The following is a 50577-nucleotide window of genomic DNA, read 5'->3' as shown; positions in this document are numbered from 1 at the left end:
TGTTAGGAGACCAGCCATGATTCCCAATGGTGAAACAGGTGGAAATGCTCAAGGAGATGGCCAAGGCGTCTGTGATAGATTACATTCTAGCATTAGTGCTTTGCTTCAAACCTCTTGAGTGACTAAACCCAGGCCAGGCATTCAGCGATCCAAATCTAGAGCTCCGTGTACAGTCCCCAGGGTTTCCTCTGACTCCATTCTCATCTGAAATGTTTTTATAGTGATGATAAACTGACTCCAAATATAAAAGCCCCAAAACACATGTTCTCTGTTACTCAAGAATGAGTTCAGTTGTGTTTTTACTGTATATATGCATCCTGGTTCTTCTGACTGCTCACTAGTGTCATTAGAAATACGAAGGTACTGCTTCGGATTCTGTGTCTCCCTCCTTCTCTGCCCCTCCCCTGCACATGCTCTCTCTCTCTCTCTCTCTCTCTCTTTCTTTCTCTCTCAAAAATGAATAAATTAAAAAAAAATTTTTAAATATGAAGATACCGGGGCACCTGGGTGGGTGGGTCAGTCAGTTAAATGTCCAACTTCAGCTCAGGTCATGATCTCACATTCTGTGGGTTCGAGCCCCACTTTGGGCTCTGTGCTGACAGCTCAGAGCCTTAAGCCTACTTCAGATTCTCTGTCTCCCTCTCTCTCTGCCCCTCCCCAGCTCACTCTCTCTCTCTCTCAAAAATAAAATAAAGACATAAAAAAATTTTTAAATATGAAGGTACATCTACAGAAAACTGAGGGCAGATAACTCTATCAAGTAAAACACCATTTAACTAAAGATTAGGTCTTTGATTTTCTCAGACACATTTAGGCAGGAATTTCTAGGATGCTGAAAAAAAGCATTAACAGGGTACAGTGACCAAGACTGATGTTAGCTTTCTGGGGAATTCTTTTCCACAATGTTTTCTCATGCTACCTTAGTCCCCATGGAAAATGAAACTTCAGTGTGAATAGAGCTGCTGGCTTTTCAGTGACCTCAAAACTGGACCCAACAGTCTAGAAAGGTTCTCAGAAGCTCTCTGGGGTCAGTAAACCTTAGCAAATGTGCCTTAAAAGGAAACATAGAACAGCAGAAGAATCCGGAAGAGACAGAAAGAAGCAGATCCAGGTTTGAATCCAGTTCTGCCACTTAACTATAAATGATCTTGGACAGATTCCTTATCTTCTCAAGTCTCAATAGCCTAGGATAATAATATCTATTTTGCAGGGTTGTTTTAAGAATTAGAAGTAATTGGCATGTAGGTGGTTGAGCCTCTAACTCTTGATTTCGGCTCAGGTCATGATCCTAGGGTCATGGGATCGAGCCCTGTGCCAGGTCCACACACTCTCTCTCTCTCTCTCTCTAAAAGAGATTCCCTCTCTCTCTCTCTCTCTCTCTCTCTCTCTCTCTCTCTCTCTCTATCTCTCTCTCTCCTCTCTCTGCCCCTCTCCCCTCACTAGCTCTCTCTCTCCTTCTCTCTAAAATAAACAAAAATTTTAAAAATTAAAAAAAGAAATAATTGGCATATTAAATGTTTAACCAGCACAGCATCTGACACATCATGGCAGCTCTTCTGATCAAGTTCACTTTCCCAGAATCAGAAACAGGTAATTAGGACATGAAGAAAGAAGCATCTTACTCAACCTGGCAGTGGCAGGAAGCAACATGCCCTCTTTTAATTTGACGTCCACCCAGGAGACAATCCAGTAAGGATGAAAATGCCCATAGACGCTGCTTCTATGGGAAAACATTTTTAAGATCTCCCTTACTCTAATCAACAAATTCTCTCCCTCCTCTCTCTGTGCTCCGTCTGTCTCCGTGACTCTGCAATTTGTAAAAGCACTAGCACTAAAATGGCAACCCCCAACAGTAACAGAGGCTGGTGCCCAGGAGAGTCCTTTATTTGATGCTCAGCCCACACTGCCTCAGTTCATGTTTCCAGCATACTAATGATTCCCTTGACTGTTATTAGTTAATTCCAGGCAAACAGTGGGAAAACTCAGTGACATTTCAGAGGGGAATACCAAATGAACTTGAGCTGAACCATCGCATCGTCCCAAGGAGTGTGACGACGTGGGAATGAAACAATATCGGCTCCTGCCAGCCCTGAGGGCAGACACAAAGCATGGAATCCAGCGTGGCTAATTCCCCAGAAGAGATTTCACAAGGGCCCAAATCCTCCAAAGCATGACAATCACACGGACTCCTACCAAAGAGGAAGTCAGACACAATGCGTGGAAGGGCTTGGGAGCGCTGGCTGGCTGCCCAGGCCCTCGGATGTGTTGCTCTGCACAGTCAGACCAGCAAGTACATGCAAATACAGCAACAGCAAGGTGAAGCTGAGGGAGACGAAACTGTAAACGATGGGCATAATGGCAACTGTCAAGGAAGGTGTTTCTGGTTGGACTACCTAGAGGAAAGAATCTAAAAGAAAGAACTAGCTTCCCCAACTGAACAGATCTCAAGAACAAAACCTGTTTCTACATACCAATTACTGACCCCCTCCTCAGTGCCCAGCCCTGGATGGCAGTTGTGGTAGATTCTAAAAAAATAAAGCGCATGTCCTAGAGGAGCCTACTGTCTGATTGGCAATGCAAAAAAATGCAAAAAAAGCTCCATAAAAACGCCATCCTTGTAAGATTATATGTCTCCCAAAGTTCAGATCCATGCCCTGTGGCTTCATGTTACCCCTGAAGCCATCACACTGCCTGGTGCTCAGTTAAAAACCAGAGAAGAGCTAAGTTTGAAATTGTGATATATTGACTAGAAATAAGAATTAGGTGAAAAGAAACTTTGATGCAGCTACCGGTGGTCAATCATGTCTTCCCAGAAAATGTGAAGAGTGGGATGTGATAGAGAAAAGAGAACATTCCAGAAAGGAAGAACAGCACATATAAAGACATAGCATTTAATTACTTTTTCTAAACGTGTGATCCATACAGCACCCACAATGGATCTGACTCCAGAAACAGGATTCAAATATCTTGTGAGTGGAACCCAGATTTGCATTTCTAATAAGCACCTAAGGTCTTTTAATGCTCATCAAAATTCAGAATCACTGACTATGGTAATCTCAGATTTAAACAAAGACACATTCTTCCCTTAAAGAGAGAGAAATAGGGAAGGAAGCGAGGAAAGAAGAAAGGAAGGGAAAAAAAGGAAGGGAAAAAGTGACGTGTGGGAACCAAGACAGGAAGTGGAGTCAGATCCCACTTGCCAGGCCCTGCAGTGACCACCGTGTGATAAGGAAACCGAGTCTGAATACCACCACATACATGTCACACGGTAAAAGGCCCTCAAAGCCCTTCAGTGGCAGAACTGGCCTCTGTACTAGGGATAATAAAGTGCTGTTGCAGGTTCCCAACCAAGTCAGTGACAGTATTTCAATCTGGCAGTAGTCTGTGAGGTGGAAAGAATGGGAGAGATTTTGGCAAGGAGGCAACCTCAGAACACTTGCCATTGCCTGAAGCACTCAGGCAGAATTTTAAACAGAGACCTGAAGTTATGGAAGCTCCATCTACTCTCCGCACTCACCACTGCAACTTTCACTCTGCCTCCTCGCGCGAGTTGCCTTCTTTCCTTGAATTCTTCTCCTCATATATCTTCCATGCCACTTTTAAGTGGTTTTCTTTAAATGTTTTTTAAGAGCAAAACCACCTTTTCCTACTCCTGCCCCTTAATTACTGCTGTTCCTGCTCTTCCTTAGAATTTAATCATTAATCATCTTCTCATTGCTTCACACACCTAATTTCCTTGGGTGACTTCATCCTGTATCAGTTAGTATTGCTGTGTAACAAATTATCCTAAAGTTTAGAAGCTAAAAAAATTTTATTATTATTAATTATCAATTATTTTTATTATTAATATTAATAAGTTTTATCATTTGTTATTTATCACAGAATCTGTGGTCAACAATTTGGAAAGTTTACAAGTGAGGAGAACTCCTCTCTGCTCCACAAGGCCTATGGCCTAAGCTGGGAGGACTTGGAGGCTGGGGGTGACTTAGAGGCTGGTAGCTGGAAGGAGGAATTTTTATTAAAAATCCTTTTTAGTGTGAGTATAGTTGACACACAATGTTACCTTAGTTTCAGGTATACCACACAGTGATTCAACTTTTCTGTACCTTATGCTGAGCTCTCCACAAGCCTAGCTACCATCTGTCCTTAAACATCACTTACAAAATCATTGACTATATTCCTTATGCCATGCCTTTTATTTCTGACTTATCCATTCCATAACTGAAAGCTTGTATTTACCACTCCCCTTCATCCATTTTGCCCTTCCTCCCTCCCTCTCCTCTGGCAGTCATCAATTTGCTCTCTATAATTGTAGGTCTGATTTTGCTTTTTGTTTGTTCATCTATTCTTTTTTTTTTTTTGTAGATTCTGCATAGTGAAATCACCCAGTGTTTGTCCTATACAGTCTATCTTCTTATTTCACAATCTTCTAAGTCCATCCATGTTGTCACAAGTGACACAATCTCATCCTTTTTATGGCTGCATAATACTCCATTGTGTAGGTGTGCATGTGTGGTGTCACCCACACACACCATTTCTTCCTTATCCATTTGTCTAGCAGTGGACACTTAGGTGACTTCCATATCTTGGCTGTTATAAATGATGCTGCAATAAACATAGAGGAGCACATATCTCTTCAAATTGGTGTTTTTGTTTTCTTTGGGTAAATACCTAGTAGTGAAATTATCGGTTTGTATGGTATTTCTATTTTTATTTTTATGAGGAGCTTCCATACTGTTTTCCACAGTGGCTGTGCCAGTTTACATTCCTACCAATAGGGCATGAAAGTTCCTTTTTCTCCACGTGCTCACCAGCATTGTATTTCTTGTTTTTTTTATTTTAGCCATTCTGACAGGGGTAAGGTAATATCTCATTGTGGTTTTAATTTGAATTTCCCTGATAATTAGTAGAGCATCTTTTCATCAGTTGGCTCTCTTTATGTCTATTTTGGGAAAATGTCTATTTAGGTCTTCTGCTCTTTTTTTAAATCAAATTATTTGTGGGGTTTTTTTTTTGGTGTTTAGTTGCATGCATTATTTATATATTTGGGATATTAACCTCTTATCAGATATAGCATTTGCAAATATCTTCTCCCATTCCATAGGTTGGGAACATTCTTTGTTTTTTTGATGGTTTCCTTTGCTGTGCAGAAGTTTTTGGTTTAATGTAGTCTCAATAGTTTATTTTGGCTTTTGCTTCTTTGCTTTAGGAGTCATAGCTAGAAAAATGTTGCTATGGCCAGTATCAGAGAAATGATAGCCTGTGCTCTCTCCGAGGATTTTTACAGTTTCAGATCTCACATTTAGGTCTTTAGTCCATTTTGAGTTTATTTTTGTCTATAGTGTTAGAAGCAATCCAATTTTGGGGACACCTGCACTGCTCAGTTGGGTAAGCCACAGACTCTTGGTTTCAGCTCAGGTCATGGTCTCATGGTTCATAAGTTCACACCCTACTTTGGGCTCTTTGCTGACAGTGCAGAGCCTGCTTGATATTCATTCTCTCTCTCTCTCTCTCTCTCTCTCTCTCTCTCTCTTTCTCTCTCTCTCTGCTTCTCTCATTCAAAATATATAAATAAAAAAAATTTAAAGCAATCCAGTTTCATGCTTTTCAGGTACCTCTCCAGTCTTCCCAATACCAGTTATTGAAGAGATTGTCTTGGGGCGCCGGGGTGGCTCAGTTATGCCAACTTCGGCTCAGGTCATTATCTCACAGTCTGTGGATTTGAGCCCCACATCAGGTTCTATACTGACAGCTTAGAGACTATAGTCTGCTTTGGATTCTGTGTCTTCCTCTCTCTCTGCCCCGTCCCTGCTCTCTCTCTCCCTCCTAAAAATAAATAATCATTAAAAAAAAATTTTAAAGAGACTATTTTTCCCCATTGTATATTCTTGCCTCCTTTGTCATAGATCAGCTGACCATTTAAATATGGGTTTATTTCTGGGCTGTCTACTCTGTTCTATTGATCTATGTGTCTGTTTTTGTGCCAGTACCATACTGTTTTGGTTACTACAGCTTTGCAGTATACCTTGAAGTCTCGAATTGTGATACCTCTAGTTTTATTTTTCTTTCTCAAGATTGCTATGGCTATTCAGGGTCTTTGGTGGTTCCATACAAATTTTAGTATTATTTGTTATAGTTCTGTGAAAAATGTTGTTGGTGTTTTGATAGGGATTGTATTGAATCTGTAGGTTGTTTAGGGCAATATGGACATTTTAACAATGTGAATTCTTCCAATCAATAAATATCTTACCACTTCTTTGTGTCATCTTCAATTTCTTGCATCATTGCTTTATGGTTCCCAGAGTACAGATCTTTTCACCTGTACTTCTGGCACACTAGTAAATTGTTGTTGTTTTTTTAATTTCTCTTTCTGCTGCTTTGTTATTAGTTATAAAAATGCTACAAATTTGGGGCACCGCGGTGGCTCAGTTGGTTAAGCATCCAACTTCCGCTCATGTGTGATCTCGCAGTGAGTTCAAGCCCAGCATAGGGCTCTGTGCTGACAGCTCAGATTCTGCGTCTCCCTCTCTTTTTACCCCTCCCCCACTCACACTCTGTCTCTGTCTCTCAAAAATAAATAAATGTTAATTAATTTTAAGAAAGAAATGCTACAAATTTCTGGGTATTATTTTGTATCCTGCAAATTTACTGAATTTGCTTATTAGTTCTAATGGGGTTTTGATGGCATCTTTAGGTTTTGTATGTATAATATCATGGCCATCTGAAAATAGTCACAGTTTAGCTTCTTCTTTACCATTATGTATGTCTCTTATTTCTTCTCCTCATCTGATTGCTGTGGCTAGGACTTCCAGGACTACGGTGAATAGAGTGGTGAAAGTGGACGTCCTTGTCTTGTTCCTTACCTTAGGGGAAAAGCTCTCAGTTTTTCCCCATTAAGGAAAATATTTTCAACAATTTTTTTGAAGAGTCCAGCATTCATAGCCACATATTCTGTGAAAGCTCCACAATATTCCTCTCAAACCCGGATCCCTAGACTTTTATATCCAATTGCTCTCTATATATCCAAGTGCTTACTATACTACCATCACGACTTGTAATAGCAAATGAAGAAGTAAAACTGTCACTGTTTGCACATGATATGATATTACACAGAGAAAATCTTAAAGACTCCATCAAAAATCTGTTCAAACGAAACAAATAAAAAACTGTTCAAACTAATAAGTGAATTCAGTAAAGTTACAGGAGACAAAATCAATATACAAAAATCTGCTATATTTCTTTACACTAATAATGAACTATCAGGAAGAGAAATTAAGAAAATAATCCCATTCACAATTGCATCAAAAATAAATTATACTTAGGAATAAATTTAACAAAGGAAGTAAAAGATCCATGTACTGAAATGACAAGACAATAATGAAAGAAGCTGGAGAAGACATAAATAAGTGAGAAGATATCCCGTGCTCATGGATTAGAAGAATTAATACTGTTAAAATGTCCATGCCGCCCGAAACAACCCAGAGAGTCAGTGAAGTCCCTATCACAATTCCAGTGGTAGTTTTCAAAGCAATAGAACAAACAATTTTTAAATTGGTCCAGAACCACAAAAGATCCTAAATAGCCAAAACAATCTTGAAAAAAGGAGAAAAAAGCCAGAGGCATCACACCTCTTGGTTTCAAACTATATTACAAAGCAAAAGTAATTAAAACAGTGTGGTGTTTTAATTGTATGGACAATAAAGTCCAGAAATATGTCTATATATGTATGGCCAATTAATTTATCACATAGGAGTCAAGAATATACAATGAGGAAAGGACACTCCATTCAATAAACAGCGTTGAGAAAACCAGGCAGTGACATGTAAAAGAACAAAACTGGACCATTACCTTACACCATATATAAAAATTGACTCCAAGTGGATTAAAAACATGAACATAAGACCTGAAACCATAAAACTCCTAAAACAAAATATAGGCAGTAAGCCTCTTGACATGGATCTTGGCAATGATTTTTTTAACCAAAGGCAAAGCAACAAAAACAAAAATGAACAAGTGAGTCTATATCAAACCAAAAAGCTTCTGTATAGCAAAGGAAACTATCAGCAAAATGAAAAGGCAGGCTAGTAAATGAGAGAAAATAACTGCAAATTATATATCTGATAAGAAGCTAATATCCAGGGGCACCTGGGTGTCTCAGTCGGTTAGGTATCTGACTTGATTTTGGTTCAGGTCATGATGTCACAGTTCCTGAGTCTAAGCCCCACAAAAGGGTTCATGCTGACACCACAGAGCATGCTTAGGATTCTCTCTCTGTCCCTCCCTTGCTCACACACACACAAACACTCACTCTCTCTCTTTCTCTCTCTCTCTCTCTAAAAATAAATAAACATTTAATAAAGGAGCTAAAACCCAAAACATATGAAGAATTCATACAACTCAGTGGTAAAAAAAAAAAAGTAATCAAATTAAAAGTGGACAGAAGATATAAAAAGTCTGTTTTTTTTAAAGAAGACATACAGATAGATGGTTAACAGTTCCATGAAAAGATGCTCAACATCAATAATCACCTGAGAATTACAAGTTAAAACCACACTGAATTATCACCTCACACCATTCAGAATGGGTAATATCAAAAAGACAAGAAATAACAAGTGTTGGTGACAAAGTGGAAAAAAGGAAACCTTTATACACTGTTGGTGGAATGTAAATTGGTCCAACTCTTTAGTATGTAGGTTCCTCAAAAAATTGAAAATAGAACTACCTTATGATCTAAAACTTCCACATCTGGCTATTTATCTGAAGAAAACAAAAATGCTAATTTGAAAAGCTATCTGCACCCCCATGTTCACTGCAGCCTTATCTACCAAGCCATGATACAGAAACAACCTAAGTGTCCATCAGTGGATGAATGAATAAAGAAATTATGATATGTGATGTGTGTGTGTAATATTATTCATCCATAAAAAATAATGAAACCTTGCCATTTGTAACAACATGGATGGACCTTAAGCACATCATACTAAGTGAAAGACTTCAGACAGAGAAAGACAAATGTGGAATCAAAAAAAAGAGAGAGAAAGAAAGAGATAGAAAGAAGAAAACAAAGAAAGAAAGAAAAAGAAAAGAAAAAAGAAAAAAAAAAGAAAAACCAGCTCAATTTGGTGACTGCCAAAGGCAGGGAGTAAGGAGAAAAGGGAGAATGGATGAAATAGTTTTTGGGTTTTTTTTTAAGTTTAAAAAAATTATATAAAACAAAAACAAGTGTTAGAGACCCAACATGTGCCTAAACTTCCCAGCAATCAAGACAAAATACAAATTAAAGAGAGAAAAGGCTAAATGCATTAATCTCTTCACACTGGGCTCCAGAGAGAGAGACTGGGAATGTAGGTGAGCAGGGGATGCTGTGGAATGTCCTTATTATCATCAGAGATGTGCTTCTTGCATATGACTACATCTGTGACATGATACACACCATTTTCCTCTGATGTTATATATAGTCAGTTCTTGTTATTCCCATTAGTTATGTTCTATAAAGCTGCCACAAACACCAACTTAGCAAATACTGAACCATTGCTCCTAGAGGAAATACAGGGTTAGGTTCCTATGTGCTTATTTTCATCAACCAATCAATACATAACCTTGTAAAAAACCTAATGATAGCAAATGATTATATGTATTTAGCATGTGCCAGGCACACTTGTAAGCATTTTTGTACCTTTTAATTCATACAAACCTTACAAGAACTCTAGGAGGCAAGTACTAAAAATGTCACATTTTAATAAAGATGTTAAATAATCTGCCTAAGATCATGAAGCAAGGATATCATTCAAGCAGTCTGGCTCCAAATTTTAATTTTATACCCAGTACACTATATAACACTATATTCTATAGGTATTTCGAATCCAAAACTACCAAAACTGTGCTTTAATCAGCCAGACCCTCAGTAAAACAAAAAGAAAATCTTACTGTAATTCTTTGTATATTTCCTCCTTGTTAATAATTCCAACATTCACGTAATACCCAAATGAAGATGTCTTGGAGCCATCCAAATCCCCTACCTCACTGATTCCCCACATGAGATCTGTCCTCAGATTGTGTCAGTTAACCTTCTAAAAGATTCCCCAATCTCCCCCATTCATCTCCACCCCTCAACTGCTCAAATCAACACCTTCTTCTGTAAGTTTTAAATTGACTCCCTGCTTCCTAGCCCTTACAACTGTGACTTATCCTCCCAATGCCCAAAATAATGTGTGTAAAATGCAAATCTGATGATCATACATGTTTCTTAAAACTCTTCAAAGGCTGCCGATAAAATCAAAATGTTAGTGTAACAGACATCCCTTGATACAGTCCCTGACTACCATGACCTTTGTCCCTTTCCCAGTGTGCTAAAATCTATCCACACCAAATTACTTGCCCATCTGTTTCTTGCCTCCCTGCCACTGCACATCCTATACAGATTTTTTTCTACTTTAAATGTCCTCCTTCTTTTTCCCTTTTCAATTCCCAGTCACCTAGAAAATTCTTATTTGCCCTTCAAAATCCAGCTCTAATATCCCTTCTTCTGTTAACCCTCCTTGACATCTTCCCCAAGAAGAGCTGACTACCTCATTCTTCATCAGTGTATAGAATGCTGATTCGGCACTCACTCCAGAGTGTGATCACATCTTCCATCTCCATCTCCCTCATTTTATTACTGGCTAATAGAGGACAGGAAAGTGGACCTTGTTCATCTTTGTTTTCCCAGTGCATGGAATGTCAGAGATGCCCAATGAATGCTTGCTGAATGAACAAATGAGCAAATGAATAAAATCACAATACATAGTGACATTTATCATATAGGAAATAAAGAAGAGGAAAATTTACAACATCTATCCTACAAACCATTTACAGTAGTAGAAAAATTAATGGAAATGAGGAATTGAAAGGCATAGGGACCAGGAAATCAGCTTAAGGTGAGTAAAGAAAATGACAGGTTTGGGTTTCAACAGATGGGATTATATACATACCACTAAGTGGTTTGAAAAACAAGATCAGAAAATATATGAGAGTTCAAGGTTAAAATTGTAGGTTTGGTAATTAAAATAGAAGCAATAATTTTTTTTTACCAACAGAAGAGTTTTCCAGTAATATAAGAGTAAAATGAACAATTTTACTGACCCACTTCTCTTTTTTTAAGTTTATTTATTTATTTATTTAGAGAGAGAGAGAGAGAGAGAGAGCACACATGCATAGGTGGGGAAGGGTCAGAGAGTAAGAGGGAGAGAGAGAACCCTAAGAGAGAGACTCTGACAGCACAGAGCCTGACTCAGGGCTCGATCTCATGAACTGTGAAATCATGACCTGAGCCAAAATCAAGAGTCTCCCCCTTTATGGACCCTCTTCTAAAAAGAAACTGTTAAAGGACTAAGATTGGTTTACAACAGTAATCACAAAAGTCATATTTAACAGAACCACAAATTGTTTATCATAATTTCTTCCATTGTTCCTTCTGTTTTTATCTCTACTATCATAATCCTTTAAGAAGGGAAATACAAAAAGAAAATTATGAAAGTGTCATCCAGAAAACACTTCTTAGAATAGGACCCAAACCCAAGGCAGAAACCTCTATGAGTGATTAGAGTCAGGCCACTGCTTGTTCCTTAGAATTGTCCCTCACAGCTGTTCTCAGCCCTACCGTGACAGTCACCTCTGAACACTTCCTTGCTGACCCCAGTAAATAGCAGGATAGAGAAAAACTGCTCATTTCATGTCCTTGCTTTCCATTTTCTCTGCCTTAAGAACTAATGAAGTATTGTATTGATGTTGTACAGATATTGCTTACATCTAAATGATGCTAAAATGACAGGTTAAAAAGCAGCAAACAGGCCTATAATCAACTGGTTATATAAGCCAACTCATGAAGTGAGGTGTAAACAATTGATCATTACAGTTACACTATGCCAAATATCTTGTCTGATTTTTTCCTTCTGAATTGACGTGTGTGTGTGTGTGTGTGTGTGTGTGTGTGTGTACCATGCAGACACAGTCAGTGACTGACAGAGGAAGTGTGATTTGCAACAACATAGCCAGCCCAAACCCACAAAAGCAACAAGAATATATGATGTTTATTTCCCTGCTAACCCAATACAGGTGGGCCCGGAAAAATGTTTGATACCGGAAAAACCTACCCCCTGGGACTTTTATACAATCCACCACAGTGAGCAATGGAGGGCCACTCCTGGTTTTGTGGTTTACACTATCTCCAGGCTGGTATACTTGGTTTATAGCTTCCTGAACCTCTTTTCTTTATCAGTCACCCTTAAAACCGCTTCCAAAGAAACCACTCTATTAAAGGTATGTTTTAGCAATCTCTCCAGGACTGATAGGGCCCTATCATACTGGGCACAAAGCCCAGAATCCTCATTCTCACGTTTTTAAAGCATTTCATGCTTGTCTCCCCTCCTCCCTCCCGCCTTGTGAATCAGAACATCCTGGGGTATAATGCTAGAAATACCTGATTCCACACCGAGGCATGGTCAGACTCCCCTGACCTTTATACACCAGGCAGACAACTATAGCAAGCGGACCTGGGTTTGTGATCTTACACAAGTTACTCAACTTCCAATAAATTATTTTCTTACCTGAAAAAAAAAAGTAATAATAATAGCATTCTAATGGATTTTGGCCTGAGGATGAAGGTCATGTGAGTATAGCAATCACTATGACACCTGAACCCTGGAGACATTCAGTGAATGCTTGTCCCCCCTTTTCCTCCAGGCAGTTTCATCTGGCTTGGGGATCCTCTTGGTCTGCCGCACTCCACTCAGTACCCTCCCTCTGGCTGCAAAGCCCACACAGGACCCTATCAATTCCTAGGTTTCTATTACACTCACCTCCCATATGTGTCAAAAAATAAGTTTATACATTTAATTTGAGGGAGTAGACAATTGCTCCAGTCAAAATTAAACTGTATTTTCAGTAGTAATATCATCTTCTCATGGATACTCCTAAATAATTATTTATTTTTGAGAGCAAGTTGGGGAGGAGCAGTCTGTGCTGTGAGCGCAGAGCCCTATGCAGGGATCGATCCCATGAACCATGAGATCAAGACTTGAGCCGAGGTAGGGTGCTTAACCGACCGAACCACCCAGGTGCCCCTCTCACATATACTTTTAAATGCTCATTGGGTTATGTTTGCATGACATCTTCATTTGTATATTTCTTTGTTTAAAAAAATAGATTTTAAATATATGTGTATATGTATTAGCGTACATCATATATAGCCACAAATATTTGTGACTATGTGTATTTAATTGCAGAAATGCTTACTGTTGATGCTGTGCCTGGCATTATGCAGAAGTAGCTCATTTAATTCTCAAGATAACCTTAGACATAAGTACAATTATTACTCCTGTTTTACAGATGAAGAAACTGAGACTTTAGGTAACTTAACGTTACCTAACTTAACCTTACGTAACTTAACCAATGTCACACAGCTAATAAGTAAATGTTAGCGCACTCAAAATTGCTAAATAACTAACTGCATTTACGAAGCTTTTGTTCCATTTTAATTGGAAGCATAGAAACTGTGCTTTAAGTACTTCTAACCCTGAATGAAGCGCACTGCTGAGCCCCGAGTAGAAGATAAACAGGAGGACAGGTGTTACTTTAAAGACTCCTGGCGGCTGTAACCCGAAGCCTCCTCCAGCGCGCCAGAGTGGTGTGGTCCGGGAGGCTGCACCCAGCCGGTGCGCGTCTGTAAACTCCCGCGGGTCTGGCGCGTCTCTTTCTTCCAAAGTTGGAGCTCTCCTTGGTGGGAGGGGGTGGGGAAGCGGGTAGACCAGTGACGTCACTCGGGAGCAGGGATAAAGCTCCCCCACCGCAATCCGGGCAAGGGCACTTTCTGGGGAGCGGAGTGGCTGTCCCGCTCGGGGACACTTGCCGTGGGCAGGGCCGCCCCTCGCTGCGCTCCAGTGCCTGGGAGCCAAGGCCACCACACCAAGAGCACCATGCCCCAGAACGTGGTTCTTCCGGGCCCTGCGCCCTGGGGCTTCAGACTCTCTGGGGGCATAGACTTCAACCAGCCTTTGGTCATTACCAGGGTAGGTGTTTTCGGTTCCTTCGCTGGAAGTTGGGGGCTGGCGTTCAGCGGGGTTCCCCCGAGCAGAGAGTGGCCAGCGAGCCCCGGGTGCGCTGGGTGGGTCCTCCACTTCGGGCTCACAGCAGCAACTTGGCAAACGGCTGGGAGGATGCAGGGCGACTTAAGAGTATTTACAGAGTCCGCTCCAATGGTCTCTGCATCCTCTCTGTCCCCAACAACTTTGGAGGAGAGGTGAACTGACAGCGTCATTCCCCTGGGCTCATAGAAGGCTAGGCTGCAAGGGTTGGGGGGGGGGGAGGAAGGGGGTCTTCTGCTCTCGACCCCCAGTTTCCTTTCAGTAACAAAAGAAATGAGGTCCCAGGAGGGAGGGAGGAATGCCTGACGTTGGCGGTTGCTCCAGAGCCAAACGCGCACCTGAGCGCTTTTCATCTCCGGATGAAAACTTCAGCACAGCGCTGATCGCGGGGCACAGCCTGGGTCAGCCAAGTTGGGACCGTTCATATCAGCCCAGGCGGGGAAAATGTTACGAATGTGTTTTCCTAGGTTTCCAGGCATTTTGAATAAATATTTTCCAAAGCTGGGAATTTGGCTAAAGAATCATCACCTATAACTCAAACTACAAAGAAAACACGTCAGATAGTTTAGTTACCTGATGGAAAGTCACATTCAGCCTAATAACTCTGAAAATAATACTTTATTATCAGAGTCCAACTTTCCTTACTTAATATTCCCTAGAGTATAGTCTAATTTGAGAAAAAGAAAAAAGAAAAAGGAAATTTCGGGATTTCTGTCCTGTCAGTAAATAACTAGTTGGTCTAGTGTTTTTTTTTTTTGTCTTAATAGAAAATTATTACTTCAAGTATCAATGTAAGTATATTAAACATAATCTAAAAGCATAAGCTTTCAGAATATTATACTTTTCTTATATTTTCTTTTCTTCCTTACTGCTTATATTGTATTTTATAAATGTATACTTTATAATCTGACTTGCTTCTATAGATTTTTAAACAAGGTAGTACCTGTTAAATTCTGTTCTACTTATATATCTATGAGCTTTGGGAACCAATGTCTTTTTAAAAGATCTCAAAACATGTACCATACATACGCGTACCACAGAACATTTCAAGCTTTGTTTTACATTTTTTGAAAACATATAAACACATCTGACGTGTGTTGTTGTATGAGACATGAAAACTTAACATACCTCCAAAAATGTTCCTAAGTAAATTAAGCAGAAAATGGTTCAGTGATCTGGGCCAAGCAATGAATGCCTTTTATGGATTTACCAACCAAAACAGTTTCCATTATCTCTACTAAGAGATATTTTTAAAGTTTCTGAAGTATAGTTTTCTTTTGTTTAAAGGGAATAAGCTTTTGAGTCTTTAAAAGGGATAAATCATATTTATAGTAAATGCTAAAGAAATAATTTTGTCACCAAAATCTTTTAAGTGATTTATAAAAGAAATATCTTGCCATTACTATGTAACACATCAATATGACTAATCTTATGTTTGAAATTTTGCAGCAAATTGTTGACATTATAAATAACATTTATTTTACAGCAGTACTTATACTTTGCCATTGGACAACAGGAGCTATTGGCTAATGTAGTTGACATGACAATTATTATTTGGGAAGCCAATTCATTCTTGAATTTCTGATTCATTACTAATTTGTATCACTCATTTTGGCATGGCTCAGTAACAACACATGACCATAAATGATTATTTCAGTCGACTCTGCCTTTTCTCTTCAATTAATTTAACTCAAGAATAGCAGGTAAAAGTCAAGTATTTTGTATTCCAAGTGCCCCGCAAACCATGCACAAAACAGACTCATACTGAATAAACGAAAGTATATTCACTTGAACTTTTTTGCCTTCATGAACACCTAACTTGAAACTATTTCCATTAAAATTATAACAATAATAAAAATCACTTGTAAAAACACTGAAAGATATTATACTGTACTAATTACTGTTGTAATTAAACAGGAAAGTTCTATTGCTTTTATCATTTTTGTATTGTACTAACAGCTAGTGATATGATTGTACGTGTGTCAGCGCACTCCTTTGTTTCCTGTGCATGCTTCTTGGCCCTTTACATGCACTAACTCGCTGAAATCTCACAATAATCCTCTAAGAGGAGAAGTGGTAATATGCCTTGTTGCACATGAGAGAATGAAGCTTCAAGAATTTCATTAACCTGCTGAGGATCACAAGTGGACAGAACTTGACACTAGTTCTGCCTGCCTCCAAAGCCTGCATTCTGAAGTCCACACATGTAAAAAAAATCCTGCTTGTTGTACAAATCTTTCCAAATAGGGGTTTTGTGCCCTCTACTTCATCACCTGGTCCTACTGATTCTCTGTCTTTAAGATCTACCAGGTCCCTTTTTTCCTACCACTGTCCCTCTTCCATAACTTCACACCTAGCTCTTTGTCTTCCCTCTCGGTTCACTCTGCATATTCCTACCAGCTGTCACGGGGATTGCTTCTATCTTCCCCATTCTTAAAATTCCTCCAATGGCAACGCCAGTTTAGAGGGAATAAAATGTGTGGTCTTTGCGTACATTCCTGGCCTTCACCCTCTTCCCAACTGAAGTTTCCAACTTCATTTCCTCCCTCTCTCTTCCTTCTGCATCCCTTTCCTCCTCTCAGTACACAGATTGATCGGCAGTTGCATCACTACCCTGGACAACTTATGATTTCTCTACCATTTCTACACCCCCTATCATTTGTCTCCAGATTTTCCTCCTCACCCTACCCCACTGTCCTCTATGCCTAGGGAAAACCAATCAAATACCACTCTCATAGTACTCTTGGAATAACAAGCATTTCATCCTTTTATTACCAGAGACTTTGCCCTACAACCTCTCCTTATATATGCTTTGTACCACAGATGTTTGAGTACATCTGTATCCCACAGATTGCATGCAACCTGAATGTAGAAACTTATAAATTTAGGGGCCGCTCAGTACTGAGCACAGTGTCTAGTACATCACATATGTTACAAAATATAGACATAATATGAATGACTGGTTAAATTGTTTACCTTTTCTATAACTATTATTTTCATAATAGGTGCAGATTGTACACTCAAATATTCTACCATAAAGATAAGTGAGAATTGTTTTGTTGTTAATTGTTCCATCTGTTAAGTTCTTAAGTATGCAAAGAATTGAGAAACCAAGGCCTGCACTTAATACCACAAAAATCCCTATAAGTGAGATGCATGCCTCAAGTCAAATCAGCTTTTGTCTTCCTACCAGCTATAGCCTTTCCTCTGCCTCACACTCTGCAAATGCAAATGCTCCTACACAGTTGGGGGAGGAGGTTACCAACGGAACTCTCTCCAGCAACTGATATTACAATTCACAAAATTAGATAGGACAAAGGGTCCCCACCCTAGAAATCATTTACAATCCAATCAATCAGCCAGGTTGATCTGTATCATAAAAGACATCAGACCTGAGGTAAAACAAACACAAGGCATTCTTGAAAAAAAATAATTAGCAATGAGTTGTGATATGCACAATTCGAAAGAAGATCGTTTCTAGGCAATAGGTGGCATACACTCGGTGCAATATAAATTGGGGTTCCGGATGTGGAAGGGTTGTTACTGCAAACACCATATATTAATGGCCTCCATATTTCACAGAATAAGTCTGAGGCTCACATCTCTAAGTGAGCAGCTTTTCTGTTTCTGGCAAGAAGATTCTAAGGAGTTTCTTTCTTTCTTTAAGTGCTTGGACCACCCAGAAGGTGGATCTACTATCACAGCCAAGTTACAGATGGTTTGTTTGCACAACTGGTCCAATTTGGAATAAAGTGCATGTTTCTTTTGTGTATATGATGTAAAATTATTATATACATCTGATGCTGGTATGTCTTTTCCCACTCAGTGCCTCTTCCTCCCCCTCCTCCTCCCTCCTTCCTATTCAGCGCATAGTCAGGGCCAAGATCACTGTAACTGAGAACACTATATGGACTTGGGTACCAATATAGAAAATGTTACTGTATTCTTAAGTTTTGCAGGCTTGAACATAGAAAAGTATGTTACTTTAAACTATATTTGAAATTTGAGATTTTAGAAAGAAATGTTTACAGTTGAATGTAATCCTTTAACAGGATTTAAGTGCAGTAGGAAGGTCGATGGGAAAACCTATTGAATTTTATTCTACCAAAGACATGTCCACATGGAAATGCTGGTTCATATGTTCATAACATTCCTACATCCCACAAATATCTATTAAGTGCAGAATGTTCTATATGTGGAAGGCACTATGGGGGTTGCAGTTATAATGTTAATGGGTTTATACCTGCCCCCGCCCCCAAGATGCTCGAATATGAGAAGAGAAGGGACATACACATACATAAACTACCATGACACAGCCTGTCCAGGATCCATAAGAAAAGTATGGCCAAGGGTAGGAGGAGTCAGGGCAGAGATTGCCTGTAGGCGTGGCCTTGTAGGAGGTGGAAGAGCTTGAGCTACCGAGTTCGACCTATGAGGAATTACAGATTTTCACTGGATGAGTGACCCTCAGCAACATTCCTCTACTCTGAGAGCATCAGTTGTGTCATCTTAAAAGAGCGTCTTGAGAATTCAGTAGGATAATAGTTCTTAGTAATACAATACCAATAATAGTTCTCAACCCTGGCTGCCCATTAGATTTGCCCAGATAACTTGTGAAAATACTCATACCCAGGTGCTACTTGAAGAGGTTCTGATGTGATTGGCCTGAGGGATGGCCCTAGAAATGTAGATTATGGCCAGGCACTTTAGATGCCAGGTGGGGCACTGGAGTTTATTTGTAGGCAACAAAGAACAACTGAACAATGGCTTTCTCACTATTTTGCTCCATACTCCACAGCACAGCCCTTTAGTATACACTTGCCTTGTTCATAACTATTTCAATCATTTTTGTTCTTAACATGTAAGGCTCACCACGCCCATGCCATATCTTGTGCTTTCTTCATGTCTCTTGCAGTAAATAGAATATTATAGATGCTTTATCCATGATTTAAATTAGTTTTTGTTTCCAAATGGACCCAAACAATAGGTTGATGTGAATAATGGAAATCATCTGAGGCATTTGTTAAAACACAAATTCCTTAGTTCCTCTGCTAGATATGATTTGTGATTCCAGGCATCCAGGGTGAGATGGGAGTCTTTATGACCAGTAAGAATACCAGGTTCTAATGTGTTTTAACCCAAAGAAGGACTTCTGGTCTTAGAAGTTAAAAATAGGTAGTACTGAGTTTGACAATCCATGGCTAGAAAATATTAAAGTTTAATATTATTTTTATCCCTGCAAGTCACACAAGGGATGGAAACTTTTATTCTTCTAACAGTTCTGGGTCTGGGATAATTTCCAAATGGAAAACAGCTATGAAATGCCTCCCAAAGGCTGAGATATAATAATCCCTATTGTCTTCACCAAGCTTCTATTAACTATTCCGATCAGAAAATTATCACAATCACTACAGTGACATGATCACAGAAATGAAGTGAGCACAATAAATATTTTAGTGATGAGACTGAAGATCTCAAATGTATGAGAATTTATTCCCTTAGGAATTTTATTCATTTAGATGAAACTTGGATATCCCTTAGAGCCCCAAAGTTAAACAGAATTGATAGCTAGATTAAGTAAATAGAGAAAAAAATGAATGAATGACTATCCTCAAGTAAAATATAAGGAAAAATCTGCTTATCCCTGAAGTAGTATTAGGTTTAAGTCAAGTCTTGTGCATTCTTCTGCTCTAAACAGCAGAAACTTGCAAATGTAATAATGATGGGTTGGCCTTAATAGCTATAATCTTTGGGTCTGTAGGGAGTAGGTCTTTTTGTTCCATGAGCTTATTTTTAAATATCAATTTCATTTATCTTCAGGTATCCATTAATTCTAAACACTGGAATATACACTGTGATGCATTAGAAATATAGATGTTATTATAGATATGCTCAAGAACTTCCAGTCTGGTTGCCAAGACATACACAAGTAAATAAACAAACATTAAGTACAAATTATCTTCAGGAAAGAATTGAATAAAATTTAATGGTGGAGAATGATTGGGGAGGGTCTGGAGAAGCTACTACAGATGTTTGGAGAAGTCTCTTTCAGAATGTGATGTTTAAGTCTAGACCTAAAGGATAAGGAGAAGTAACTGGGTGAAGAGTGGGGGAAACATTTCAGAAAAAAATAACAGTGCATGTTAAGCCCTAAAGAAGGTACACACCGGCCCTATTTGAGAAATTAAAAGGAAACTGGAATAGCCACAACACAGTGGGTGATGGGGAGCAGGAATGATGTAGGATGATGTTAGAGAAGTAGGTAGCATAAGATCAAGTAAGGACTATTAGGCAATTGTATATAATTGGAATTAACCCAGAAAGATTAGGAGTAGGTATGGCAATCAAAAACTAGATACTCAACATGGTAATAATTTCAAATTCACTATCTTTTAAACATTTAATAACCATATGTTTACCATTAAGTATTCCTTTCATACCCCAACCCCACCCACCCCGAAAAAGAGAAATCTATGTTTCTTGTAGACAGCATAAAACTGGATATTTTTTAAACTAGTTTGACAATCTCTGTTAAAAACACAGAATATGGTTAGGCCATTTATATTTAATGTAATTACTGATAAGATCTTTAATATATCATCTTGTTAGTTGCTTTTATTTGTTCAATCTGTTTTTCATTCATGGAGAAGAGATTGTTTATGTATGCAAACTTCCCTGTGTCTGCCATCCCCAAGGGTTCTTGAATCTCAATGCTAACTTTAGTAATTTGTTCATGATTTTAGCTGAATTCTTCTTTATGGCTAAAATGGTGTCCTATATTCCTCTATGCTCTGCTGTAGTAATACAAGTTGCTTACATCTTGACTTTCCTTGGAGGAACCTGTCTTTCCTTGAACCCCAGGCAAGTTAGTTGCCCTGCAGCTTCAGCTCTCTGAATAGTTCATGAAAAGTTATAACTTTGTATATTATATGGCTTCTTCTTATTAATGCAGGAATGATTCTCTTTCTAACTTTCTATCGTCTAAATGCCCCTTTATATGAATTTTAAAGATGATTACTTATAGAGATGCCACAGAAGTTTCAAGTATAAAAGCTCCCCAAATTTGGTGAAGTTGTATTTCCAAATACAGAATTTGGGGTGAAATAATACCTAAAGAACAAATATTTTGCTTAAAGTAAAGAAAATATGATTCAAACAGGGAGTTCAGGACGATGTTTTAAGAGAGAATAAGAGAGGTCATTATAGATGACATGTGGTTAGTAAGAAATAAAAATATTGAGGATGGTGGAAAAATAGAGCTAACACAATTGATCAATTAAGAGTTATTTTAAGTTAGATTTTAAATTCCCTGCCCATTATAACATTGTCAATGAGCTGAAATATAAATGTCAGCCACAAAACTCAAGATAGTGCAAATATTGGTCTGTAAATGATGTCCTGATTTCTTCCAGATTACTCCAGGAAGCAAGGCAGCAGCTGCCCACCTGTGTCCTGGAGATGTCATCCTGGCTATTGATGGCTTTGGCACAGAGTCCATGACTCATGCTGATGCACAGGACAGGATTAAAGCAGCAGCCCACCAGCTGTGTCTCAAAATTGACAGGTGCTCTTTAATTAATGGTGTTAAAATGTGATCTGTTTTGCAGGAGAACCAGAACTATAAATGATTTCATCCTCCCAGTGACAAGGAGTGTCACAGGACCCAGAATTTTGACCAGCTTTTTTAAACATATCAGCCTGTTCTTCACTGATGTCAGTCAGTCTAGTAGTGGTTAACAAACTGATTCTGAAAAGAATTCTTTTGGAATGTCAGAATAATGAAAGAGGCTAAAAGAACTTTTTCCCCGCTGGTAATAGCACCATTCAAGGTACTGGCCACAGAAAGAATGCACAGCACAGCTCCTTGTAGTGCTGTTCTAAATGTAGTAGAGAATGGAATGGAATTTAAAGATTCTCCCAAAGAATCTCTTGACTTACCAAAATGTGATCCTGTTGATAACCAGTTGCTAAAACCCTGTATGCCATTGTCTGTTTCATACAGAATTCAGCCCAGAAGAATCTGACCAGGTAGAAGAGTGCCTGTGCAGTGAGAATGTTAGATAATGAGACATTTCTAACCAATAAAGTATTAGAAAATGGAACCTGATCTTTTGCCATCATAGCCCTGATCTGAAACTGAATTGTGAAACTGATGTTTTGGTATAGTGGTTGTTAGTGTGTGTGTATCCTGTTGCTACTGTGTTCCAAACTTCCCTGCTGTGGTTCAGAAGGCACAACCAATCAGCCAAGCTGCCATTTCAGGGGTGAAATGGACTTTTTTCCTATTTACCCATAACCCATGTTCCTGCCAAGCATGCAGTCCCTTAGGAGCACATGGCCCCAAACAGATACATGAGAAGGAGATGAGATTGGACAAAGCTCATTTCCCTGATGCCAACAGTACATCGCCCTGGCAAACCACTCACTGTCTCCTGCGGTGGCCTGGGCAGGAAGGAGGGAACAAGAAGAACCTAGAGGTTCCCCTCCAGAATCTTCCTCTCCTATACTGTTTCCTACAGATACTGGAGACCTACTTTCTCCAGGAACTGCACAATGTCTTTTCCTTAATTCAAACTCCTGTAACAAAATACGATAGAGTGGGTGGCTTAAACAACAAATCTTTATTTCTCATAGTTCCAGAGGCTAGAAGTCTGAGATCAGGGTGCCAGCACTGTCAGCTTCCTGATTGTGTCCTCACATGGCCATTCTTGGTGCATGCACGCAGAGATCTCGTGCCTCTTCCTCTTTATGTGAGGACATTGATCCTCTCATGACATCTCTACCCTCTTGATGTACTCTAATCCTAATTACCTCCCAGAGACCTCACCTCAAACACCATTACACTGGTGGTGAGGGCTTCAACACAGGAACTTGGGGAGGGACCTAAACTTCAGTTTATAGCAGTCTCCCATGCAATTTTTATCCACTCAGGTTTCCTCAAAACTATGGAAAAAACTAATTAGATGAGAGAATACAGAATAATGAGCAAGGAATGTTGCTTTTGCTTAAATTATCAAGGATTAAGAGTATTTTGATAAAAATTATGGGAGATTAAAGCATACCATAACTAGAGGGACCATTAGAATTTGGAACTTACAAAATTTCTCTTATTTACAGGGCAGAAACTCGCTTATGGTCTCCACAGGTATCAGAAGATGGGAAGGCTCATCCTTTCAAAATCAACTTGGAATCAGAACCACAGGTATGAATTTTAGAGTAAATATATTCACATTCTATTTCCTTTTAAGTGATGTAGATGCCTTCCAAGAGAAAGAAGTGGCCAACAGAAAAAACTTGGAATGAGCCACCTGATGGAGCAATTGTCTATCTTTACTCTGTGAGATTAATTTATATTATCCATGCCATTTTTATATCAGGGGAAAAAAAAGTATGCCCAGACAAGCACCTTCTTAAAAGACAGATGTGTTCTCTGGAAAAATTTGGCTGTATCTAAGTACAGTCCACTATTTTTTCATTTTTTTATGATGGACTTCTGCCAAATCACCATAACATAATCCAAGAAGTTTAAAATGTTAAAACAAAGTGAAACAAAATGGGTGGGGGTGTCTAGCATTTGAAACAGGTGTCTCTAATTTAATAATTATTGTGAACTTCAATTCTTCAAGGTCTTCACCCAGAGTTTACTTTACATTCTTCTTTAATTCTCAGTTCTGACATTCTGTAATTAAGTTTATGCTACAAAAAAGGGTTTACATTATGTAATCATGGTGATATTCTGCCCATGCATTAGAATTACAAAAGATAGAGGATTTTCCCTTGAGGCAATTCTAATGAGCTAAATTAATCTAATAATCTGATGCTTATCTGACCATGTCTAGTTTCAAAATCTCCAAAAACACTGAAATTAAACTTACCATCCATTTGCTGTGTGGAAAATGTAATTAAGGAAAGGATTTTGGAACTTCCCCTTAGCCAGAGGTTTCCCAAGTTTAGAAAGACAGATGTATCCTGAGTGGTTTAATTTTTAGAGGGCATGAGTTTTATTAGATCCTTGCCCTAGCGTTTTGACTGGAGGAAAGGAAGAGCTTGAGCCTAAAAATCAATAAGAGCAAACAAAGGAGGAGAAAACAGGCCCCCAAAACAATGGGCAGGATGTGGGATATTCGTGAAGGTGAGGACTGCTGTGTCCATTCTCTTTACTCTGAGTCTCCCAGGCAGAGCACACAGCAAGTGCTCAATAAATAGTTGACAAACTAATGAGAGGAAATGGATAAACTACATTTTCTAACATCGCCCAGGACCAAACCTGGGAACCAATTCTCAGAATGGTACATGGCTGCTCCCAGCCCCAGCTGCTGAAGGGTAAAAGTGGTCAAGCAAGTTGAATGGGATTTAGGTAAGAGCTCAGCTCTTCAGAGGAAGGGAGCAAAAGATGAAATGGATGAGACAGGTCATAAATGTGGCAAGAAGGGCTCTGAATGCTGGTGATGCCTTAGCCCCTGGCATCTGAGGTGGATTGGTGAAGAATAATACCTGTAACCAACATTACCTCTGATAGAAGAAAAGATTGGAAAAGGGAAAAGCAAAGTCCCCAGGCAGGGCCATCGTGTGCAGATAGTCCTTTGCAGCAGTACCCGCACCCAACTGCTTCTTCCCACCTCCAGTCATCCCTTAGAGGCAACACACGAGAAAAAGAGAACATGTGGTGCTTTAAAAAACAACAGAAAGAAAGGAACGTTTGAGGCTTACATATATGCATTGATTGGCCACCCAATCTCTTCTTATCACCAGGACAAAATGGATAAAATTATGAATTTCCTTTTCCATATAGTACGCATCCAAAATTGTACTGCACCCTTCTGCAAACTAATTTTCCATTCAAAACTTCTCCTCATGTTTAAAATCCGATCTCACCAATATGAGATGCTAAGATATGGTGCCTCAGTTGGTTGAGCATCCAACTTCGGCTCAGGTCATGATTTGGTTTGTGAGTTTGAGCCCCACATTGGGCTCTCTACTATCAGGGCAGAGCCTGCTTCAGATCCTCTGTCTCCCTCTCTCTGCCCATTCTCCACTTGTATTCTCTCTCTCAAAAATGAACATTTTAAAAAATTACTTTTAAAAAAATACATGTATGACCAAAGTACCAAATCTCCAGTGTCCCTGACCATGTCACAGTACCTACTCTCACATGTGGGTGACTCAGCAAGTATTTATTAAGCACAGGCTGATTTCAGACCAAAATGGAAGCCTGTGTTTTGCTAACATCTGTCCAGAATTGGAGTGTAAGGGAAATTGTCTGAGTTTTGGTTCTAGAAAAAGCCCCTTTTATAAATCTACAAGTTCTAATTTATGACCATAATTATTACAAAAACTGAATTTTTAAAAATAACCCTAATTTTAAATACTCTGGCCTCTTGTCAATCATGTCTTAGCCCACGTGTCCTACATCTTGGGGTTAAGCAATAGGGATACTTATGAGAGCACAGATGAGGAAAACATAGACAATGAGATGGGCTAAAAAAGAAAAGGAAAGGTAAAGCTTGGGTTAGAGGCTCCAGAAGCCAGTGAGATGGAGTCTTTGAACATTCCTTTACTTTGAGTCACGGCTTGTTCTTACTGGCACCCTCTCCAGGAGGCCAGTGTTCGAAGGTCTCAGAGATAAGAACCATTTCAATCCTTCCCTTAATGGGCCAAAGGATTCCTACCCTTATGATCCTCAGGCCAGATGTCTGCACAGTCAGTTCACATAACTTGGCACTTCAGGACAGACATTCCCTACACACAAAGCTCCACGTCAGCACAACCCTGCTATCTGAAACGCCAAAGCATAAACTAAACAAAGTGCAGTAATTGAAAGAAAATAATAAGCAATGAATTTCACTTGGAGCATGGAGGAAAGCTAAGTGGAGGTTATGTTTGTCTTCTTATTTTATTTTTTAATTAACATGACGCCATGCAAAAAGATGTCTTGCAGAGAAAAGTCTTCCCCGCTCCCCCCCCCCCCCCCCCCGCCCATAGGAACTCTGCAAATAGAGCAACTTTATGGACAAAAAAGATGTGTCCATCTGAGAAACAAATGCTGTTGATATATCATGCTTCAAGATCCTCCTGTAGGTGAACAGAAAATGCCATTGAATAAAATAGTATTTGAGTTCTTGTTTCTCAAGCCAAGTGAAACTTCCACTGTAAGTTTTGTGACCTTAGCTATTAGAATAAAATTCTTTTTCATTTTAAAAGTAATATATTAATTGAGAAAAAAATTACATCCTATCACCCAAGCTCAGCCACAATTAAGAAAACGTTAGTGTATTTATTTCCAGTCTTTTCCCTATGAATACACTTAGGATTTAGGAGCTTTCCTTACAGTGTTATAGTAATAATTGACAGTAAATTTTAATGTCTAGGTTTTTTTTCATTTGTCCATGCTATTATTAAATAGTTACATTTTGTTTTTATGAACTCAGACTTGAATCTTAAACTTAAAAAGAACCTTAGAAGTTGTTACGATCAACCCAAAGCCATTGAATAAAAGTCTTCCATACAATTCTGAACATGGCCTGGGAGCAGATATGCATTTTCCTATATAAAGAATTATTGCTGTAGGCTAATGGCATGTTGTTAGAGTTCTGTGTCCTTCAAAGCCAGCATTCTCAAATAGGACATTATGCTCATCTTTATTTAATGCTAGTTGAACAACTCAAAATTATAATGTAGCTATCACAATACAGGAAAGATGCTTTTCAGAAACAAATATCATTCATTTCTAAATGAGAAGATAGCTGTTTCTGTTTCCATAAAGAATTGCATTCTTGGCCATAGAAGATATGATAATAAAGATGTACAGGACCTATACACACAATCAAGTGAGTGTAGGTTGGAGTTGTTTATATTTTCAAAAGATAGCTTGAGTCTACAACTTTTCAATAACTGGAAGGTGGCTCATAGAAAACAAGCTTTCTAAATCCCCATATCCCCAAACTCTTCCCTACTGTATATGGGAAACACTTGAAACAGATCACTGAAAAAAAATTGTTAAGGGTGACTATGTGTTATTTGAGATGAGCATGAGGTCAGGGGATGGTGATTGTTGATAAATTCTAAACGTGATAAAACACCATTAGTCCTTCACTGTGGCTTCATCAAATGTATGATCTTTTCCTTATTTCCCCACCACTTCTCTTGTAAGTAAATACATACATCTATGTACATCATCAAACACGTTTCTTTTGGAGTGGGTAATAGCCTCAGTTCTTGGACTGAATCTTTATCTATGGACAACTTCTTCAAATAAGGAATTGGAAGGTGCAACTGTCTTTGAATACTGTCACTGCTGAGGTCATCCTAAGGGCTTGGAGATTGTTGTCACGAGCTGCATTCTCCCCATTACCAGCAAGTCTATATCAAGTTACTTAGCTTTCACTCTGTCAACTCTAGCATTTTGTTAATTCAAAATATAATTCCTTAGTATAAGCTCCTAACATTTAAAAATAATATTTTAAATGCACTAATTAATTTTAGTGATTACCTATTGACTTCCTAAGAGATGAGAATCATTTGGATGCTTTTGTCTGGGTAAAATAAACACAAGAGCTGGACTATACTGACTGCTATATAAATTTTTTACTGGTATTACTGTTACTGATGACTTTCCAGAAAAAGTAAAAAGGAATTAATGTGGAACACCAAACTTCTCATTGGCTTTGTATTTTGATTCTGTTTGACCATCAACAATGATGTTAGACTTGAATAGAATGATGCCTCCCCATGCCATACTTAGATTTGTTTACCTTTGATGTATACAACTTCATTGCGCTTTTTTGGAATGACTCTAGCGGCCCATAAACTAATGCTTTGCAAAGCCTAAATACAAATGTGTGAGGCCTATACTAGAAACACTTTCTTTTATATCCTTTTATGATTATATCATCTTATGAGTATATGCAGAAAATAGAAGGGTTTTTTTTAACAAATTACACATTTATGACCATTGAAATATATAACCAAAACTGAATATGGCAAAGGAAAAGCTTGAAGCTGATTAACTCAAATGCTGCTTTTTGGAAGCACTACTAGAAATTTTTAGTGCACAAATACTTCAGTGAGGATGCCTCATTTACAGGACAATCAGCATCCATGTTTATTAATCATTTTAAGACTAAGAAGAAATAAGGGCAGTGACTTTTTTCCCCACAAAACTATCATATTATATTAACTAATTTTTATAAATTCAATTCTATTTATCAAGATCTTTAAGGTGTATCATACTTTGTTTAAAAAAAATCACAAAGCTTGAGTCCTTAGTTCTGCCTGATTCCCTCTTTTAATTAGCCTGAGAAATTTATAATTTACCAAAACTAAATGAGGCAATTAGCCTTCTGTCTTCTTTCATTTCAAAAAGAGTAACAAAGGCTTGAATCATCGCCACTGGCATTACCTAAAATTATTTTCAATTCACTCTTTTCATGCTGTAATAATGGCTAATCAGAATGGTTAATCATTAAAAAAAGCCAAGCCAAAACAATCAGATGGTACCACTGCATAAATGTTTGACTACACACATTTTCCCACGCTTTGGGACTCAATGTTTTTCTAAAGCCACCTTTGGTTGTTTCAGTCATTCTGCTATCTAATAGCAGCCACTATACAGTCACCCAACCAACTCCTAGGCAATGGGCCATCATTCTGGAGGTAAAAATAATGAATCTGTAAGATATCAGTCAGTCCAATCATACTATAGGATCACAGCATATTGTATACAACTCAGACCTTTTCAAGTTCAAGAGTCCATTATCATATGATGTCCAAGGTTGATGAGAGAAACGAAACGAAAATCTCCGATTTTCAGGCACCAGGAGATTTGGGGCAGCTGGAGTCAAAGACTCAGTACTAGTACTGAATCTGCACCCCATGTTCCTGTTACAACTATTTTTTAAGTGAACTTTCCCAACAGACCTAGAAGGGGGACTAAGGACTTCATGTGATGACTGCCTGCTGAGAACCAAAACACCAAAGCATTTTGTGGGGTGGATCCCTAAAGGAAGGTGTTGGTGTGTTCTCTAGTACAAGAATCTCTGTGCAAAACTCTGGTTCCTCCCTTAAGAAAGGAAGACAGTCTCCTTTACTAACAAAAAACAAAAACAAACAAAAAAGCTACAACCCACGACTTACTCATTTGTAATGACAAGAAGAGAAAAAAATGACATGAACAAGAATATTACAAGATTTTTTAAAAAATAAAAACAGCCTCCTTTCAGTAACATTTCAAAGAATCATAAATGTTTGTACGAGTTGAAATCTGTGTGAAAAACTGATGGCACATTCACAAAAGTAAGTGAAGTTGATGTGAATGCATGAGTGAAAATATTGGAAAGATTTAGCTTACTGATTCTGCCAAATGAAAAGATCTGGAAAGAGAATCAGCTCATGTGTATTTTCGCCTTCTCTCTTGGTTTTCTTCTGTCATTTAGAAGAAAAAGATATTTAATGACTTTACAAAATTATAAATCTATGTAATAATTGGAAAACCTGATTCCTACCTTAAAAAATAATAATAGAGAGTTTCAGATCATTCAGGCATGTTTCAGAGTTTGGGACTCAGATGTTTCATCCTTTTCTCCAAGCAATAAAGTGGACATCCTCTCATGAGTCTTCTACATTAGCTGTCTCTGAATTGCTGATTTTAGTCCTTCCAGGACTAGAAGAAACATGAAAAGTTTTCTAAACACATACTGTGCAATTATCACAATAAAAAAAAAAGTTCCGTATAAATGGTATCCCTGCTCTCATCAGGGAAATTAGTCTTTTAATGCTTATTATTTGTTCTAAATTTAAGGTTAGAACTTAATGCAAAATAAGAATGTTTTTGTGGTAGGCGTGAAGAAAAAACAAAACTTTTCCTTGGATTAGTTGAAGTGATTCAGTATAATGATTCATAAATGCTCCCTCTCTCTGATTGTTTTGCTCCCCTGTTTCCTAAAGTGGAGGGTGTTTTAATAAGATATTAATAGAGGAGAAAGTACATATAAGTTCTACTTGAGAAAATGCTAAGTATGATAATTCTCCTAAGCCACAAAATTCCGTGTCTCATTTCTGACACAGAATTTCAGTATTCAAATGAGTCATATTAGAATTTCTTAACAGCTACAGATATGAAAGTCAGGAGGGCCAGACAAAAAGAATAATGTTCGAACTATTTTATGATACTTTAAGTAAGGTCAGTTCATCTGCACCTTAACATTTAGTGGCTGGATACAGCACACGTAAAATTCACGGAAAATGTAGAAAGGTTTATACTTAACTCCTCCTTTACCCTTGCTGTTAATCTTGCAGTGAGTAAAGAAGCCTTGATTAACAACAGCGATGCTGTAGGTTTGCTCATTAACAGCTGTGTTGTGCATTCTGTGGCTCTGTGTATTTTGTCTGCCGTTGTACAGGAGTTCAAACCCATTGGTACCGCCCACAACAGAAGGGCCCAACCTTTTGTTGCAGCAGCAAACATTGATGACAAAAGACAGGTAGTGAGCGCTTCCTATAACTCACCCATTGGGCTCTATTCAACTAGCAATATCCAAGACGCACTTCACGGACAGCTGCGGGGTCTCATTCCTAGTTCACCTCAAAAGTAAGTATCTGACTCGCCTTCTGGCCACTATGCTCTTAACAATGATAGTTCGGTTTCTTTTCCTTTCCAAAGTCCAGCTCTTGCTGTTTTATTTTTACTTTCCTGAAGGCACAGATTTTTAATTTAAAGACAAGCATCTAGAACATGGTTCTAATGTTCTGGAGTCCAGTCTGCCAGTTCCTGAACATTTAGTGAACAGAGGCTTAAAACGAAGAAATCTCTTGGTTCCCTCATCCCCCTTCTTAGTCATGTCAATATTTGGTGGTAAATAATCTTTGTGCAATTATCATTCATTTACTTTTATCTAAAAAAAAACAACTATCTTCCACTGAGGAACTTTTTAACCCTTTGTTTTTACAGGATGTGAACTACTTTGAACACAAGCACAATATTCGGCCCAAACCTTTCATAATCCCAGGCCGAAGCAGGTCATAAGCTCTGAGATTGTGATGTCTGGAGTGCATGCTTTTCTAATAAATCCTTACTAATCACTAAGAAGAGTAACACTTAGGTGTTTGGAGTGACTCTGCTCATTTTGGAGCCTATTTCAAAAGCCAAAGAAACACATATTTAGCAGAGAATAGTAGGTAACCAACCTCCATCTCTGAGAGTAAATACTGACCAAATTATAGAGCTGTGAAATGTTAGGCAATCACCAAGTATATTTATAACTAATACCCCCACTGCTCCGAGGATCCCATCCAGAACACAGTGACCTTTGAGGCAGGGAGATGTACCCCATTCCCAGCCAGCAGGAACAAACATGGAAACCAGCACCCCACAGGAGTAAGGAAGCAGGGGGGGCCCAGTGGGAGTGCTGGTGCAACTTTCTATGTCTGACAGCCCACCTTAGCCCTGTTTCTCACACCTCCATCAGCTTGCTGTGTAATCCCACTTGTTCTAGCTCTTACATAAACATAAATCTGGGGGCACCTGGGTTACTTAGTTCGTGAAGAGTCCAACTTCAGCTCAGGTCATAATCTTCTGGTTCATGAGTTTGAGCCCCACATAGGGCTCTGTGTTGTCAGCTTGTAGCCTGAAGCCTGCTTAGGATTCTCTTTCTCCCTCTCTCTCTCTGTCCCCCCCCCCCTCTCTCTCGCTCTCTCTCTCTCTCAAAAATAAACATTAAAAATTTTTTCCTTTGCTACACAGAGGAAACAGTAGAAGGAAAGAGCTGGGAGAGAGGGAGGTATGGCGGTTACCCCCGTGGATGTAACTGTGGACACAGTGCAGCAAGAATGAGCAAGCTCTTTGGTGCTGTCAGTCAGTCAGAGAAACAGAGCATCACCTTCAGTCAGATGATCCTGTTCAAATAAATATCTTCTCTAGAAACTGTACTCCAACCCGAGGTGGGAGAAATTAATACACCGCGTTGGCACATTGGGAAAGAGTGGCTTTCGGAAACCTCAGACCCATTCCTCTGACCTCAGCTCCATTAGTCAGCCCAGAGGAAGCAAGTTGGCAGTTAGGATTATTGAATAATGATCTATACCCAGTGTCACAAACTAGCGTCCCATCCAATTTACAGAGGGTGGGGTTTTTTTTTTTGTAACCAATCGTATTTTTCTTTTTTTTTTAATTTTTTTTCTATTTTTTATTTTTGACAGACAGAGAGAGAGCACAAGCAGGGGAGGGTCAGAGAGAGGAGACTCAGAATCTGAAACAGGCTCCAGGCTCTGAGCTGTCAGCACAGAGCCTGACACAGGGCTCAAACCCACGGACCATGAGATCATGAGCTGAGCCAGAGCTGGACAGGGGGTGTTTTATGTAACCCTTCTGTTGTTAAAAAAAAAAAAAAAGAAAGAAAAGAAAAGAATGAACTTAAGTTAATGCCTTCAGATGGAACATCTACGCTCCATCCTGTCAAAATGCTCATCCCTCCTGATGTGTGGCCCATTTTCATGTATGTGTAACCGTGCTAGCCCTGGGGGCGTCCAAGTTTATGATACCTGCTCTGGATGGTCAGTCATCGCTTGATATGTGATCTGTGATCTCCTTGTGCAGACCTTTCCATACACTGGAGTCAGGGCCAGAGGATTATGTTGAAAGAAGCTGGCTGATTTTGTGAGACCAGACTCAGACAGAAGCAGTAGAGTGGACGAGCGGGAGACGAAGCTAAAAAGGCAGTGTCGACCAAATACATCCTCCCCCACTAGAATGAGCGCCCTGTGTCTTCCCAGCACTCGAAACAAGGCTGGGACAGACTAAAGGCTCCATAATGTTCTTAGATAAAGGAACGAAGTCCTAGGAGCACCTCATAATACTTGAGTGGCAAGAAGAATCAAGAACTGCCACCCTACCTCAGACATGCAACTCTGCACAAGCCTTTCTTTACTTCCTTGTTCCCTGGTCCCCATTCTATTATCTTGCATATCTTCTTCCTATTTCTCCACCTTCAACAGCTTCCCAGCCCCTCCCCCAAAATTATAATGCTAGATTAAGAGTTAAAATGCTATGTTATTATTGAATAAATATATATATGCAACTTTCTAAAGAAGCATAGTAAAATTAATGCACTTGTATTCTTCTGAGGTGGGTTTAACTTCCAGTTCACTAGTCCCAAACCCTAGGACTTCAGGAGATGAGTAAAATGATACATTGGAGTAACACAGATGCTCCCTTGCTAAAGACCAGCAACACATTTAACTTTATAAAAATTCAGGGAAAGTCAGAAGGATTCAGGTAGCTAATGGTCTTCTTTTATATTTTCATTTTAACTCAAACATGGTGATAGTGACAAGCCACTCATAATTTTGTTACTGTGATGTTAGTATTTCAATATAGCTGAATTTGGGAGAGGAGAAAGGAGAAACAGGGACAAGAGGGTTTTCTTTAAAGACAGGTACCAAGGGCACCTGGGTGGCTCCATCAGTTAAGCATCTGACTTTGCTTCAGGTCATGATCTCATGGTTTATGAGTTCGAGCCTCACACAGGGCTCTCTGCTGTCAGCAAAGAGCCTGCTTCAGATCCTCTGTCCCCCTCTCTCTGCCCAAGCCCCCCGACCTGAATAAACTTTAAAGGCAGGTACCAGCACACAAATCTTAAAGAATTATAAAAAGCCCTCTACTGTCCTTCCCTACTTCCTGTGTCCCCTCACTATTTGTTCTAGCTTCTGAATTTCTTGTTCTTACCAAATGATTCTTCATTGAGGTGGAATTGTAGGTGGCTATATACCAAGCTATAGCCACACCACCAGTGAACAACTTTTTAATCAAAAGTAAGTGGGAGATGCTAAATTGTTCATATGTTAATCTCCCTAGGGCCTTACTGCTCGTTATGGTTCTTTTAATTATTTCATATTTGAAGCATATTAAAAAAACAGTATTTTCATAGACAAATATGTAAATTTTCAAAGCCAAATTTATACTTAAAAATATACACAAGGTATTTTACAGATCCGAATGATAGAATAGAATCCTGTGAGTTGTTTTTGGGCAGCTCACTTCCAGAAATTCGTCCCAAAAAGTCTATACACAGGCCAGAGAAATTAGTTCTCTGCCTGATGCTATGGAGGCATGAAGTAATTGAGTGTATCATCAAGCTTACACATGCCAAGTCACTAAGTCAAAGTCAAGAAATCTCATTAGTACCTACCTTTCCAGGTCACAGGAATAGGCTATGGTGACCCATAATACTACCCACAGTGACTGGAGCCTAGGAAAACTATTTACTTAAAGCATCAGCTCAAGAGAACTTTTTAAATTGCCCCAGAAAGTTATAAAAAGGTAATTCTTGTTTGCTTAGGGTATATTTCCTATGTATTCAATAACCATGGGTCCCTAAATAGAATGATAAAGAAATCAGACAATAGAAGATACAATCTTTGCTTACATAAAATTATGTATACAAGCATGCTATATACAAGAACACTAATAACAGACAAAGATTACTAATCACAACTACAAAATACAGCCTATCTGTAAGTTCTGATTGCTCACAGCTTACCTATCTACTGTCTGGGTCTATGCCTGCACACAGTAGTGTCAGAATAGCTATAAATGCTTGCTGACAAGGTTCACCATTTTAAGCTCAACTTTGCCAAGATTTAACTCAGTGTTTCAAATCCCAGAATTACAATTTAATATGCTTCGTTGCACTTAGGTCAAATCGATATGATCCTGGGTAAACCACTATAACTGAAAATTTACTTTTATTCTTTTACCAACTGTGGTCGATTTCAGGAATAAGGAAAGTGTTGAGCCTACAAAAATGACAAATAAGCCAGTTGAGGCATTTTGTGGGTGATTAACCACAAAATGGGTTTAATTAGTGGATTAACTGGGTTTTAAATAGGCTCACAACAGCCAGGAAGTGAAGGAGCACATCCATGTGTTCTCGCCTCATTTAGGTCATGCAGGCGGCTGAACTGGGTCACCAGACAAAAAAACATTTTTAATCTATTTACTGACATAGTTGTCCAGACTAAACAGGCTACAACATTGATACAGTCAGCAAAATCAATGCCCAATATCCTTCTCGTTTTTGCTCTCTATATGAGGTTTACACTGGTAGCCCCAGAGAGTAAATGCAAGAGCCATACCTAAGCCCTAAGAGAAAATGGACTTTATATCATATAAATTTTTCTCTGCCTTGAGTTTATAGCAACACTAACCTGAAAGCATGACAGAAATTTACAAATACTAATATTTTTTTGGTTTAGTCTTCAATGATTGTGCTTTAACAAAAAAACTCAGTATATTCCATTTTCTTGTAAAATGCATGTCTCAGGCTGCACTTAGAGTGCATGCAGATAAATTACTTTTTAGTCACTGGCATGTAAACTGGGACTAGCCTCCTATCTAGATTCAAAGAGAATATGAGATCTTCCTAGCTGTTTTTAAAGCTGCATGACTGGCCTTTCTCGTGTTTTAATAATTCCCCTCAATTGATCTTTAAAAGGAAATGAGAGATATGCATGGAAATATATGTGTACCTCCAAAATGTTATGAAATTGCTGCATATGATGGCTGAGACAGCATCTAAAGAGTCCAAGACCACCTTATTGCCCCCTAATCAATTAATTTCAAGGTGATAAGTATTTATTGGCTGTTTCTAGAGGCTGTACTAAATCACTGAACAATTTTTTAAAGTGTACTCCATAAAATTAAAGCATGAAAGCAGAAAAAGTTTACAAAATAGCTTTCAAACATAATCCTTATCACAGAACCTACAAGTTGCAGGTTCCTATTCAATGAACCCATAACTGCATTTCTGAAACATGCTTCCTGTTTTGAAATTAGTCCAAATATCTCATTATTATTCACACTGCAAAGTCAGTTACTACTTGTGAAGGATCATTCATTAATGTTTTAATTTTTAAACCCTGCAGATCATAACGGTAAAAGGACATCCAGCCAATGTAATTTCCCTGCATCATTTGTTTGTGATGTTGGCAAGTTTAAAATTGTGTGGCCTATTTTAAAACAGTAAAGCTAGTTTCATCTTTTCTACTTTCCATACAAGTCTACGTGTAACCCTCAGCTTAACATATTGCCTAGTAGAACAGAGCCAAAAAATGCAATATCACCTGTACTTTTTAATTTTCTTGAATTTTTTCAATCATGAATTTTTAAATGTCTTGCCTTTTTAAAATATATCCTAGCCAGAAATAAATGTTTTGTTTGATTTGATTGAATTCACTTCTTACTTCCTGTCTTCAATCCCTTTTAACCTCTCTGTACTTGTTCTCTGTGTTCTTCTGTCTGGATTTTCTGACTCCTGTGCCACCTCTCTGTGTGACATGGTCATTAACACAGTGGATGCAGTACTCCGTCTGGTGTTGACGGTGGCAGTGGACGTAGCACCCCTTCTTCTGTCAGTACTCTTAGTACTATTTGCCCAGGTGACTTGAAAGTTGCTGCTAAGATGGCCCCTAACATTCCTTTGGAAATGGAACTTCCTGGTGTGAAGATTGTACATGCTCAGTTTAATACACCTATGCAGTTGTACTCAGATGACAATATTATGGAAACACTTCAGGGTCAGGTTTCAACAGCTCTAGGGGAAACACCCTCAATGAGGTAATACGAGTCTTTTTGAACAATCGGCATATTAATTAAACACATGGGCAATGTCAACTTTCTGGTGTCTTTTAACATTGTCTTAATTGGAAGAAAGTTATGTGGAAAGCTTTCAAGAGAAAAATACTAAGGATGTATTGTAAATATCTAGACATAAAGATAAAAGTGATTTCCAGAATGAACTAAGTAGAACTTTATGTGACAGATTGAAAAAAAAAAATGAAATCATGGAAGGACTGAATGTGTATCTCTTGGAAAGCTACAATGTTCTTTAAAAATGTCTGGTACAATACTTTCCAAAAGTGATTTATAATCTAGTCTATTCTACGTTTCTCCTTTGGAGGTCAAAATTTGGGAAAGGGATGGGAGGTTCAGAGGGATTTTAAAAGATAGCACCTCTACTTTCTTTTAATGGTACCTTATGGAGAGGTAATTATTTTTTCATTTGGAATTTTTGCCATGAATAAGGTTTTATAAGCTCAAGCTAATAATGTAAATATTTAATTTCCTTCGGTCTCTTATTTTGACTAATTCCTTCTTATTTGTGAATATTTGTTCAATGCACTCTTGCCACCAAGCTTTTCTAATTAAAAAGATTATAAGATAAAGTCTCACTGCTTCTTTCAGTGTTACATAAGCACTTTTTATAAGTTAAAGTTTTATAATGTTTAAGAGTACTATGTAACAATTCCCAAAAATATCTCTTGGGATGAATACAATGAGATAATAATCATGTAATATATCTCAAAGCTTTTTTGCAAGGAATTTTGGATATATAAGATGATGATTTTGAAATAGGATGCAGGTAGGAAAAGTACATGCAGATAGCAACTACCTTTTCTAGACAATGCAATTAAATGACATAAAATAATAAAGCACCGAGTGCCTGACATGTAGTATTATTATTGAGGCATTTTCTTATATTTGAATTGTATTTGTAGAATATTTTTTTTAAAAAAGCTAAACTCGTTGTTAGAAGTGACTTATAATGTGACTATTAAAAAACAAAATGTGGTCAATATAACTGAAAGTCTCTACATTACGTACTTTCACATATGAGTCAAATATCTTCAATTTATAAACAAAATGTTATCTTTGTTGTTTTCAGGAGTTAACAAATTAACCTTAAAAACAAAATGAAGCTGTGCCTTTCTGTTTAGTATCAGAAGCGAATCTGAATTGTACTGACCATTTTATGACTGAGAATAATCAAACTGGGGTCACTCCTGTACTTCCTACCATACGTATGATGTCTTTTTTCTGAGAAAAGTTCATTTTGTTCACATTATAATCATATATCCAAACACGAGTGTTTTCGTTGCCCTCCAAAGTATTCTGCCAGATGGAGATGTGTCGTAATTTAATGACATCTTCAAGGTGACCCATGTGAAGTCATATCATATTTTTAATTGTCATAGAGATCAACTTGAAAATACAGAAGCCTTGTTCAAGAGTTACTGCAAATACAGTGCTCGTTGCTTATTCATGTCTTGTGGCTTTTGGCGCACCCTGTGTGTCATGGCGCTCCTGACACAGCTTCGCCCGCCGCCCTGTGTTTCAGTGAACCCGTAGCCTCCGTGCCCCCCGAGTCCGACGTGTACCGGATGCTGCACGACAATCGGAATGAACCCACCCAGCCTCGCCAGTCGGGCTCGTTCAGAGTGCTCCAGGAACTGGTGAACGACGGCCCTGGTGAGCAGCCCTGGACGTGTGCTGGGACAGGACTGATGGAAGATGTTAGAAAAGTCAAGGGACGAGAGAACAGTAAACATACCGGGCACGAAAGTCTAAAAATGTATTCAATTCAGTGATCTAATGAATCTTTCCTCAGAAGGATGTGGGTGGTGCTTGGTTTTGGAAAGGAGCTTCCAGAATGTATCCAGGTAGCCACCAACTTGGTGATAAAAGAGCACAAGACAGATTCCCTTCACAGTAATCAAGGGGCTAATTCAGCTTCAAAATCGTAAATTCCAATTTTCAATGGATATTGTAAGATTTCTCAACTTCCCCCCACACTCCAGGGTATCATCATCATCATCATCATTTTAAAATAACACTGAAGGGAACCCTTACTATGTTCCAAACCCTGTGCTAAGTACTTTGCATACTTGATCACTTAATCCTCACAATAACCTGTGAGACAGGAATTTTATTTTATCTATTTAACAAAAGAGAAACTGAGGCATAGAGACAGCAGATTTGTACAAAGAGACGCAGCCAGTAAGGATCAGGGCTGAAACTCTAACCACCCTTGCTGTCCTCAGGGCTCACACTCTTACCAATGTTTTTTCCATCAATAAAAGATACACTGTAAAAGTAATTAATTAATTAATTTAAAAAGATACATTGTCCTTTAAAAAACTTCACAAAAATGCCCCCCTAGGAGGGCTAATATTTTTTTAAAGGAAAAAACAGGTGTTGATGAGAATGTGGAAAAATTGGAACCTTTGTTCATTGTTGATGGGAATGAAAAATGGCGCAGTCATTTTGAAAAATAGTGTAGAGGTTCCTCAAAAAGTTAAACATAGAATTACAATATAACCCAATAATTACATTCCTGGTTCTGTACCCAAAGAATTGAAAGCAGGGATTCAAACAGATACTTACACACCAAGGTTCATAGCAGTATTAGTCACAATAGCCAGAGAATGAAAACAATGCATATGTCTGTCAACTCATCAACAGATAAGCAAAATATGGTCTATCCACACAACGGAATATTATGCAGCCTCAATGAAATCCCGATACATGCTGCAACGTGGGTGAACCTTGCAAACATGCTGAGACAGGCCAGACACAGAAGGATAAATATTGTGTGAGTCCACACCTATGAGGTACCTAGAATAGGCAAGTCAGAGAGACAGAAAGTAGAATAGAGGTCACCAGGGCCTTGGAGGAAGATAGAATGGGCAGTTACTGCTCAGTGTGGACAGGGTGTTTGTTTGGATGACAGAAGAGTTCTGGAAATAATCATTGGTGATGGTTGCACAATCTTGTGAATAGATTTACTGCTACTGATTTACCCATTTTAAAATGGTTAAGATGGTCAATTTTACGTTATGTCTATTTTACCCCAATAAGAAACAGGGGAAAATGCAAAATGTTCTCTGCCTCTTTGTGCATTTTATGCTCCTTACAACAATGACAGCTCCTTACAACAATGACAACGACAAATTTTAACTAATTCTGGTTTGTAAGGGCCTGCTTTGGAACAAGTTATGCTTGAACCGGCCCGACTCCTTTTGAAATGACAGTACCCGTGCAACTTAAGAATTCCTTAAGTTAAAGTGCACACCTTAAAATAGAAGCAAAGTCTGAACTAGCCAGCAGCCAGCTGTTCCCTTGCCATAAATGGAAACACTTTGTTTTTCAGATGACCGTCCTGCTGGAACTAGGAGTGTGAGAGCTCCAGTTACAAAAGTCCATGGTGGCCCTGGCAGCACACAGAAGATGCCACTCTGTGACAAATGTGGGAGTGGCATTGTGTAAGTTTCATTTTTAACCCAGGAATTCACTATAAATCTTGGCGTTTATACCAAGAAAGAGACATGCTCTGTATGTCTATTCAGTGACTTGAAATATATCCATAACGTTTAGTACATTTGACCAGAATTCATTCAACGCAACCTAAAATTGGCATATATGTGAATTGACAATCTGGACTTAAAATTTCATATATTTTCTCATGAAAAAAAATTGTCCTAGAAGTATATTTTAAAAATCACATCCAAGAATCATAATTTCACTTCAAAAAGCCTTCCCTTTGTTAATACAGTCTTTAAATACTCTCTTTTCTTTATAAATTCAGGGAACCAAATACTAGGATCATCAGGTTGTTAAAACACATGATCTCTACCCAGTTTCTTAAGTTGTACAAATATTGAAATATAATTTTTAAAAAATGCAGTCAGCTTCCATTTCAAGAGCCCTTATGTTTGAATAGCCACACTTGCTAGTTCAAATCTTCCAGCGAGCCAAGTCATTTCAATCTCTCAACTGCAAATGCCCCCCCCCACCCCGTAGCTACTTCTCCCACCCTTTTATTCTGTTCCTCTACTCTTAGCTCACGCTGAGGCACCATTGGTCTGGGTTTCTGGGATTCATCCCAGGACGGCAGTGGGGGGCTAAGCCTGGTTCCAGAAAGTTGGGGAATGTGACAAAGAAAGAAGCAGGACAGGGAGCTCCAAAGCAGAAAGGATCTCATAAAACTCCAGAGTTTATAATGGTACCCAAAGCAGTGACTGCACCCACGCTGGAGTAAACTGTTTTGACAGCAGAGGTCAGGCGCCCATCCATGGCAATCCCATCTCTGCTCTTGAGTCTCTTTCCTCTGTGCCCCATACAGTCCATACAATAAAGGCTGCACCACCAACGTAGAAAGCAGTCAGAGGGACTTCTAGCCCTGTAGGCAACCTCGGTCAAAATCAGAATCCTGTGCAGAGGTTGTTAGTCTTATTTATATCATACTTTCCTCTCCCATAGAAAGAATTGGCAAAGATCATGAGTTAAGATCAAATAACTCCTGTAAAAACCACTTGTTTGAAAACTCTGAAAAACATGCACCCATCAACGTGAGTGAGAAACACATCCTGTGGTCCCCTTGGATGGACAATGACCTGTTTCACAGGCGTGCTGGTTTTACAGCTGGAGGCTGTTTTCTGAATATGAAACAGATAACACCTGCTTAACTGCAGTGTCCTCTCCCTTTGCATCATGTTTTCGGCTTTGTGTTTTGTTTTCTTTGGTTTTGTTTTACTTGATCTCCCTTTTCCCTACAGTGGTGCTGTTGTGAAGGCACGGGATAAGTACCGGCATCCGGAGTGCTTCGTGTGTGCCGACTGTAACCTCAACCTCAAACAGAAGGGCTACTTCTTCGTGGAGGGCGAGCTGTACTGCGAAACCCACGCAAGAGCCCGCATGCGGCCCCCAGAGGGCTACGACACCGTCACTCTCTACCCCAAAGCTTAACTGAGGCTTAGGCAGACCGAGCACGCACCCCCTCACGCGCACGTAACACAGGAAGACATCGCTGGCTCTGGGCAGAAGTATAGCAAACTCTTGACCCCAAATCTAAAACCAAGGCATTTAGACGTTTATCTTATTGTTACTGAAGAAAAGGAGTGGGAGACAAGTGCCTGCTATACATGTATGTGTAAACAGACATTTAGCTGTTCTGCAGCTCCTTTTCTCTCTGGCTAGCAGTAACTGAATGATACTTAAAGCAATCTTTTTATTTGTATGTCCTACTCCACAATCTACATTTGTATTATGACATCAAGATATTTGGGGAAGTCTAATTATCTTTCTTTAACAAGCTATCTCTGCAATGGTAGTAAATACCAAATGACAATCTTATATTCTAATACAAGTCTGGTACTGTTTTAACTATTATAGTGCATGTCAGAAAGAAATTCCCTAGATTTCTCTAGTTTCATATTCAAACACTTATACCACCAGATGCAACATACATAATAAATACATAAAATATTTTTAAAATACCTAATGAAGTGGCACTCAATGCATTCAAATAAAATCAACATTCCAACGAGAGGCCAATCATACCCTGACACGTATTTTAACAACTCAGGTATTTTAAGAGAAGTGTGGTTTAGTTTTTATAAGTCCTTTACTCTTTCTTATAAGCCCACAATTTCTGCTGATAGGAAAAACACTTAAATTTGCTAATTAAAGATAATTCACTCCCTTTCCATTAAAACAGTTGCTTATGCTTTGAAATGGTCTCTTTCATTTTAAATGCTTTTTTCAGATGAACTATTCAGTCAAAGTCAAGGCTCAGACCTCCTTCAAGGCTGTCTCTTCATGCCCCAAATTTCATCACTGCTGCCTCCTCCTTCCCAAGATGACCTCTCCAAGGGGGGATGGCCTTCAAGAGGAAGGGAGGGGCTGCTGGCCTCCTGGGGCCCCCTTGTACCCACGGTTAAAATCGTGGTTTCACTTGTGGTTTGTTTTCTCCACGTGGTTGGCAGCAGGCCACAAACCCACCTCCAGCATCATCTCGGGAAATCTCAGCCCGGTCTTCCTTGGAGTCATGGATCCTTTGCATCTCAGACCTGAACTCCACCTGGCCCCTGGTTGTTTTGTCACCTTGCCTCTCACTATGGTGACCACCTGGCCATGTCCTTAACTTACATGTCTTACCTACTTCCTATGCTCCTCACTGGGGATACACGGGAAGCTTCTCAAACTGTCCCCGGGGCACCTGGGTGGCTCAGTCGGGTAAGTGTCCAACTTCAGCTCAGGTCATGACCTTGCAGTTCGTGGCTTTGAGCCCCACATCAGGCTCTGTGCTGACAGCTCAGAGTTTCAGATTCTTTGTCTCCCTCTCTCTGCCCCACCCTTGTTCATGCTCTGTCTCTCTCTCAACAATAAATAAATTAAAAAAAAAAAGACTGTCCCTTCCGCATACAAACCAAGGCAAACTGGCAGAGTGTGGTGGTGGGGAATGGGAAGGTAGGCATCGTCTCAGGCCCCCTGTCTCGCCCCCTGGTCACAAAGTCAACTCTACCATATTACAGCTGCTGCCAATGGGCCTAGAGCAGGAAATCTCCATTTGTCCCAAATGGAAAATAAGGCACATGTTGTATTCCTCTGGGATTCCCCCAGACTTATCCAATTATTTCTGACTTTGCCCTGTCTAAGGTTTTGATCTAGTGAGAGAAGCCAGAACACCAGCCTGGCCCCGTAGGCATTTGTGATTGCAACGGGAGCCCCTGCACCAAAACCAATTTATTGAGAGGCATTCAGATAAAATAAGTAAAAAACATAGAGATCAAGGAAATGAATGTACCCAAAGTAGATTATAGTTTTTCCAGATGTTATTTTAAAATATTTTGGTCTGGAAAGGACTTAAACTTAGAAGATTTAAAGCTATAGAGCAAATAAATGGTAACTGACTTAGAAAACTCAAGAAAGTTGAAATCCAAAGTAGCAGTGGAGAAAACTGAAAACCAACCCAATACACCATCCAGAATCTTGCCAACGTATGGAAATTATCATGGCTGGCATTTCTGGACTAGGGGACAAAGGTGGTGTGACTATCAGGAGGAGCAAATAGAAGCTATTTGAGAAATAATTTAATCCCCACAGTTGTCCCCCGTCATAGCTCATGGCCCTTTCCAGTGGAAGGGCTCAAGGTATTATCTGTAGAAGGTAAAACAACATCTCACTTGGAATCAGGAAGCATAGCTGAGGATATGTGTACTGTACTAAAAAGAGGCTGAATTAAGAATGAAAGATTTCATGATAAAAATGTTCATTAGACATTATATTATACATTAATGTACATTGTAGATTAGGATATAGTAGAATAATAATAAATGGCTTAAATTCACATGTTTAATAACAAGAAAAAAGTAGTAAAGTTTTTTTTAAATAGTATACTTCTAATCCAAAGTTCAAGAGAGATAAAGCTTAAATCTGGTAATTCAGACTATGTGACCAAGGCTTGGGAAGGATGCCTGCAGTTGCATGTTCATAACACTTAACACAAATTATTCTTTTGACAATTAAATCTTGAAATTTCAACATGTAGATAATTAATAAATAGAAAAGAATGCATTAATTTATATATAGCTTTGCACTCACAGTGTGGAACCTGCTTGGGATTCTCTGTCTCCCTCTTTCTCTGCTCTTCCCCTACTCATGTTCTCTCTTTCTCTCAAAAAGAAATAAACATTTACAAAAATAAAATAAAAATGGCCAGAAGACATGAACAGACAGTTCCCCAAAGAAGATATCCAGATAGCCAAGAGACATATGAAAAGATGCTCAGCATCACTTATCATCAGGGAAATGAAATCAAAATACAATGAGATATCACTTCATGCCTGTCAGAATGGCTAAAATCAATAACCCAAGAAGGAAAAATGTTTTCACGGATGTGGAGAAAAAAGAACCCTTGTGCACTGTTGGTGGGAACGCAAACTGGTGCAGCCACTCTGGAAAACAGTATAGAGGTTCCTCAAAAAGTTACAAATAGAATTACCTTGTGATACAGCAATTGCTGGGTGTTTACCCAAAGAATACAAAAACACTAATTCAAAGGGATACATGCATTCCTATGCCTATAGCAGCATTATTTACAATAGCCAAGATGTGGAAGAAGTCCAAGGGTCCATCAATTGATGAATGCATAAAGACGTAGTGAGATATAACTATTCAGCCACAGAAAAGAATGGAATCTTGCCATTTGCAATGACATGAATGGAACTAGAAAGTATAATGCTAAGTAAAGTAAGTCAGAAAAGACAAATACCATATGATCTCACACATATGTGGAACTTAAGAAGTAAAACAAATAAGTAAAAGGGGAAAAATGAAAGAAAGAGACACAGAGAGTAAGAAACAGATTTCCTAATTAGAGAGAATAATCTGATGGAAGAGGATGCATGATGGGTAAAATAGGTGAGGAGGTTAAGGAGTGAACTCTTAGTGATGAGTCCTGCATCTTGTATGGAAGTATGGGTATACTATATTGTACACCCGAAACTAATATAACATGGTATGTTAACTAGCTGGAGTTAACCTAAATAAAAAGAAAAAAATGATTGCAATATGAACATTGTTTTTAAATACATAAAGTACAAAATAAAAATAGCAATGTTAAAATGGAAAGGAATCAAAACAAAATAAAATAAGAAAGTAATATGCACACCCCCCCATACTAGCATTTTGTCTCTAAGTTCACACCAGATTCTACATGGGAATTTATGTCATGAACAAAGACTGCAAACCGATCTTGATTTTGCTCACAGAACAACCTATTTCCTTAGTAAACAGATGAGTCATTGGGTTTATATTTACAAGCTTCTTAAAGCTAACATTGATCAACAAAACTATCTGTTAGAATTAAGAACTGGGTATCTATGAACTTTGGACTCATGATTAACTAAATTATAGGGTTGTTTGTTTGTTTGTTTTCAGAGTAAACATAGGGTGGAGTTGCTATGCTCTCTACAGGTAGGATGAACAGTTGAATAAAAAGCATTCCTAGTTATCACATATGTTTGCACCTGTGTAAGCAGAGTAAAACATAATAGTTAATGTGACACATGCACAGTTTACTCGTCTCCATCTGAGATCATCTCCAGTTTGTCCAACATGAGAACACTCCAAGATAAACAGAATGGAACTCTGGGTTTCTTCTATTAACTTCAGTTGCAAGTTTCTCAGGTTGACCTTTGAACAGATCTGATGTCTGCCTTACAAAACTGTTATTTGTAACCATGACTCTTTAGTATCATGTCATCATAACCTAATGTTCTTTTATTATTTATGCCGGGCCATCTGAATCTTAAGCACAAAAAAGGCAAATCAAGAAAGAATGAGGTGTTCAGATAATTGAAGTAAATAAATGATTTATCTCCTCTAGGACCACTTCAAGATAACATCCCAAGTCTGTTCATTTTGGAGAGTAATATCCAGTAAATATTTATTTGAAATATTTGTAATTATTAAGTAAATATTTATTTGAAACCCTACCAAATAAGAGACATTGAATACAGGCATAACAATATGGCTTTTTGAATACTTTTCTCTACACTTACAAATTAACATTTTTAAGCTTCATTTAAGCATTAGAATGCTTCATGTGATTAATTTTAAAACGAAGCACATATAAGAAGTGGTTGCTTATAATTATTTCCTTCCAAATTTTTAGTAGTATTATCAGTCATTCACTTCATAATGACACAAAATCAGATATCAACTTTGCCTTTTTAGTTACCTGAAAACTTTGTCTAAATATGCAATGTCCAACAACATGTTTTCCTTTCTCTAGAAATAAGGCATTTCAGCATGTCTTAATTTATGCAAACCCAAAGCACAATCACTGTCCATTATTCAAAGAATAATACAATATCTGCTCTTAAAACCTAATTGCTACCCCTATTGTAAGTATTAACCATAAATAAACTTGACACTAAGACTATATATTAAATGTCAAATATTTGAGGATGACAATTATTCCATTCCTTTATTGATTCAATTTTTCTCCTGCTGAAGTATATGCAAGTTCTTATGTCTGCACCAAAAGCAAAACTATGTTGTGAGTTTGAGAACGACCTCCCATGAGGCCAAATTGTGATTCTATATCCTTTTTGAGAGTATAAGGGTTGAAAAACCCAGGTATGTGTATCAGCCATCATGTGTATATGTGCCCAGGCATGCACATATCTCTGTGTCACAAAAGCATGGAGGTTATGCAACCAACGTCATGTGTAAGAGCTGCTTCAGGCACAATTATGCCCACAGGTGCACTGGTTGTTCAGCCTCCCCTTTCATGCACCTGGACTTCAGTTGCTGCTATCTGACTTCCCAAAGCTCCCAACCATGACCCTGTCAGAGCACTGCTTCATGTCACAGAGCTTTTCATTCCTCCTCATGAATACACCTGTACTTGATCCCAATCTCTCTGATCAATGCTTACTGGGCCATCGAATAGACTCATTTGTGCTAACAAGTATTAAAAGTCTTCTACTACCCCCATTTATTTCAAATATTTGTGTTGTGTGTATTTTGAAATGTCTTCAATGGTAGAAATTCTAGATAAAGAAAAATAAGTTGGAAGAGAACTAGAATAGGTAATGGGCAGGATTTGGACCAAGAAGAAGAAAGATGTGAAGCTTTCACATTTGTAGGGATGACACAGAGTTTCCCTCCCTCACAGAGGCCAAAGCAATGGGCAATGCACGTTCTCTGGACCAAAGCACTTAGCTCAGATAAGTGCTCTGTTTGTGAAGCTTACAGAGGCTGAGTTGGTGTTTATCAGTCTGAGTAAATTTAAAGGTAATGGTCCCTGTAGTCTCCTTTAGACTGAAGAGTCTAATCCAGCTCACACAATTCTGTGAATGTACTAAGAACCACTGAATTATACTTTATTATTTTTTAACAATATGTTATATTGCTTTTTAAAAATTTTTAGTTAGTTAATATGCAGTACAATATTGGTTTCAGGAGTAGAGTTCAGTGACTCATCACTTAACATTCACCACCCAGTGCTCATCGTTACAAGTTCCCTTCTTAATATCCATTACCCATCTAGCCCATCTCCCACTCCCCTGCCTCCATCAACCCCAAGTTTGTTCTCTATCATTAGGAATCTCTGGTGATTTGCTTCGCTCTCTCCTCTTCCCTCCTCCACTTCCTATATGTTTGTTTCATTTCTTAAATTCCACATATGAGTGAAAGCATGTGGTATTCCTCTGTCTCTGATTGACATTTCACTTAGTATAATACATTCTAGCTTCATCCACATCATTGCAAATGGCAAGATTTCATTATTTTTGATGGCTGAGTAATATTCTATTGTGTTATGTGTGTTTGCGTGTACGTGTGTGCATGCGTGCACATACATCTTCTCGATATGTTCATCAGTCAGTGGATATTTGGGCTCCTTCCATAGTTTGGCTATTGTTGATAATGCTGTATAAACATTGGGGTGCATGTACCCCTCTGAATCTGTATTTTTGTAAACTTTGGATAAATACCTAATAATGCAATTGCTGGGTCACAGGGTAGTTGTATTTATAGTTTTTTGAGGAACCTCCATACTGTTCTGCAGAATGGCTGCACCAGTTTGCATTCCCACGAGCAGTGCAAGAGGGTTCCCCTTTCTCTGCATCCTTGCCAACACCTGTTGTTTCTTGCGTTGTTAATTTTAGCCATTCTGACAGGCAAGAGGTGGGATCTCTCATCACGGTTTTGATTTATATTTCCCTGATGATGAGTGATGTTGAGCATCTTTTCATGTATCTATTAACCATCTGGATATCTTCTTTGGAGAAGTGTCTGTTCATGTCCTCTGTTCATCTCTTAACTGGGTTGTTTGTTTTTTGGGTGTTGAGTTTCATAAGTTCTTTATAGATTTTGGATACTAACCCTTCAACTGATATATCACTTGTAAATATCTTCTTCCATTCTGTAGACTGCCTTTTAGTTTTGTTGATTGTTTCCTTTGCTGTGCAGAAGCTTTTAATCTTGATGAGACCCCAATAGTTCATGTTTGCTTTTGCTTCCCATGCTTTCAGTGTCTAGTAAGAAGTTGTCCTAATTGAGGTCAAAGATGTTGCTGCCTGTGTTATCCTCAGAATTTGATGGTTTCCTGTCTCACATTTAGACCTTTCACCCATTTTGAATTTATATTTGTGTGTGGTATAAGAAGTTTCATTCTTCAACATGTCACCATCCCAGTTTTCCCAAAACCATTTGTTGAAGAGATTGTCTTTTTTCCATTAGATACTCTTTCCTGCTTTGTCAAAGATTAGTTGACCATATAGTTGTTGGTCCATTTTTGGGTTTTCTATTCTGTTCCATTGATCTATGTGTCTATTTTTGTGCCAGTACCGTACTGTCTTGATGACTACAGCTTTGTAATATAGCTTGAAATCCAGAATTGTGATGCCTCCACTTTTGTTTTCCTTTTTCAGGATTGCTTTGGCCAATCAGGGTCTTTTGTGGTTCCATACAAATTTTAGGATTATTTGTTTCAGCTCTGTGAAAAATGCTGGTGCTATTTTGATAGGGATTCCATTAAATGTGTAGATTATTTTGGGTAGTGTAGACATTTTAATAATGTTTATTCTTCTAATCCTTAAGCATGGAATGCTTTCCCATTTCTTTGAGCCCTCTTCAGTGTCTTTCATCAGTGTTTATAGTTTTCAGAGTACATATCTTTTATCTCTTTGGTTAGGTCTATGTCTAGGTATCTTATTATTTTTGGTGCAATTGTAAATTGGACCAACTTTTTTATTTCTTTTTCTGCAACTTCATTATTGGTGTATAGAAATGCAGCAGATTTCTGTACTTTGATTTTATATTCTGCGACTTTGCTGAATTCATGTGTTAGTTTCAGCAATTTTTTGATGGAGGCTTTCAGGTTTCCTACATAGATTATCATGTCAGCTGCAGAGAGTGAAAGTTTGACCTCTTCCTTACCAATCTTTATGCCTTTTATTTCTTTTTGTTGTCTGATTGCTGAGGCTAAGGTTTCCAGTACTATGTTAAATAGTAATGATAAAAGTGGACCTCCTAATCCTATTCCTGACTTTAGGGGAGAGGATCTGTTTTTCCCCATTGAGGATATTAGCTGTATCTTTCATACATGGCCTTTATTATATTTGAGCTATGTTACATCTATCTTTGCTTTGTTGAGGGTTTTTATCAAGAATAGAGGTTGCTCCTAGACCTCCACCACAGCAATCTCCTACTTGACACATCCCCAAAGGCAAGGGAAATGAAAGCAAAACTGAACTCTTGGGACTTCATCAAGATAAAAAGCTTCTGCACTGCAAAGGAAACAATCAAGAAAACTAATAGGCAACCGACGGAATGGGAAAAGATAGTTGCAAATGACATATCAGATAAAGGGCTAGCATCTAAAATCTCCAAGGAACTCACCACACTTCACACTCACAAAACAAATAACCCAGCGAAGAAATGGGCAGAAGACATGAACAGACACTTCTCCAAAGAGGACATCCAGATGGCCTACAGGCACATGAAACGATGCTCAACATCACTCCTCATCAGGGAAACACAAATCAAAACCACACTGAGATACCACCTCACACCAGTCAGAGTGGCTAAAATGAACAAATCAAGAGACTATAGATGCTGGCGAGGGTGTGGAGAGACGGGCACCCTCCTACACTGTTGGTGGGAATGTAAACTGGTGCAGCCACTCTGGAAAACAGTGTGAAGGTTCCTCAAAAAACTATCCAGAGAACTCCCTTATGACCCAGCAATAGCACTGGGATTTACCCAAGGGATACATAAGTGCTGATGCATAAGAGCACATGTACCCCAATGTTCATAGCAGCAATGTCAACAATA

The 50577-nt window shown here is 38.6% G+C and overlaps 1 protein-coding gene across 2 annotated transcripts; it reads left to right on the top strand.

The window, feature by feature from the left end:
* The first annotated feature begins 13827 nt into the window (after positions 1 to 13827).
* On the top strand, positions 13828 to 42462 carry PDLIM3 (PDZ and LIM domain 3). Of its 2 annotated transcripts, XM_029934679.1 has the most exons (8): positions 13828 to 14045; positions 21533 to 21684; positions 23238 to 23322; positions 31066 to 31133; positions 36463 to 36726; positions 38288 to 38418; positions 40100 to 40211; positions 41505 to 42462. In XM_029934679.1, exons 1-8 carry the CDS (start codon positions 13953 to 13955, stop codon positions 41692 to 41694), a joined length of 1095 nt encoding a protein of 364 aa, XP_029790539.1. In that variant the 5' UTR covers positions 13828 to 13952; the 3' UTR covers positions 41695 to 42462. The 2 variants fall into 2 exon arrangements, with proteins under 2 accessions (XP_029790539.1, XP_029790546.1); XM_029934686.1 differs by lacking the exons at positions 31066 to 31133; positions 36463 to 36726 and adding an exon at positions 30518 to 30705 and having other exon boundaries at positions 13829 to 14045.
* Positions 42463 to 50577: the final 8115 nt, after the last annotated feature.

This window comes from Suricata suricatta, chromosome 1 (assembly GCF_006229205.1).
Source record: "Suricata suricatta isolate VVHF042 chromosome 1, meerkat_22Aug2017_6uvM2_HiC, whole genome shotgun sequence".
NCBI classification, from domain to species: domain Eukaryota; kingdom Metazoa; phylum Chordata; class Mammalia; order Carnivora; family Herpestidae; genus Suricata; species Suricata suricatta.
Note: the sequence above shows the minus strand (reverse complement) of the source record. Positions and strands in the feature narration are given on the sequence as shown.

Bases quoted from the DNA above. Each gene is read 5' to 3' on its own strand.
- PDLIM3 (XM_029934679.1), top strand. From the start codon at position 13,953: ATGCCCCAGAACGTGGTTCTTCCGGGCCCTGCGCCCTGGGGCTTCAGA. The intron at 23,323-31,065 runs GTATGAATTTTA...TTGTTTTTACAG, and splicing joins ACTTGGAATCAGAACCACAG to GATGTGAACTACTTTGAACA. The intron at 38,419-40,099 runs GTGAGCAGCCCT...TTTGTTTTTCAG, and splicing joins ACTGGTGAACGACGGCCCTG to ATGACCGTCCTGCTGGAACT.